At 45.1% G+C, this 72089-nt stretch overlaps 2 protein-coding genes across 2 annotated transcripts; one reads left to right on the forward strand and one right to left on the reverse strand.

Annotated features, from left to right (window-relative positions):
* Window positions 1–12780: 12780 nt before the first annotated feature.
* Window positions 12781–16046, forward strand: LOC141126772 (E3 ubiquitin/ISG15 ligase TRIM25-like). Its single transcript, XM_073612756.1, has one exon. The coding sequence runs from the start codon at window positions 12857–12859 to the stop codon at window positions 14420–14422; it is 1566 nt and encodes a 521-aa protein (XP_073468857.1). The 5' UTR covers window positions 12781–12856; the 3' UTR covers window positions 14423–16046.
* An 11142-nt stretch (window positions 16047–27188) lies between these two features.
* Window positions 27189–34069, reverse strand: LOC141129694 (zona pellucida sperm-binding protein 3-like). The gene is made up of 8 exons (XM_073617788.1): window positions 33587–34069; window positions 32149–32261; window positions 31279–31382; window positions 31022–31199; window positions 30826–30946; window positions 30658–30749; window positions 27946–28088; window positions 27189–27412 (listed from the first exon to the last, which is right to left on the reverse strand). Exons 1-8 carry the CDS (start codon window positions 34067–34069, stop codon window positions 27189–27191), a joined length of 1458 nt encoding a protein of 485 aa, XP_073473889.1.
* Between the last annotated feature and the right edge of the window lie 38020 nt (window positions 34070–72089).

The raw sequence follows: 72089 nt of genomic DNA on the forward strand, positions 1-72089 counted from the left end.
ATGGGGTGTTCCGCAGTGCTCAAATTTGCCGCAAATTCCAAATAATGTTCGCTGTTCGGCGACCTGGCAAACACCCAGTGTTCGAGTCGAACTTACATTTGACTTGAACATCGGGCTCATCCCTTAGTATGAGTCAACTGTCAGCGGGCTTCCAATGACAAAAACTTTGTTGAATTTGTCTGAAATAGAAACAAATGCGGGGGGGTCCCCCCCCCAATCCATACCAGGCCCTTTGGGTCTGGGATGGATTTTAAGTGGAACCCCACGCCAAAAATTGAAAAAAAAAGGCATGGCCCCCCCCTAAAATCCATATGAGACTCTTAGGTATTATGCTTGGCTGAGGGCTTGTGTTTAGGACTTCAGTTCCTGCAAAACAGCCAAAGAACAAACCATTGTGAGAAAAAATCAACAGTAATGCACTCTTTTCACCAAATGTCCCATGTTGCACCCTCGTAGCTTTCTTTAGATCTTTGTGACTCTGAGCATTGGGGTGAACTCATCTTCAAGTAAGAAGAATTGGCAATCACAAAAGAGCCGAAAAGAAGTAGAGTCATTTTCTTTGGTCATGTCCTGTTTAAGAGATAAGGACTTACAATGAGGGAAGGTAGCAAGACCGTGATAGGACTGACAGCTGAATAGATGGAAATTAAAGCCACCCAGGCTAGCGGCACTGGAAAAGGAGAAGATAAATAAACATAGTGGAGGAACCGGTTTGCTTGTAATGCAAGTCTGGAGGCTATATTTTCTATATTTTCTATATATATAATATATATATATATATTATAGAGTCTACACTGAATGCAGAGTATATATATATATATATATATATATATATATATATATATATACTAGACTCACACAGATATCACACCATCGAGCGTTTTTTTCCCTTATAATTTTGCATATCGTATTGGAATCTGATCTCATTGAAACCTGGTATCTGGTGACCTATACTGAGCCCTGGGGTGGTTCAAAGGCGTATTTTGACTTAGTTCACAGCTGAGTCACACGCCCTGAGGTGACCATATTTCCTGGGGGGGCACTGGATTGCACCAAAACATGGTTTTCATCACTAAGAAAATTTATGAGCACGCTGGAAAATAATATCATTGGACACTTAAGCATATTTTTTTGATACTGATTTTCCAGATTTCACTATATATTTTTTATTGTTCTATTGAGGACTGTTTGTTCACATATATTGTGTGGCACCAAGCACTTTTGGTAACTTACATATATATTTTTTATAAGATTTTGTTTTCACTGTAGTATATTGTTTTCACATTTTGCACTCTATTATAAGGTTGTATTGGTTGCATGAACTGAACCTTAATGAGCTCAGGTAAAGTTTATGTATTTTTGTGTTTTAGTATTGGGTTTATTATTATCAATATTAATTTTTAAGTGTCACTATATGGATCCATTCATGTCCATGGACACACACATATTTTAATTTATTATTTCAGCACACTTTAGTGCAACGTATTTCTCTTACCACCTGTAAAAAAAGCTGGCAACCCGCCAGAATTTAAAGAAACTGCCTCGTAGCTTTCTTTAGATCTTTGTGACTCTTAGCATTGGGGTGAACTCATCTGCAAGTAAGAAGAATCGGCAATCACAAAAGAATCGAAAAAAAGTAGAGTCATTTTCTTTGGTCATGTCCTCTTTAAGAGATAAGGACTTACAATGAGGGAAGGTAGCAAGACCGTGATAGGACTGACAGCTGAATAGATGTAAATTAAAGCCACCCAGGCTAGCGGCACTGGAAAAGGAGAAGATAAATAAACATAGTGGAGGAACCGGTTTACTTGTAATGCAAGTCTTTAGGCCATCACATACCCAGCACAGGACCTCAGAGAGCGAGGCAGCTCAGCCATGCCCGACCAGCCCACTCTCAGGAAAAAACATTTACTCCATTGCTAAGCAACGGGTGGGGCCAGGAGCGGCCGCATGGATACCCACCCCTCTCATGGTCACTGCCTGTCAAGGTTCATAAGGACCCATTCACACTAGAAACTGCACATCTACTGCGCGTTTTTCCATATACATGCATTTGATGTGCATTTTACATGCAGTTGATGCACACTTTTCTGTCTGCATTTGTCCTGTGAGGTCCCTTCCTTCCTTCTTTTTTTCCTTGGGCTTCTATGTGCACTGTAGTGCATTGTAGTGCATTTGCATGCATTTTTGTAGAAAGATTATCTGCACACCAAAAGCTGTGGTTGCATTTTTGCGCATTTGCGGTGCAGGAAAATGCAGCATGCTTTACTTTTGCTGACTGCACTGAACTGCACTGCAATAATGTGAACTACATCGGTTGCCTTGATTTTGGACTGTTGGAGTGCAGTGCAAAATGCATCCCACTGCAGGCCACTGCGTTAGGTGTGAAAGGGCCCTAAGAAGTATTGTGCAGCACGGCGCTCTGCCTAATGCCGCGTACACACGGTCGGACTTTCCGGCATACTTGGTCCGGCGGACCAGAGTGTGCCGGACAATCCGCCCGTGTGTAGGCGCCGGCGGACTTTTCCGGCGGACTTTTTCCCAAAAGCCCGCCGGACCTAGATTTGAAAAAAGTTTTAAATCTTTCGGGCGGAAGGTCCGCTCGTGTGTGTGCTGGTCCGACGGAAAGCCCGCTCGTGTGTATGCTGGTCCGACGGACCATATACGACACGAGGGCAGGGTATTGCATCTCGCGCTCGCTGCAATAGGAAAAACAAATTTTCCTATTGCGGCGAGCGCGGGTCATACCAGGCCCTTAGGTCTGGTATGGATTATAAAGGGAACCCCCTACGCCGAAAAAACGGCGTGGGGTCCCCCCTAAAATCCATACCAGACCCCGATCCGAGCACGCAGCCTGGCCGGTCAGGAAAGGGGGTGGGGACGAGCGATCGCCCCCCCCCTCCTGAACCGTACCAGGCCGCATGCCCTCAACATGGGGGGTGGGTGCTTTGGGGGAGGGGGGCGCCCTGCGGGGCCCCCCACCCCAAAGCACCTTGTCCCCATGTTGATGAGGACAAGGGCCTCTTCCCGACAACCCTGGCCGTTGGTTGTCGGGGTCTGCGGGCGGGGGCTTATCGGAATCTGGGAGCCCCCTTTAATAAGGGGGCCCCCAGATCCCGGCCCCCCACCCTATGTGAATGAGTATGGGGTACATGGTACCCCTACCCATTCACCTAGGGAAAAAGTGTAATAAAACACACTACACAGGTTTTTAAAATATTTTATTAAACAGCTCCGGGGGGGGAGATCTTCCTCCGGCTTCGGGGGTCTTCTTCCGGCTTCGGGGGTCCCTGCGCTTCATCTTCTCCCGGCGTCCGGTTGGTTCTTCTCCCGGTGTTCCAGTTCTTCGGCCGGCTCCTCTGCTGTCTTCAGGTAGCTCTCTTGCCAGCAGAGGTCTGGACTCCTGGGCTCCTGGGCTTCTGGGCTTCTGGGCTTCTTCTCTTCTCTTCTCTTCTCTTCTCTTCTCTTCTCTTCTCTTCTCTTCTCTTCTCTTCTCTTCTCTTCTCTTCTCTTCTCTTCTCTTCTCTTCTCTTCTCTTCTCCAGATGTTGACACGACGCTCTCTCCGGCTGGACTGCTCTCCGAGGGCTGCGTTGTGACTTATATAGGCGGAGACCCCGCCCCCTTTTGATGTCACAGTCCCTGGGCATGCTGGGACTGTGACGTTTTAGGGGGCGTGGTCACTGGGTGATGTTGACCACGCCCCCTAAAACGTCACAGTCCCAGCATGCCCAGGGACTGTGACATCAAAAGGGGGCGGGGTCTCCGCCTATATAAGTCACAACGCAGCCCTCGGAGAGCAGTCCAGCCGGAGAGAGCGTCGTGTCAACATCTGGAGAAGAGAAGAGAAGAAGCCCAGAAGCCCAGGAGTCCGGACCTCTGCTGGCAAGAGAGCTACCTGAAGACAGCAGAGGAGCCGGCCGAAAAACTGGAACACCGGGAGAAGAACCAACCGGACGCCGGGAGAAGATGAAGAGCAGGGACCCCCGAAGCCGGAAGAAGACCCCCGAAGCCGGAGGAAGATCTCCCCCCCGGAGCTGTTTAATAAAATATTTTAAAAACCTGTGTAGTGTGTTTTATTACACTTTTTCCCTAGGTGAATGGGTAGGGGTACCATGTACCCCATACTCATTCACATAGGGTGGGGGGCCGGGATCTGGGGGCCCCCTTATTAAAGGGGGCTCCCAGATTCCGATAAGCCCCCGCCCGCAGACCCCGACAACCAACGGCCAGGGTTGTCGGGAAGAGGCCCTTGTCCTCATCAACATGGGGACAAGGTGCTTTGGGGTGGGGGGCCCCGCAGGGCGCCCCCCTCCCCCAAAGCACCCACCCCCCATGTTGAGGGCATGCGGCCTGGTACGGTTCAGGAGGGGGGGGGGGCGCTCGCTCGTCCCCACCCCCTTTCCTGACCGGCCAGGCTGCGTGCTCGGATCGGGGTCTGGTATGGATTTTAGGGGGGACCCCACGCCGTTTTTTCGGCGTAGGGGGTTCCCTTTATAATCCATACCAGACCTAAGGGCCTGGTATGCCCCGCGACGGGGCTCGCAAGGTGTCAATCTCGCCGATAAAAGCGGCAAGATTGACATCCTTTTCTAGTCCCGTCGCACCTGAGTCACGTTCAAAATGAACGGACTTGTCCGTGTGTGGGCAAGTCCGTTCATTCTGAAAGTCCGCCGGAACTCCGGCGAAAGTCCGTCGGAAAGACGGGCGGACTTAGCCCGCCGGAAAGTCCGGTCGTGTGTGGGCAAGTCCGTCCGTTTTAAAGTCCGGCGCACCTGGTGGACAAAGTCCGTCGGAAAGTGTGCCGGACCAAGTAGGATAGAAAGTCCGACCGTGTGTACGCGGCATAAGAGACACAAGCAGACCAACAGAGAGGGAAACTTGGCACAGCGGCGCTGCCCAGGGGAAAGAGAAGAAATATAGTCAGGAGGCAGATGTGCTACCGCAATGCTGAGTAAGAAGTCATGCTCTTTAAAGCAGGATTCCGGCCAGCTAAAAAATATTTTTAAAGTCAGCAGCTACAAACACTGTAGAAGTAGACTTACCTGTCCTGGGTACCCGCGATGTTGGCCACCCGAGGCCGACCCGTCCGTCGGCTCTCTTGTCCCGGCACCTCCATTCTAGGTAAGGGAAACAGGCAGTGGAGCCTTGCGGCTTCACTGCCAGTTTCCTACTGCGCACGCGTGAGCGGCGCGGCGATCTGTGAATGGTCCCGTGGTTTTCTGGGAACACCCACAGTTCCCAGAAGGCAACGGGGCCGCTCAGCTAGGAGCAGAACACGCTGCGGAATAGGAACAGGCAGATTAGGAAGACTGCCTAGCAACAAGGGTTCAGGTAAGTTTAATTTTTTTCTTTCTAATGTTTTTTTTTTATTTTTTTTTAGGATTTTTGGTGAAATTTTTTTTTCAGGGTGGCCCTCCACTTTATATATATTGCCCCCAACCCCCAGCACCAGGGTACCCAGTTTCCAAGGGATTTACCACCAATGTTCTGGGTCTTCCAACCAAGGAGGGGCCCAGAACCTTGGGGGAGATGCGTTAGGGGAGATCTGGTCTCCACTGCTTAACTTTCAGACTTTGCAATGGAAGGTGGACTGGAGCGACCAAAAAAAAAAACACTGGGGGCTAAGGGGGAGTCTTTTTTATCTCTGCTATTGGAGGTAGTCCCTGAAGTTACCAGTGGAATATTAACCCATTGTGTACTGACCTGATGTGGACCAGGAAAAGGGTGATAGAGAGCATCCCTGACAAGTTCCTTTAGCTAAGTGAATAGTGTCTGAAATAGATCCCAAAGTAATCAAATGTGCAGTTGGGGAAGAGTAAGATGTCAGATATGGCAATCGAAAAGCCAATATTCTTCATCACCAAAAATAACCATTGTAGACCGATTGGAAAGCTTTTTTCAGCATCCAATGTAATAATAGCAGTATCTGTGTCTGCATGAGTTTTAGTAAATTCCAGGGCCATAATTACCTTTTATATATTTAAAGTGGCTGATCTCCCTCTTACAAAACCAGCCTGTGCCAGATGTATAAAAGATGGCAACAATGTGGCTATCCGGGAGTCTACTATTTTACACATAATCTTACTGTCCACATTTATTAAAGATATGGGCCTATATGAGCCCGGTTGGGTTGGGTCCTTTCTTTTCTTGGCTATTAGTTTAATATAGGCCTGGAAACCAGTAGGAGGGTAGGGACCTCCTTTCCACTCATTGTATTGTATACTCTCAATAAAGTATTGGGAATAAAATCTTGTGATAGCTTAAATAATTCTGCTGTATACCCATCTGGGCCAGGGGTCTTATTATTTGCTAGATTTTTTATAGTGGCAATAACTTCCTTTTTAGTTAAAGGTGCCTTTAACATGTCTAACTGTGTATTTCATAGTTTAGGAAGTCAAAGTTTTTCCAGATTTATCAACTGGGTCTTGTAAATAAAGATCACCATAGTAGGTCACTAATACATACCTCCCAACCATCCCAGTTTCCCCGCGACCATCCCAGCATTTGATTTAAATTCTGGCGTCCCGCGAAGTTCATGCTAAATCCCGGAGCCAGCCTTCTAGCAAAAGTCCTCTCCACTTCCAAAGCACTCTGCCAGCACATATCTATTGTACTGTATGTGTACATTACAATAATATCCTCCTACCCCCTCCAAAGAAATAACAGCTGCTATAGAGGGGGACATCATGGTATCTGGCACCCCACAAGAGATGCTGGGCATGTGCCCTGGGTGCCCACACTAACCCACTCAGCTCCGCTAACCCTTCTAACATGGGCACGCTAGCGCGGGCACCTGTCACGCCTGCCCCACATCTTTTGCCTCACACGCTCACCCCCTTTGTGGCAGCAATCCAACTCTGGCGATTTAATTTACTTAGGCCATGAGGAGGAGTCACGAGAGAGGGACACTGTGCATGAGCCCACACTGATCCGAGGTCTGTGCAAGCTAGGAGAAAACAGCGTTCGAGAAGGTGGAGAAGAAAGTGAATGTGAAGGAGGAGAAGACAGTGAATGGGAATGGGAAAGCACAGTGACCTGGAAAGTAGGTCACAGGTAACAAAGTTTCACCCAAGGATTGATTTGAGGGGAGGATATGCGCTGGGGGGCTTTGGGAGAGGAAAGAACTTGTACTAGAAAGGGGGGTTGGATTTATAGTCTGACCTCCTACCCCCCCCCCCAAAGAAATGCCAAAGGTGCCAGTGCCAGAGAGAGTGACATAATGGTAGCTGGGACCACAGGCACCCCACAAAAGATGCTGGGCATGTGCCCTGGTTGCCCACACTAACGCACCTCTGCCACACAGGTTGGTGGAGCCAAGTGCTGGAACTTGTTCTGGCATCTGGCTCTGGGACTCAGCCCATTATTGTGGGACAATGGTTTTTTGATCAAATCTCAGGAAGGCCCCGCCAAATCCAGGATGGTTGGGGGGTTATGCTAGCAGAGCGGAAAGGATATGTGCTGTGAGGAGGGACTAGGGGAAAGAGGATTTTCACTGGAGGGATTTGAAGAGGGGAAAAAGTTTGAGAGGGGATAGGAATTGTGCCAGAAGTGGGAAGAAGATTTGTGCTAGGAAGGAGGATTTGGGGGAAGGAGGATTTGTGCTGGAAGGATTTGTTCTGGGATGAGAAGTTGTGCTGGGAGGGGTGATTTGGGGAAGGGGGTGGATGGGTCAAAGATGATTTGTGCTGGTAAAGGGGCGGGAATTTGGGGGAAGGGGGTCAAAGAAGATTTGTGTTGGGAGGGGTGATTAATGGGAGAGGATTTGTGCTAGAAGTGGAGAAAGGATTTACGTTGGGAGGAGAAGGATGGGGGGTGTGACGTAAGTCCTTCTTACCAACTAATGACAAAGAACTGACCGATCTCATACTACATTGTCACTTGCGTAACAATGCCACTTTTAGCTGCACCCTGCATATAGATTTTTTAGCTTGCGGGACCACAATCTAGGTGCCAGCAGCCTGAGAGTGATGGTTAGTGGGTTACGTTAATTAAGCAATTGACTCTTTCAATTGGCAACGCCCCTTTTTTGCCAAGAAGGAGAAAACTCCCAATCTTGCTGTGAACAATCCATAATTTAATTAATTGAATAAAGCAATTAAAAAACATAACATATGTAGCTATAAAAAGTCCATATCAGTGATGAAATGTTGCCAATCACCATGCTACTCAGAAATTCTGCAATATGCCCAAATCTTCAATCAAATGTGATCCACCATGTGGTGACCATCGAGCGGGATACAACTGAATCCAACTTTTGGGGGGTTTTAGCCAAATCTTCTTCCAAAACTCTCTTATTCGCTCTGTGTCACTCTGTACCACTACACAATTGACCTTCAACCTGCTGCCAGTCCTCCTCGTGGTCGGGTTTACCCTTTCTGTCTCAAAAGATAAGACTATGGAGGAGTATGTTCCGGATTCACTTTCCCAGGGGTTCATCCACAAATCCTCTTCTCCTGCCGGTGCTGGCTTTTTCTTTGTGAAATGAGTGGTGAACTGAGACCTTGTATCAATTATAGGGTTCTCAATCGCATTACAGTTAAGAATGCTTATCTGATCCCATTGATAACGGAACTATTTATTACACCTCAAAGGAGCAACAGTCTTCACCAAATTCGACTTGAAAGGGGCATACAATTTCCAGGGGATTAAGGAGGGTGACGAATGGAAAACGACATTTAATACTAGGACCGGATACTATAACTACCTTGTAACGCTTTTTGGTCTTTGCAATGATTCTGCAGTTTTTCAGGAATTTATTAAAGATGTCCTTTTGAGACATGCTGCAGTAACGTGTGGTGGTTTATCTTGATGATATTCTCATGTATTCTAAATCCCTAGAGAGCCACCACACAGACATCTCCCATGTACTACAGAGGTTGAGAGAGAACAACCTGTATTGCCAGTTGGAAAAGTGCGAGTTCCATCATGAGCAGGTTAAATTTTGTGTAGCAAGGTCCCTGGCCTCCTCCAGCCTTTAGAGCCAAAGATAGCTGACATCTTTCTACATGTAGTGGGTTGTGAGGCATAGTGGGTGCAAGATGTAAGTTATTGGGTGCCAGACACTTCTTGAATGCAAAAGAGATGTTTATTTCTATCAGTCTTTCTTTTATGGGGGAAAGATGGTTAGGGCCAGGGCATCCTTGAGCAGTTGCAATTTCAATTGACAGACTCTGAGACTTCAACAGGAGGACAGCCATACAGGGAAAGGCCCCAGCAAGGTTCCACATCTGCACGTGCAGGATTGCTGTCTCCTATGGCAACAGTGTTTAACAGTTTCTAATTCAAAGTTCAACAGTTCTCTCAGCTTCACTACACTTCTTCCTGTAGTTCTTCAGCCCACTGAGCTCCTAGTCTCTCAATGGACCCTCTGATTCACTGACTCTGAATTCCTTGAGCTCCTTAAGGCTTTTGTCGTGGTATCTCCCTCAAGCGTCATCCACGTTTCCCTGCTGGGTCCCTAGCTTTTCACTCCAGATACTTCTCAAGCGTCACCCCTTGCTAGCCGGTTCAGTCCCTGGCTTGACTCAGAAGGCTGCTCTGTAAGCATCACCTCCGCTAGTTGGGTCCCTGACTTGATCACCGTCTGAAGTTTCCCGATTCTCCACCGTGCCCGTTCGGTGAGAATGTTGCTCCGGTACTTGCTTCAGTTACTCACTGTGGTCCCTGGTAAAGATGGTTGGTCCCTTAGTGGTGACAGCTTCCCTTCTACCTCCGACCATGACAGGTTCCCCTGGCCTGTAGAACCGTTACTTCTGGTTGGACTGCAAGCCGCAATCCCAACCCTGCAATACCCTCTTACTTCTGGATAGGCCCTCACACAGCCTGGCAGCCAGACGTCCCCAGGATAGGCCCAGTCTCTGGCCTAGCAGCCTGGGGCATACGACACATGTTCACCCAGACAGCCGTCCAGGTGGTACAGAACAAAGATCACTTGACTCCACCCGAATATATAGGCTCTCCCAGCAGGCCAAGGGACTCAAGAAAACCCCTGCCTATTGCCTGAGACACCCCATATACCCATAACCTGACCTTGAGTGGTCCTTCTCATATCTAGTACAACCAAGTGCCTAGCCACCTAGTGGTAGAAGAGAAAAGTACAACAAAGCCAAACTTAGGGAGAAATCAATGGATCTCTAACAATTAACTAAGGTAGCTATTCCTGGCAAGTAGCTTTCTGAGGAGCTCCCTGACTAAACCCAAGGGCTCTACATCTGGAGTTATGTTTTATCTACTGCCGGGTTTTTGATGGACCCAGAGAAACTATATGGAGTCTTACAGTGCCCTCAACCCATAGGTCTACACCCTCTACAACTTTTTCTTGCCAACTATTATCAGAAATGCATTTTGTCTTTTCTCTTCTCTGGTTAAACTAATGACTGATATGACCAGAGAAGACGGGAATCCACAGAATTGGTCCCTGGATTCCATTAAAACCTTTGAATCCCTCAAGGTCACTTTTGCTGCAGCTCCAATGCTGGCAAATCCTGATCATTTGTTACCTTTCATTCTTGAGGTTGATGCGTCTGAGACTAAAGTAGGTGCCCTCCTGTCTCAATGTCCTACTTCTGAGAGCTCTATGAATCCCTGTGGCTACTTTTCTAAGAAATTGTCTTCTGCAGAATGTAATTGTGAACTTTGGGACAGAGAATTATTAACCATCATTTTGGCTCTTAAAGAATGGAGGCATCTCCTCAAAGGTACAACTGTGCCGGTAGTCATTTTGACTCACCATAAGAATCTCACATTTTTGTCTGAGGTAAAACGCTTATCTCCCAGAAGGGCATGATGGGCCCTTTTTTATCTGTCAAGCTTCAATTACATAGTCTCATTCTTGCATGAGGTGCAGCAAGATTGACATTAGTTAAAGCGGTTGTATGCCTTTTTTTTTTTACTTTTACCTACAGGTAAGCCTATAATAAGGCTTACCTGTAGGTAAAAAAAATATGTCCTAAACCTGTATGGTTTAGGAGACATTCCCCTCGTAATGAGCCGCTGACTGCAGCGGCGCATGCGCACAGGGGATTCTCGGTTGACACCCCGGCAAACTCCGGAGCTTGCCGGACAGCCGCGATACCCGGAAGACACGCCGAGGGAAAATGTCAGCTCCCTCGGCGTGGACCGGGTGAGATGCAGGCGCCTCGTTCTAAGGTAAGTATCTCATAATGAGCTAGTATGCGGTGCTCGAGGTGTTTGGCGCCGGTTGCCCTATTTAAGCTGATGGGATGCTGTGCTCGGTGCTGTCCGATCATCAGCTTCCTGTTTCCGAACTTCCTGTTTCCTGTGTATTGCTCTGATCACCCTGTGACCCGGCTTGTTTACTGGACTCTCTCTCTCTGCTATCCGCCTGCAAACTGATCCCGGCCTGCCTCTGACGTTGAACCTGCCGGACCCTTTGTACCGTGCTGATTTCCTGTTGCCAAAACCTGCCTGTGACCTGGACTTTGTATCTGCCTTCTCCCTTTGTACCGTGCTGACTGCCTGCTGCCAACTTTGCTAGTGACCGGATCTGCCTGCTCTGCACCTGTTAGCTGATCTCCAGCCTACCTATTACCACCTGCCAGCTTGTGTCAGGATCCTGGGCCTTATCCCTGCAAACCACCCGCCAGGCTCTCATACCATTCTGTGCTCCCGTGCCTTCTGTATACTCTATCAGGGGCCGGGAACCAGATACGTACGGGAGGCCATCCTCTGCTACATCGGGTTCGTCAGTCTGGTACGGGTAAGTCTGACAGAGTCAGTGAACTGCATAGCAAGGTCGGATTTCCACCGTGAGATGGAAAAGGAGGTTAAACCTGTCGCTGGTCAAATCAGTGCAGCACAGAAGGTAGAAAGGCTGTGGCAACTCGTTTCCATCCCATGGCAAATACTCTCCGCTCTGTTAGCTGACGAGACATACCTGGGTAATAGGAGCACTGACGGAGAAAGTGTTGAAGCTGCAGACCACTCCAAAAGTCTAAGAAGGAGTATACAGCATAGGCAAGTTCAGTGGATGATAGTTTGCCATCCGATCGCAAGATGTCCCAGGGATGAAGAAGGCCGCCCGACACCAAGCGGAGTAATTGGTGGTTCTGGAGACTGGGTTTAAATTCCCGATTACCCAAAATAGGGACCATGGAGGAAGGCAGCGGGGAAATCATGGCGCAATGGAAGGCATCCCTAGACACTGACAAAGTACTTCCCAAGGTAGAATGATCACTGAGAACCTTCGGCAGAGGGGAGGAAATCCATGGCCAGCTCCTCACTGTACCTCCTCCTCCATCTCCATGGCCACCCAGTGTTTCACCTCAGCATAACATTGGCAGTCAACCAGCCTATTGAGGTGAGCCGCTCTCAGAGGATTTTGTTGCCCTTCCATGTGCACCTTACTGCAAAGACCAGTTATAGTTGTGGGTGGTTGTCACTTTTTTTGTACAGTCGGTTGAACTGGGTGTGAGGACGCATTGGATGCCCTCAACTACCATTGTGCTCTTGCTGGGTGTCAAGTGCGTCCCTGTGCCTTTAAGGAGGGGTGGGCTCGCTCCATGCATTACTGCCCATAATCTATCCAATGCTACATGTGCCCCAACTTGGGAGGGTCTGGAAATGATAGAGTTAGGACCAAAGTACACAGAGGAGCCTTGGCATGGGCACTGCAACTTCAACATAGATTTAAAAATGTGTGTAACTAAACCCTCTGCTTATAATGGGAATTGTTAGACTACCAATCTGGTTGTTTTACAGGCTGGCTGATCAGTGTGCTGGTAAATCTTCTGTTTGTTTGTGATGTGTAGGAGGCTGTCACCCCTCCCCCTTCCCTATGCATTCCTCTCCGGTGTCAGAGATTTTCATTTCATTTCTTTCTTCTGCTGTTAGCGATGGCGTCTGCTAATCTGAGAGCTGAGCTGAAATGTTCTGTCTGTCTGAACATTTATACCAATCCTGTAACCCTGAAATGTGGTCACAACTTTTGCCAGGACTGTATTGATTGTGTGCTGGATACACAGGGATCTGGAGAATATTCCTGTCCTGAATGCAGAGAGAAGTTTCCGGATCGCCCTGCACTGCAGAAGAACGTAACACTGCATAACCTAGTGGAGAATTTCCAGTCTGCTCAGCCAGATCAGGAGGAGTCCGGGGTCTTCTGTACTCACTGTGTGGAATCTCCTGTACCTGCTGTTAGATCCTGTCTACACTGTGAGGTTTCTCTGTGTGATGAACACCTGAGAGTCCACAAAAAGTCCCCAGAACACATCTTAACTGACCCCACCTTGTCCATGGAGAGCAGGAAATGCTCCATCCATAAGATGATCCTGGAGTATTACTGCACTGAGGATGATACCTGTATCTGTAAGTTTTGTGTGACTGGAGAACACACAGGACATGAGATGGAGTCACTGGGTGAGGCTTCTGAGAAGAAGAAGGAGACACTGAGGAATGTTCTGCAGAAACTTCTGGCAAAGAGAGAGGAGACGGAGGAAAGAGTCCAGAGTCTGCAGGAACACAGGAGGAAAGTAAAAGAAGAAGAAGCTGGTGACACCGAGATAGTCACTGCCCTGTTTAGAGATCTCAGGAAACGTCTGGAAGACCTGGAGAAGAGAGTCTTGAGTGACATCTCCGGGCGGGCAGAGCGGTTCTCCATCTCCATCCAGGATCTGGAAATAAAGAAGGAGGAGCTGTCCAGGAAGATACGTCACATTGAGGAGCTGTGTAACATGACAGATCCACTGACTGCCTTACAGGAATCAGACACAGGTGACTTGTGTGATACTGAGGATGGAGATAATGAGGACCGAGAGAAACATGAGAAACTCCTCCAGGATAGAGGGGTACTGGGTGTGATGGGGGTCTTACACACAGGTTTATCTGATATGATAACAGAGGTAAATGTATACTTCTATATACAGGAAGCTGCAGAAATATTACTGGATGGAAACACAGCTTATAATTATCTACAGATATCAGATGACAGGAAAACTGTAACCAGGTCAGATTTAGACCAGAATCACCCAGAAACACCAGAGAGATTTATGTATTCTCCTCAGGTGATGAGTAGTCAGAGTTTCTCCTCAGGGAGACATTACTGGGACGTGGATCTCAGGGGATCAGAGCGATGGAGAGTTGGGATGTGTTACCCCAGTATAGAGAGGGGATGGGAGGCATCATGGATTGGATATAATAAGAAGTCCTGGGGACTGGACAGGGAAGGTAATCAGTATTATGTGATACATGACTGTAATGAGATCCTCTTATCCACCGATCTCTCCAGTAAGAAAGTCAGGATATATCTGGATTATGAGGCCGGGCGGATCTCCTTTTATGATCTGTGTGACCCAATCCGACACCTCCACACCTTCACCACCACCTTCACTGAGCCCCTCCATGCTGGGTTAGGTGTGTATAAAGGCTTTATAAAGCTATGTGGGGGGAAACCGGAGATGTGAGAACTCTGCCCAGAATCTGGTGATAAAATAGTGATGGGTGGTGGGATTGGTTTATTGATCAGTCAATGCTTGGAGGAAGTGGTGACTCCTGTGAGAAGTATGAGGGCTTCCATTGCAGGCCTTCTTCTGAAAACACTAGTTCACTGGCTGTGTGTAATGTAAGAACGTATAAAGTGGTAGTAAAGACAAAATAAGAAATGACAGATATGATGGCGTCTGTCACTGACGTGAACACAGCAGTCTTTGTTTTTCAGAGTCCCCCTGTTACTTTGTTCTTTTACATGTTGGTTCTGCTGTTATTTCCCAGCTTCCTATAACAGACTGATCTGTCCAACAAAAGTGGCAGTTAGAGGGTTGGGACAAACCATTTACCAGTGAGAGGGTGCTTATAATGATCAGCTTTTATTAATTTATGTAAAAGCTTTATCCCAAAAGGAGACACAAATGTTGGTGTAATGGCTTATAAAGTGTTATCTGGAGTTTGGCTTTAATTTGTTAATTACTTATGTAAAGTCCATCTAAATCTACTAGTCCATCCAACACACCCCTCTCCAGACAACGCTGCTGTCCAAGGAAGTCTCCACTGCCCCTCCATAGATAGAGGAGCCACTCTAAGACAGGAAGTGTGTTACTGGCAGAATCACCAGGGAAAAATAAAGGGAAAGAACAGAAAAGGAATGCAGCCACCACATCTAAGGATTGGTAAGCTCCAATATATATCATTTTAATTTTGGGATTTAATATCAATTTACATCTCTAACCCGGAACAAGCATGCTGGGAATAAGAATCAGAAAAGTGTCAGAATTCCTTATCTCTATACTTGTTCCGGGTCAGAGACTAAGACAGTATTGAAGCCAAAGTATCAGCATGACAGCCAGGGAACTAGCATTTTCACAAGGAGAGTAATGGTAGAAATGGCGGCCCCCATGATTCTCTCATGACAGGTGCCCTTTAAATATAATAAATGTGATTTACAATGATAACCCTCCAGGGACAGTCCCGGGATTTGGATGTTTGTCCCTGGAAATGTTGCTGATTTTAATATAAATTAATATTATTTTTTTTTCCATTATGATTTGTAGTCAGTTCACCTTCATGGTAATAATAATCGGTGATGGGTATTTTATTCCTCATTTTCCTGTTTCTATCAATGTCGGCAGTTTTCAGTCCTAAAAATACACATCTTTCTTTGGATATAAAATAAAAATACAATCCATATCCCTGCTACATCTAAGATAAGATTTATTATTATTATTGTTAATAAATTCCACAACAAAATTACAAAAAGGAAAAAAACTCCAACCAATAAAATCACATCCAACTTCTCACACATATTCATAAAACATTTCACAGGTGGAAAAAAAAAAAGTAAAGAAACTGTACTTGGTTAAAGCCTCATTGAGGGATCACTGTGAGTTGCACATCATATGTATTAGAGGGCAGTTTTACCTTATGATGTACATTTGTATTGTATTTTTCTTGCTCTATATACGGAATATGATGTATTTGGAAGCTTTTTTTTTGTTACCTTTATTTGTAACGCTTGTAAAAACCTTCAATAAAATGTTTATGAAAAAAACAAAAAAAACTGTACTGAGTTGATAAATAAAGCTGTGTGTGTGTGTGTGTGTGTATGTGTGTGTGTGGGGGGGTGTTGGGGGTCATTCACATGGGTGCTGTGGCCTGTGCAGTGTGAAGGGGTCTGGGGCTGTGTGTAGGCAGCCTATGTTACTCTATGGGGACGCAGCTGCTGTATGACCACAGCCGCAGTTCCTAATTTGGCAGGTGTGTGGATTCACATCTACGCCCCATACATAGTGTGCATTCAGGGCCACTCACCCACACCTCTCATATTAGGACCTGAGGCTGTGTTCATACAGCCGCTGCATCTCCATAGAAAACCAGGCAGCTCCAGCCGCACAAACCTCTCATTCACACTGTAGGTGCCAGAGAACCCATGTAAGCCATTCATTTTTTTATTATTTTTGAGAATTTTTTTATTGATTTCCAAAAATTATAATAAAACAATTACAAAGTAATAATAGTATAATTATAATTATATAATATTAATTAATATTATATTAATTATGTATAATTGTAATAGTAATAATAAGAGAAAAAAGAAAAGGCATACAAATACTTCACAATGCCATAGTACGTCACAATGCATGAGACTGTAATGCCTCGTTTCCACTGAGCGGGTCGGTTCGGGTTGGTACAGTTTGGAAAGCCTAGAATGGTCCGGCCTATTCAGGTGAGCATTTCCACTGCAAGTCGGACCGCCAGGGGCCATATGTGGGTTTAGAAAAAATGCCTAGCATGGCGTCACACGTCCGCCAATCAGTGGAATTTATCGTAGCTTCGCCCTAATCGAACCGTACCATTTTCTATGGCCCCACATCTGAAGCAGGACCCAGAATGGTGCGGTTCGGTTCAGTTGCATGGGCTGCTTTCATAATGGAAACACTCAAAATAGCGCACCGCACTGAACTGATCCGCTCAGTGGAAACAAGGCATAAGGCTACTTTCACACTGGGGCGGGCTGGTGCCAGCAGTAAAGCAGCGCTATTTTTAGCGCTGCTTTACCGTCGTTTTTGCGGTGCTTTTCTGCTGCTAGCGGGGGCGGTTTTAACCCCCCCGCTAGTGGCCGAAAAAAGGTTAAAACCACCGGCATTGCGCCGCTATGCTGGCGGTTAAGCGGCGCTGCCCCATTGTTTTCAATGGGAAGGGGCACTTTAGGAGCGGTGAATAACCGCTCCTACAGTACTGTAAAAATGCAGCTTGCAGGACTTTTTTGACCATCCTGCAAGCGCACCGCTCCAGTGTGAAATGGTAGACACAGGATAGGCGCTTTACAGGCGCTATTTTAGCGCTGTAGCGCCTGTAAAGCACCTCAGTGTGAAAGTAGCTTTATACAAAAAATGTGTATGAAGGGAGAGCCAGAGAGAGCCATGGAAGGTGGCGGGGGGGGGGGGGGAGTAAGCAATCCAGCTGCTAGTTTGATTCTATAAAAGGCTCTAAAAAAAAATACTGGGGTTATGCCTGCAGCTGCATATCATCCCAGTATAACCACTTGAAGTCCAATGATGTACCAGGTACATGACTGGTCAGCTAGTGATTGTAATTCCATTTGACCTTTGTAATCATTGGAGGTGTGAGTGTCATCCAAAATGTAAGTATGGGCCCTCTTACATGGGCGCCTCCATGTTACGGATTCCGCTTGCTTAGTGGGGAAATCGCTTTCCACTGATCCCCACTAAGCAGGCAGATGACAAGTCCATGTCTGCTCACTGTGCAAAACGGACACGGACCCAGTCCTGCTCTCTTATATGGAAATCTGATGGAAACTGGCTACCTGTCCGTTTTCATCCGATCCTATTCGATCCACTAGACGGATGGAAAATAGGACCACCATCCATTTGCTTTTTGTAGGCAGGTTCGGATCAAGATCAGATGGTGGTGGTTGTCAGCGGACGTGGAGGAGAACGTTAGAGGAGAATGGGGGGGGGCTTTCAGGTCCACCTGACAGCCCATGTGAAAGGGCCCCATCGGGCTGTAAGCGGACATAGTAGAGACCATTTAGAGATTATATGTTGGTCAGGTACTGAAGTTCAGTCGTTTTTATCCATATAACTGAATAAGCAAAGCATAGGGGTCTTGGCAATATGTATAGATGTCATCCTGAAGATGAAATTAACCCCTTGGTCCTAGAATAGTGACATTTTTGACAGCCCAGATAAAGCAATGTGGGGTGAAACGAACCACACCAGGAATGAGCAGATACAGATGAGTGGACATTTCTTAGAAATGTTTAGGAAGGAAAACTTTTTGCATGAGGCCTAAATTGTATGTCTCGGTTTTGTGGTAGCCTTCAATAACCTTATCTGATAAAGTGTTTTCTGAAAAGTCCTCAAGATCATTTTTCAGAAGTGAGTTCCTCTGCTGTTGTGATGAAGGAAAGTTGAGAGGTGCGTAAAGGTCTGATATTAAATAGAAACTACAGCGAATTGCTTGATCTGGCGTTTTGGAGCCCAGATATCGGTATTACTCTATGGGTCTCAGGAAGCCGTTAACATGCCAGTAAGAAGAACCTGTGGTGATACATTGTATCCTGTAATCTGGAGCTTGAAGGCTGGATATTCCTATAACTTTGGGGCTGGATATTAACTGTTCTAAGGTGAGAGTTCTGAGAGCACATAATAGTTGTGTGAAGACATGAAATTAATATCTATTAGAGACATCTCCATCACAAAGAATTGTGTGGAATTTATGATATGTTTTTTGGGACTTTATTTGGTGCACTATTTTTACACATATATATTGTTTGTGATAATTTATTACTGCACTCTTTTATTATTTCAATCTCCGTATGGTGTGCCAGGCGATGAGTGTATCCTTTATAAGTAGACTTTGCTGCATTTATTTGGGAAAAACGTTAAGTTTTTAATGCAGGGCAGCTGATAAATTATAGGGTGATACTGTGACGGACCTCCGTACACAAGAAGAGTACGTCCGCCGTAAAAACTTACTTTGTCCAGTACCAGCACGATCCAAGGTCCCTTAGCCCACCCAGTCACTTGTCGAGACATCAGTGTAGGGTAAAGAGAAGCATAAGACTTTTTATTTAAACACAGGTACAAAGAGATAGTCCACAACAGTCTATGTGACCAAGCTCATACAATATTCCAGCAGTCAGAAAGGTGGTATTAATTTATCATCATATATTTCTTAAGGGATATTGTTCAGAAATATTAATGTCCCAAATGAAAGAGCTCTTTCATTCTTTCAACACAAACCACACATATAAGACCCAGGATAACAGAGGTAAAAGGAAATTCCGAGTCCAGTGTGTTTGTACGGTGAGTCTGGTTAGTGCAGACCCAACTGGGGTTCTTGGTCACCCTGTGCCCCTAATAGACACAGGGTAACTTACACATGGGGGGGGAGCTGGACAAGAAGTTTCCAGAGCTCTCTAAGGTAAGCTGGGTTCCACCAGCCCCCACCCAAAGTAACTCCCGTCTCAGGTACCTGTCATGAAGATCCTGCCAGTAATCGGCGCTCCAGGCTCACTGGAACACGGCCGTGGGCGCTACTGCGCATGCGCGCGCGCTCCCGTTGGCGTCAGGCGGGCTATTTAAACCTGCCTGTCACGCTCAATCCCCGCTGTCTGCTCTACAGCGTTCCGTGTGCCAAACCTGGTCTGATCTGAACCCTTCTGTTATCTGACCCGGCTTCCTGTTGTGACTATCCAGCTATCCGCCTGCATCTGACCTCTTTGGCTTGCTTGACCATTCTCCTGTTTGATCCTTGGTACCTCTGCTGTTCGCCTGATATCGACCACCGGCCTGTTTTGACTATTCCTCTGCCTGATACCTGTTACCAGTCTGTTACCTGCTGCTGTTCCTGGTTCCAGTCCAGCGTTCCAGTATCCAGCCTGCTATCTGCTGTTGTTCCTGGCTCCAGTCCAGCCCTCCAGTATCCAGCCCGCTACCTGCTGTTGTTCCTGGTTCCAGCCCAGCCCTTCAGTATCCAGCCTACTACCTGCTGTTGTTCCTGGTTCCAGTCCAGCGTTCCAGCATCCAGCCTGCTACCTGTTGTTGTTCCTGGTTCCAGCTTAGCCCTTCAGTATCCAGCCTGCTACCTGCTGTTGTTCCTAGTTCCAGTCCAGCGTTCCAGCATCCAGCCTGCTACCTGCTGTTGTTCCTGGTTCCAGTCCAGCATTCCAGCATCCAGCCTGCTACCTGCTGTTGTTTCTGGTTCTGGTCCAGCGCTCCAGTATCCAGTCTGTTACTTGCTGTTGGTCATGGTTCCAGTCCAGCGCTCTAGTTCCTGCCTACTTACCTGCTGTGGTTCCTGGTTCAGTCTGCGTTCTAGTCTCCAGTCTTCTCTTCAGTTCCTGGTTCCGGAGGTTCCCAGCACTCCTGGACTTCTGGTGACTGTTGATCCTGCCAGGTACCCATACCACTCCTTACTCCTGTGTCCTCTGTCTCCATTCCAGAGGGACGAGAGTGGGAGCCATAGGGGATGTCTCTCTCTGCACTTCAGGCTCAAAACCTACCAGGTACGTGACAGTACCTCTTGGTATAAGCCAGGGGTCTCCAAACTATGGCCACCCATTTGTCCAGGAACTACAAATCCCATCATGCCTATTCATGTCTGTGAATGTCAGAGTTTTACAATGCCTCATGGGACATGTAGTTCCATAACAGCTGGAGGGTCATAGTTTGGAGATCCCTGGTATAAGCAAAAGCTGAATGTCTCTGTAAAGGGACAGTCTTTAGTTCTAACTCTTCAGCTGGCTAGCATTGGGGCCCTAATATACCGTTGGTGTACATGAGAACAGTCCCATTCGAGCCTGCAGGTAGCAATAAGGCTACTAGGTGGCTGTATGGTCAGTTCCTAAAGGGCTCAGTCTCTCTGGCAGCAGATAATACATCCCCACAGCAGTAGCTCACCATTAAGCCACACATAGTGATTACTCTTTACCCTGAACCCAGGTGACTCTGGCTGTCAGCACCCCCCAAACTCAGCGCTCTGAGTTCTGCTCAGGCCGCCGATATGCAGCAGTAAAGCCTCGTACACATGATCAGATTGTTGGCCAACAAAGCGTTAGACTTTTGCCCAAAGAGCGTGTGCTGTGAACTTGTCTTACATACAAATGGTACACAAACATGAACATAGTGACGTACTACGTGGAATTCAGCTCTTGAGCGCCACCCTTTGGGAACCTTCTGCTAATGTCATGTTTGGTGAGCATTTATTCCAAGTATGCGTGTTTGTACTTTGGACTTTTGTGTGACAGACTTGTGTACACACAATAGGAAAATCTGACAACAGACCGCTGTCCGCCGAAAATTTACTAGTCTGCCATAAAACATTTGTTGGTGGAAAGTTGGACAACAATCGTCTGATGGAGCGTACTAACTGTCGGATTTTAGGCAGTCTGTCATCACACAATTCCCTGCCGAAAATCAGATCGTGTGTACGATCACAGTAGAGGCTTTCTTCGCTGGACTGCAGTTCCCGCAGTGCTGTCTGAAAGCTTGAACTCTTTCTCCTCAGCAGCTCCCTCTGGCTGATATACTGTAGGTATGTATTTTTTATATAATATATTCTGCACTTATCCAAACTTTGTGAAAAAAAAAAAAATACAATAAACGGTGCTGCTACTTATATTTTTACAGATTGGTCCTGTATTAAGGCTTATATAAGTTATAAAGCCTCATACACATAGGACTTTGTACAAACTTTCCTGTGGATTTTTGTACAAAGGGCGTTGGCCTTAAACTAATTAAGCATACACATGGCATGATTTTTTCATCCAACTTTCACCAAATCACATGGTTTTTCAGCTCTTTACTGCCACCCTTTGGTCAACTTCTGTATCGGTGAGATTTGACACCTGCGAGCCCCGTCGCGGGAGCCAGCGCCGAGCTTGCTCGCTCATTTGGAAACGAAAACTGTATTTTTTCCTTTCGCAATGAGCATCAAGCATTGCTGACAGGTGTTTGGTATGAATCATGAGGGGGAACTCCACGCTAAATTTTAAATAAAAAAACGGCATAGGTTCCCCTCCATGGGCATACCAGGCCCTTGGGTCTGGTATGGATTTTAAGGGGAACCCCCTACGCCGAAAAAATGGACGTCACAGTCCCAGGTATGCTCCCAGAGAGGAATTCCCTCCGCGCTGGCTGCAATAGGAAAATGTGTTTTTCCTATTGCAGCCAGCGTGAGATGTACAGTACCCTGTCACCAAGAACCAGCGCGATGGGATGGGATCGCGCTGGAAACATTCTCGCGGCTGTGTACTGTAGTTTGTACAAAAGTCCAATGATTTTGTGTACACACGATCGGACTTTGCTCCATCGGACTTTTGTTGCCAGAAAGTTTGTGCGTTCGCACAGCCAACAAAAGTCAGATAAAAACAGAAAAAGTTTGTCCGATGGAGCGTACACATGGTCGGATGTTGCCAGCTAATTTGCATGTTTGCTGTCAAAAAGTCTGATCGTGTTTACGGGCCTTAAGTGTGCAACCTTATGGTTTAGAAATTCATAAGTGGCATTAGGTTTCAGTGAAAAAATAGAATGATTCAGATTAAATCAATCAAAAAAAAAATTATATATCCAGTCCACAGTGAAACATTAGTCCAATTATCTGTGCTCAATCAGTAAAAAGGGATTCACAAAAAGAAGGTGCTTCAGCAAGGTGTTCTCCCCACACCAATACACACCTCTTACCAGAAGGATTGGATCTCAGGTTATAGCAATCAAATTTGCTCTCAAAGATATCAGCCAACAGACATATTCCACTCATTGTTTCCAGTTGATGGCTGTTACGGGATTGGGTGGAGCCAATTTGTGTGACATCACTACGTAACAGCCTGCAGGCGAAGTCCACGGCTGTGTGGAAGCATTGGTTTGCTTCTCATCATCCTTTGCTTTGTCAAGTACAGTAGGTGACCGCGATATTGTGTCACTCTTGTCGCTTTTCTCAGCAAAATTTGACACCTGCGAGCCCCGTCGCGGGAGCCAGCGCTGAGATGGCTCACTCATCGGGAAAGGAACTTTTTTTTCCTTTCGCGATGAGCGACAGGCAGTGCTGACAGCTGTCTGGTATGAATCCTGAGGGGGAACGCCGCGCCAAATTTTATCGGTGAGATTTGACACCTGCGAGCGCCGAGCTGGCTCGCTCATCTGGAAACGAAAACTGTGTTTTTTCCTTTCGCGATGAGCGACAAGCATTGCCGACAGGTGTTTGGTATGAATCATGAGGGGGAACTCCACGCTAAATTTTAAATAAAAAAACAGCATAGTTTCCCCCCCAGGGGCATACCAGGCCCTTAGGTCTGGTATGGATTGTAAGGGGAACCCCCTAGGCCGAAAAATCGGCGTGGGGGTCCCCCCCAAAATCCATACCAGACCCTTATCCAAGCACGCAGCCCGGCCGGTCAGGAAAGGGGGTGGGGACGAGCGAGCGCCCCCCCCCCTCCTGAACCGTACCAGGCCGCATGCCTTCAACATGGGGGGATTGGTGCCTTGGGGGAAGGGGGCGCCCTGCGGGCCCTCCCACCCCAAAGCACCTTGCCCCCATGTTGATGATGACAAGGGCCTCTTCCCGACAACCCTGGCTGTTGGTTGTCGGGGTCTGCGGGCGGGGGGCTTATCGGAATCCAGGAGCCCCCTTTAAAAAGGGGGCCCCCAGATCCCGGCCCACCCACTCTATGTGAATGAGTATGGGCTACATGGTACCCCTACCCATTCACCTAGGAAAAAAAGTGTTAATAAGAAAAGCACACCACACAGGTTTTAAAAGTAATTTATTAGGCAGCTCCGGGGGGGGGGGGGGGTCTCTTCCGACTTGGGGGGTCTTCTTCCAACTTCTTCTCCCGGTGTTCTGCCTCTTCTCCCGGGCCCATCCGCTATCTTCTTCCAGCTCTCTTGCTAGCGGGGGCCCGGTCTGCTGCCGCTGTCCGGTTCTTCTCCGGTATCTTCTGCCGGACTCCCCCACTATCTTCTTCTAGCTCTATTGCTAGCGGGGGACCCGGTCTGCTGCGCTATCTTGCCCCCTCTTCTCTTCTTCTGATGTTGACACAATGCTCTCTCTCCTGCTGGAATGGTATGTCCGAGCTGTGGAGCCGTTTATATAGACGGTGACCCCGCCCCCTTGTGACGTCAAATTCCCAGCATGCGCAGGGACTCTGGGGTCACGCCCCCTTATGACGCCTGGTATGCCCCTGGGGGGGGCCCACGCCGTTTTTTTCATTTAAAATTTGGCGCGGCGTAACCCCTCAGGATTCATACCAGACAGCTGTCAGCACTGCCTATCGCACATCGCGAAAGGCTAAAAAGTTTTCCTTTCCCGATGAGTGAGCCAGCGCGACATGCACAGTACCCTGTCGCCGAGAACCAGCGCAATGGGATTGCGCTGGAAACACAATCTTGCGGTCAGGTACTGTAAGTGCAGTGATATTTTGTTAAACAAATGTTGGTTTATGTACTGTACCATGAAGCCTCTACCTTCTATTATCCTTTATGTAGAAGAGAGCCTGCAGCGGCACGTTTTGCATGGATCCAGCAACACATCCGAGACACATTAACAGGTGGAACAGCAATCTCATATGGAAGGAGTTTCCCAATAAGAGTTTAGTGGAATATGTCTGTCGGCCGTAAACTGTGAGCGAATTTGATCTCTATAACTTGAGATCCAATCCTTCTGGTAAGGCGTGTATTGGGGTGGGGAGAGCACCTTTTTGTGAATCACTTTTCACTGATTGATCACAGATAATTGGACTAATTTTTCAGTGTGGACTGGATATAATTTGATTGATTTAATCTGATTCATTATATTTTTCACTGATATTGTTTGAAACATAATGCCACTTAAGATATAACTTGTCAGCACCTAAGCACCACAGGGCAGCAGCTACAGCCAGTGTTTCTCTCTCCATTTGTAGTTAAGCCCCTGGCTACATTAATTCAATTTCTTGCACACCTTAACATTTCTTTACAGTTCTTCAGGACACAATGATGTGTAAGAGGCAACAAGTCATGATCTCTCTGACCACAGGATTATATATTGAACACGTGTGATCCTTTGGTGATGTCAGGCCTCCCATTATCTAGGAAGTTGATCGCCAGTGGTTGCCAACTTATGAGCCAACAGGGGCCTCAAATGTGGACCCTGACATCAAAGGGCCACACACAGTGTTTATATGTAATGCGAGGACTGCTAGAGACTGGCCCTCATTTCCTCTATTAGGTCTGTAGAGAGTGGATAGGATACATTGTTGGCTGAGGAGATGCTGCTGAAGACAATAAGAAACATGTTACATGAGGCTGGAAGAGATCAATACTATTACCCTAATAAATGTTTCCATTAGATTGCTGAGCTCCAGGGGGGCCCATATCATACCAGAGCTCTAAACTGGACATTAATCTATCCTGGGAGGATTCAACTGCCAACAAAATGTGTCGTAAACCTGGCTTCCTTCACTTACAAGAACCTTGGCTCTCATGTCCACCTGACATTCAGGAACTGGCTTGTATTGTCAATGAATGCTAGGTGAGCTCTGATTGGTTGTGGTGGAGATCATGTCATCCATCCCTGCTTTTCACCTCAGGCAGAGGCCTAGTATTAGTTGACAAAAATTACAAGGGACAGGATAGCCAACACATATTCCCAAAAGTTTGTAATACCATTTCAAACACCTTCAGTTCATCTTCCCAATATTTGGTGGTGTAGAACATTTGTATGTAGCTCCTCACCAAATTCCTTGTCAGGAGTAGATATTAATTTGCTAGGGATCCATTGATTTCTCCCCAAGTTTGGCCTTGATGTACTTTTCTCTTCTACCACCAGGTGGCCAGGCACTTGGAGGTATTAGATTGGGAAGGACAACTCAAGGTCAGGTTATGTGTGCATCTCAGCCAATGGGCAGGGTTTTTTTTTTTTTTAAATTTTTGGCCTGCTGGGAGAGCCTACATATAATTCAGGTGATCCATATTCTGTGCCACCCGTACCGCTTCTGGGTGGACGTATGTCTGCCCCGGGATGCTAGGCTGGACCTACCCCAGGGGCAGGCACTGAGTGAGGGCAGCGCAGGGTTGGGATTGCGGCTGGCCATCCGACCAGAAGTGATGGATCAGCCAGCCAGAGAACATGTCGAGGTCGGAGGTAGAAGGGAAGCTGTTGCCCCTAAGGGACCAACCACCTTTACCAGGGACCACAGTAACTGAAGTACCAGAGCAACCTTCTCACTGAATGGGCAAGGTGGAGAATCAGGAACCCTCAGGCAGTGATCATGTCAGGGAGCCAACCAGCAGAGGTGACGCTTGCAGAGAAGCCTTGTGAATCAAGCCGGTTAGCAGGGGTGAAGCTTGAAGGTATCCGGAGTGCCAAGCTAGGGACTCAGCAGGGAAGCGTGGGTGATGCTGGAGGGAGATGCACTGAATCCCATAAGCTCCTCAAGGCTTTTGCGGTGGTATCAGAGTCCAGTGAGCGACTAGGAGCTCAAGGGGCTGAAGCGCTACAAGTGGATGTTGTAGCGAAGTTAAGAGAACTGTTGAACAATGAATTAGGAACTGTCAAGTACTGTTGCCATAGGGGGACAGCAAACCTACACATTCAGAAGTGGAACCCTGCTTGGGCCTTTCCCTGTACGAGTGTCCTATTGGAGTCTGTCCAATTGAAATTGCTACTACTTAAGGGTGTCCTGGCCCTAACCTCCCTGCAAAATATAAAAATACTGCTAAAGAAATAAAACCTCTTTTGCATTCAAGAAGTGTCTGGCACCCAATGACTTACCACCATTGTACCCACTATGCCTCAACCCATTACATATTGAAGAATGTCAGCTGTCCATGGCCTCAAAAGGTTCATTAGACTGGAAGAGGTTAAAGACCCTGCTACATGTGAAGAATCATGACTTCCTGTCCTACAGTGACACTCATCGTGCTTCATCTGTAGATAGGCCATGTTGTCACCTTAGGATAGGAAACACCTACTCCCATAACTGGAGGGGAGGAGGTTCTGTAGCTTTGAGAATGCATTTAAGATGGTACAGTCTGACAGTTTTGCCTTTCAGACTGGGTTTCCCCCCCCCCCCTTCTACATATTGATCACACAAACAAAGCCATGTTGTACAGTTGATTCAAAAGCCAAACCCATTTTAAAGACACAGAACCCATGAGGTGTTTAGAGCCCCCAGAAAGCACTAATCTACTGTATAAAATAAGAGCAATAGACCAGATTAAATGAGAATTGTTTTTATTTTTCTACAGTCAGTACAAATTGTGGCTTTTTCAGAGACTTCATAATGAGCACTGTACACACAGTGACTACAAGAAGACTGAGACACCCAACAGCCACCAACCACCAGAGCTCTGTGGGGGCAGGCTCTTCCTTCATCACTGCAGCTGCAATGTCGCTTTGTTTTGGCCCAATCACAAGCAGAGGTCCCAAGGTGGTCACCGACTGTTCTATGACAGGTTCTGTAGCAGGAGAAAAACAAGCAAGGGTCAGGAGACAGCTAAACACCTCTACCGATGCAACTAAGGGCTTTCAGGTGAGAACTCAGCTCCTACTTAAATGGGCATTCCAGTGTAGACCCTCCATTAGGCTTTCAGATGGTCATGTCAACCAACAACTATACAGAATGTTGAGGGGCTGTTTTAAACCTTCAGATTTTCATTCCCATCTGACACCTTTAGGAGGAGATCTCCCTTCCTAGTTTTACAACTAGTGAGGGGATGACAAATGGGGAATATGAAGACATCCAGGTTCTAGACTTCCTCCTAAATTGCCACCTGTGTCCGCCAGATCCTATCACATTTCCTAGTGCAGGCAGTCTGGGCCAGGTTATCCAACCAGGATTTTCCCACCCCATAACTCCATAACTGTACCCTGGGGAGATTCAAGAAAAAAAAAAAAAAAAAAAAAAAAAAAAACCCATTCTAAAATCATTGGAGCCCCTCCCTATGGCCATACTAATTTTGTACATGGCAGCTGCATGGTTAAGACTCACCATCCAAGGCTTCCCTCCTCCCAAGGGCTCTCGGTCTTCTAAATCGGCTCCTTCCTCCTGCTGTCAGACCAGTAGGATTGCTGCAGGTGCCTGATGTCCCACAACACTGGCAGACACTGTTGGGGCCCTCAACTGCAGACCAGCTAGAGAAAACAAGCTGATGTCAGTATCAATTTTTTTTTTTTTGAGAAGATACACTGGAAGCATGGGGGAAAGCCAACACTGCATGGCTAGACATTTACCTGGTTATGAAAGGACTTGGGGCTCATCCCTCCAGAGGCACAAAAGCTAGTGTCAATTGCCTGCTAGCAGTACATGGAGGCTACGTTACTTTCTACACCTATCCTAATAGAAGTGCTCAGCCTGGGGCTCAAGGTCAGTGCCAGGTCAAGGTCATCCAACACCCAGGGCTAAGAAGCCAAACCACACCCACCCCTGCCCCCAGGTGTAGGAGTGGATAGGGCCAATAGTGGTATGAGGTTTGTAATATTTGTGACATACTGTAGTGAACTCAAGTTAAAAATGGGTACACAAATGGGGCAAGTGGCAGAAAAATTTTAGAGTCACTGGTGTCAGTCTGAGGACCGATTGGCATCTACTGTATGTCAGTGGGATGGGGGGGAAATTGGCTCTGTAGGTAAAAGGACTCTAGGGGGGCTTAAGAGGCAGGGGGAAAACACAAGTACTATGACTGGTTGGGATGTGTGGCCATTATTGTTTGACAAGTGGCAATAGGTCACCACCACCTGTTCCAACCCTGAAAAAGCTGACCCACAAACACCCCAATCATGTTCATTGCATGCACTTGCAGGGCAGTTCTGGTGCAGCCCCATTCATGTTGACATGCCATTAATATATTTGCCATTGAACAGCACCCAGTGGCTGCATCTCCCTGTTAAGGTGGGTGGTAAAATGCATGCTTGTACTGCCCCCCAGGTCTTATTTACACATTCTCATATTTGGCCATTCCACCTAACACATTCAAACCAGACAGCCGTAACCAGTGTACCACACCCTTAGCAGGGTTGCCAACTGTTCAGAAGGCTGGCTGCAGTTGTCCAAGCCAAGTGTGACTTGCACTGCCCGGAGCTAGTGCAGCTCCAAACCCTAACCCCCCACAGGAACAGGAGAGAGGGCTTAATCTGTCACTCCTCTTGCCCCTACCCTTGTGTCTGCCAGCTGCTGGCAGATACATGGTAAATGAAGGTCTCAATGACTGAGCGTGTATCCTCAGGTGAGTGAGCTCACCACCCAATGCCTGTAATTGAAGTCAACCCCTCCCACAAAAAAAAAAAAAAAAAAAAAAAAAAAAAAAAAAAAGGGGGGGGGGGGACAGTAACTTACCAGGAACTAAGGTGAAGTGACCAGGAAGGAGACAGATGAGGTGTGGAGAGAACAATTCACCACAGTCAGTAGCAGCGCTAACTGAATTGGAGTGACTGGAGGGGGTTAAAGAGTCAGGGCAGTGGAAGACTACTCCACTTAGTGAGGAAGTCCAAGCAGCTGCAACACCCAGTGCACCCACCTGTCCACAAACCTGGCACATGCCCCCTCTGCACCATTCACAACTTACCCCAGCCCAAGGGTATTTGAAATCCAAAAACATATCTAGTATCCTTCCCACATAGAAATATTCTACATGTTGGAAAAGTCCAAGCAGAACAAAAACCCCCTCAGGTTATTTTAGCCTGCAGACAGCCCAAGTCTAGCTTGTTTATTGCAGTGTAGACTCACCTGGTATCACAGGTACTCACTGTAGTTTGAAGCAAGACTTGCTGCCAATCAACAGGATACCAGGAGTCAGCACAGCTCATTTTTTTAAGGGGGGTAGATTTGATTTCCAAGGTGTCCCCAAAGCAGAATTAGAGCATACCCATAATTCTGATCATGCTGGCACCTGAGATTAGACCAACATTCAGCCCCATGAGGTTGCTTACCTGGCCAGCCACAATGGTACCAATGTGCATGCTATGGTAAGGACCATAGGTGTGCACAGGGGGTGTGCCAGGGAACACTCCAATCACCCAGTGCGCCAGGTCCAATGATTAGGCAGTACAGCCTGCCCTCCTGTACCAGGCCCTAATGGATTCAAAAGGGGGGCTTGGGCACCTGCCAAGCTGGAAGACTGGCTGTACTGCCTTATTGCAGATACCTATCCTCTTTCTTCCCCATGCAGCGCTACAGGCTCCTCCTGTTTCAGGGGGTTACGTTCTAGCATCTGTACCTCCATCCTATCCTCAGTCTCTTTCTCCTAAATGTAGGACATAAGGGGACTGGACCACCATGATATTTCACTAAAGCCCCCCAAAGAGTCCAGAGGGAAAATAAAAAAAAAAAAAAAAAAAAAAAAAAAAAGGTAGTAAGTGGTTTTCACTCAGTAATTTCTGCCATGGCTGCATAGCATCGCAGCTGCTACACATGTACACCTAGCCACTGCCTCTGTTGCTTTGCGTTTGCACTTTGGGTGTGCACCCCCTAATGCAATAGGTTGTGCACACCTATGGTAAGGGCCCTACAGAGGACACCTATGTACAATTATGTTTTATCAATATTGTCACCATTGGTTTTGGAAATACACCATGTTAGGTCCACAAAGTATGTTCCAGTCACTGGTTACTAGATCCATGCAGAAGTGATTACAGATAGCATTTGTCTATGGGAAGAGAGCATCAATCCTTGGACACTTAACCATCGCTTAATATATAGTCTCACCTGTTTGTGGCTTTACTGTAGGAACAGGCCTTGTTAACGGGATCTGGAACCTGCGTGGCAGCAGCAGCTCTCAGGTAACAGGTTATGTAGATCTGAAATGTAGAAATGTTTAACCTATTAAAATTTTATAAGGCACCAATCTGTGCAACCACTGCAAACAGTCCTCACCAGAGACGCATCATTTCCTAGGAATCGAAAGGCATCCACCATAAATTGTAGCGTGTTTGTCTGGACCCTTGGAGCAATGAAGGCTGAGGAGGAGTCAACTTGTGTTCCATCTACAAGACACCTGCAGAAGATGGTCACTTAAAACAGGGTCATATGGCAACCCAATCCCCCCCCCCCCCCCCCCAGCAGAACATACCCATTGTCCGTAATGATGTCATAACTTGGAGAAGAGGTGGCATCAGGAGATATGGTGGCCACACAGCGGTCCACATACAGGATCATATCAATTTGGTTGTGAGTATCCACAGAAGCCTGTATGTAGAGAAGATCCCCCAACTGATAGATGGGAGAACTTCTGGGACCACGCCAGTCCCCTGTATACACAAAGAAAAAAAGGGGTATTAGTAAAGGCCCAACACACCTCCCCCCCTCCTGAACACCTATCTTTCTCACCAGTCATCAGGACCAAAGAGAAGGACAATCTTTCTTCTAAAGACACAGTGGTGCTGAACGGAACCCATGTTGGCTTAATGGCCTGGCTGCTCACATTATCGTGCCTACACAGAACCAGATCAAGGTCAGTAATGAGTCAATGGAAGTCATTTAATAATCAAATTCATATTACTTTGTCCTGTCCATCACCAACTTGAGAATGCAGGGTCAAATCCTGTATACAGCTACACTATTCAGCTATTTATAAAGGATGGCTGTCTGGTTGGAGTCCATCCCTGTTTGACAGTGAAGCCATAATCAGAACAGGATTCCTGAAGCTTTAAAAAAGTGACCAGGAATAGCTACTAAATTTGTCCCCAGATTCTCTTTAGAACCTCATTTGGCCAATTTATCTTCAAACACCAACCCACCCCCCCCCCCCCCAAAAAAAAATATATATATATTTATTTATTTCAGGGTCAAGAAAGGGAGCCCCACCATCTTGACAAAGAGCTCCTCTAAAGTAAAGAAACTTATCCTATCATTGTAGATCCTGCCACTATCACACTCTTTGGAAGAGAAAATTGGTCATTAGTGCAGTAGAAGGGTTAAGTTGTAGGCACAGACTCAAAGTCTGCAGATGTCAAGAGTAGTTAAAGTAGCTAAAGTACCTTAAAAACTCTTGAGCCCAGAATGTCAGCCCAGGCTGCCAACACACCCCAACCAGGAAAGGATACATAAGTCTCTTGGCAAGGACAGATGGCAGAAGAACCCAACAAGGGGTGTAACCTTCCCCCACTCCATCCAAACTTAGATATTGACCAGATGCTGAACACCAGTTGGGACCTGCATGGTGCCCTAGTGTAAGCTCATCCAGTAGTGTTAACTCACCGGTAGTAGAAACACATTATGGGGACCACAGCTGGGTTGGTTCTGATGATTGGAATGGAGGAGGTTGGGCTGTAGGTCAGGTTGGTGATGTAGATTAGCCAGTCTTGAGTCATCTATGCAGAGAAGAGAATGATACAACAGACTTACAAACCTGGGAAGCTGCCATTGTTTGAGCCATTTCTGAGACCAGACACAAATCTAATTTTTAACCCACATCTGGGAATAGGCCCCAAGCCCACCCTTGCTTGGCCCATGTCTGGGGAGACCAGGAACCAAGCTGTCATGTTGAGAAGGCTTTATCCTTTAGGATTCATAAACTTCTCAAGACAGCCACATCACGCCATTTTTAAAATACCAGACCTCTTGCTTTATGACCAGTTCTTTAACTTCATGCTATTAAAAAAAAAAAAAAAAAAAAGAAAAAAAAAAAAAAAAAAAAAAAGGAGGAGGTTTTGCCAAAGCATGCAGGTAAAAGCTTTTAAAAGTAAAATGTTTACAAGCAGCATTACCATGTATAGCTTTCTCTGGATTGCCCAATTAATCTGTGCTGACCCATCTCTTGCTACATAAACCTATGTAGCTGCCAGGGGAGAAGTGTATACATACATTTGTTGACCTGAATAGTCTGGTGACAAGTCTTCCAACAGTCATTAAAGGGTCAATCTATAAAAACAAATCAGTCTGCTGGCTCCTACACAGATTTACAGAGTGTTCCTTGTACCCGTTTGGCCACCCACACCATTATCACCCCTTTAAAAAAAAGGAGTCAGAGTAGCCTTTCATCAAACACTCCTGGTGGTTATCCTTATCCATCTGTACACCATGTTCCAGATAGAGGTTTCAGGATCCTTCCATCAAACATTGTGGTTGGGCAGAGGTGTGACCACCATCAGTAAAGCAACTACAGGGGGTACCAGCACACTGTGCCTCAACATGGTGTCCTGCAACTCCAAGAAGCCATCACAGATATGCAAACTGGCCTCACCAGCAGAATCTGCTCCTTTCCTTGGTGTGAACAGACTGAGGGGGGGGGTGAAGTGCTGCCCCCCCCCCCCCCCATCCCAACAATTGGGACTCCATAAGATTTGTGCTTAAAGTGTAAGAACATTTGGATAGAGTGGTGTGGATTAGAAATCAAGGGACAGGATGGAGGAGAGAAAGAAAAGACACACACACACACACACACACACACACACACACACACACACACACACGAGGCTGCACTAGATTGTGCAACAATGCACAATCTAGCTCAATGGAACAGCAGCTACAGGGAGATTAGGACAAACCTGCAGTGTAGGAATTATGTGGTTCCAGGTGAGCGAAGCCAGAAACACAGCAGATAATGTTCTATACATGACAGACTACTGGAAGGGGAGGACTAAAAGGGGGTGGGGGGGGCTATTGACTGGAATACATGGAAACATTTGAAGATTACCTGCACCGTGTTGCCGCAGTCCTGGAGGTTGATCTGGAAGGTAACAGTGGTGTCCGTACTCTGGGGGTTGGGTTTGCAGCCTCGGGACCCCAAGCTCAGGTCAGACGGCTGGATCAGCTTTCCAATCCCATAGAAATCCCTCTGGACGTTGACCACCATGTTGTCCTCTCCACACTGAATGCGGATAGGGGAGCTCCCAGGCTGCGGCAGATCTCGTAGAACCCCACCAGCACGTCCACCAAGTGAATCCCTAGGGACCCCACTTCTAGATGCCCCAACCCCCACAACAGGGCGATTAGCATTCCAGTCTCTGGAGCCCCATCTAGAAGAGCCCTGGCCAGGTAGAGCCCGCTGGTGGCTCCGCCACCAATCTGACTGGCGGCCATGTCTCACCAAGATTCCATCACAGCCAAATCCTGACCAATAAGTTAGTGCCAGCAGCAGCACCCAACCATCCTTCACCAGAAAACCCATCCTGCCCATAAAAGACACAACACAATAAAGAGGAGGAGAGAGAGCTGCTCTTTATAGCTCTCCCATTAACCACTAATTTACCCAGCTGGGGCCAATCATCATGACACCCAATAGCTGGGACTATACATGATGGATGAACCACTAATGGATGTCACCACATCACCCTGAAAATCCACCGGAGAATAGGACTAAATCAGATGGGAGAGACAGGTCTACATGGAGTGTGCTACACAAGCTGCATGGAGGAGAGGAATCTCACAAGGATGCACAATGATTGGATCATCTACAACTAATACTACACCATACTACTAGTGTCACTCATGTCAGCAGGAGATATTTATTATAGGGCTTAGAAGCACAGGGGTGGTGGAAACCCCTCATGATGGGCATTGCAGGTGTACAGACCCAGGAACTCAGCACAGGGATGGTGGGAACTCCTCATAATGGGCACAGCAGGTGTACAGACCCAGGAACTCAGCACAGGGATGGTGGGAACCCCTCATAATGGGCACATCAGGTGTACAGATGTGGGAACTCAGTACAGGGATGGTGGTAACCCCTCACAGGTTTGTATATCTGCTGTGTTCATTATGAGAGGTTTCCACCATCCCTGTGCTCAGGTCCTGGGTCTTTACACCTGCTGTGTCCATTATGAGGGGTTCCCACATCCCTGTGCTGAGTTCCCGGGTCTGTAAACCTGCTGTGTGCATTATAAGGAGTTCCAACCATCCCTGTGCTGAGTTCCTGGGTCTGTACACCTGCTGTGCTCATTATAAGGTGTTCCCACCATCCCTGTGCTGAGTTCTTGGGTCTGTAAACCTGCTCGGTCCATTATGAGGGGTTCCCACCATCCCTGCGCTGAGTATCCGGGTCTGTATACCTGTTGTGCCCATTATACAGGGTTCCCACCATCCCTGTGCTGAGTTCCCGGGTCTGTACACCTGCTGTGCCCATTATGAGAGGTTCCCACCATCCCTGCGCTGAGTATCTGGGTCTGTATACCTGTTGTGCCTATTATATGGGGTTCCCACCATCCCTGTGCTGAGTTCTCGGGTCTGTACACCTGCTGTGCCCATTATGAGGTGCTACCACCATCCCTGTGTTGCGTTCCCAGTCTGTACACCTGCTGTGCCCATTGTGAGGGGTTCCAACCATCCCTGTGCTGAGTTCCCGGGTCTGTATATCTGCTGTGCCCACTATAAGGGGTTCCCACAATCCCTGTTCTAAATTCCTGAATCTGTACACCTGCTGTGTTCATTATAAGGGGTTCCCACCATCCCTGTGTTGAGTTCCCAAGTCTGTACACCTGCTGTGCCAATTATGAGGGATTCCCACCATCCCTGCACTGAGTTCCCGGGTCTGTATACCTGCTGTGTCCATTATAAAGGATTCCCACTATCCTTGTGCTGAGTACCCAGGTCTGTACACCTGCTGTGCCCATTATAAAGGGTTCCCACCATCCCTGCGCTAAGTTCCCAGATCTGTACACCTGCTGTGCCCATTATCAGAGGTTCCCACCATCCCTGTGCTGAGTTCCTAGATCTGTACACCTGCTGTGCCCATTATGAGGGGCTCCCACTATCCCTGTGCTGAGTTATGAGGGGTTAATTTTGTTTATTGAAAAATCTTACAAACAACAACTTATATACAATAAAACCATAATAAATAAATAAAACATATTTACAAAATAATTGAATATGACTATACAAAACAGAAAGAGCAAGAACAAAATAAACGGTGCAAACCAAATTGCACACAACATAATTCCTACGAGAGAGCCAGACTGAGGAACATCACCGTCACCATGCATGTAGCCTTTTATCAAAAATATATTTGATCTGAAAATCTAGGGGAGTGAAGCAAGGACAGAAAGAAAGCCCCACACCCCGAGATCAACAGGCAGCCGCTACAGAGTCCTGATATTCCTCCACTCCCTTATCCAGGCCTCCTGCCACCACCTGTCTTTCTCAAGACTCTGAATCTTCCCAACCTCACCCAGAATGCCCTGCATCACCAATACCTGACACCGTGCACTCCACATGAAATAACCGACTACTAGACTAACTAAAAAAAAGTGTTTCCAAATCATAATCCCGACGAGTCTGGAATGCCCCATACACCCACTCTGCATAACTCATATGGGGGAGGAAGGGTATACTCAGAGCCCTCCCCACCCTCTTGTACACCTCTATATTAAAAGGGCACTGAAGTAGAAAGTGGACTCCACCACACACCACACAGGCCCGATCACTCATGGATAGAAACTTCAAGTTGCCCTTCCCATATAGTTTTCCATGAAAGGCAAGCAGCCTGATCCCTTAACTTCATTGGAATTCTCTCCAAATTAATCAATCGTAAACCCACCCCCAAAACCAGGCTTGGGCAATCCCTCAAGGCCAGTGGCTTGCAAAGAGCAGAGCTCATGATTGGAAGAGATCTGACTTCTGCTGTTACTTGCCACTGCCGAAGCATTTTCAAACACAGGGCAACATAAGCCGGGAGCTTATCATGCTTGACACTCAGGCTTTTCACTGGCCCACCATTTTCCCAGTCTTGCAGAAAGGGCCTAAACCAGGACTGGAAAATACCAACCCACCCAGGCGGTCTCTCTGCCAACATGTTACCAAGATTGTACTTCACAAACATCAGAGAGAAAAAAGACTACAGGGTTGATCATCCCTAGACCACCCTCCTGCTTAGGAAGGTAAGTCACATTCCTTTTGACAAGGTTTATTCTGTTCCCCCATAACAGCTGGAAGAAACAACTATAGACCCTGGTATAGAGAGAAACTGGCAAAACGCAAACAAAACTGACATACAGAAAAATCGGAATCAGCATGTCTTGATCAGATCAACCTTTTCCCTAAAGGAAAGCCGCCAACCTTTCCAGCTTGCAACCTTGGCATCGGCATTCTCCAACCTGTTCACCCAATTTGCATGACCATAGTCAACTGGGCCAAATTCAATGCCTAGAACTCTAATTTTTTGTTGGGGCTTCGGGAAGTCATCCAAGAGAACAAAGCTCTCACCTTCCACGCCCATCCAGAAAGCTTCACACTTGTCCTAGTTGACCTTTGACCCTGATGCCTCTGTATACTGCCTTATCACTGAGACCACCTACTGCGCCTCCCCAGTCCCAGAGACAAAAACAGAAACATCATCAGCATAGGCCACAACCTTCAAAAGAGGCTCACCAGCGATGCCCAAAGGTACTCCACACAATGGTCCACTCTCTAGCCTTCTAATGAAGGGATTGATTGCAAACACACATAGCAGAGGACTCAATAGACACCCCTGATACACACCTGAGCTGACTACAAAGGGCTGCCCGACCTAACCATTAACCAGAGGAAAGATTTCAGCCCCTTTGTACAAAATCTTTAGCCAATCAATGAAACCCCCCTCCAGGCCATATTTGCTAAGAAGGAGCCATAAGTACTTAACCTGATCCAATGTCAGCAAACATGTACCCCAACCAGCAGCCCTACAATGCTCCAAGGTCTCCCGGACAGCTAACACTGCTGAGAAAGTGCTTCTACCATGGACTGAGCAGTGCTGGTGGTGGGATAACAAACTGCCTGCCACTGGTGATAATCGGCAGAAAAAAATCTTTGCCAGTATCTTTCTATTGACATTAACAAGACTAATGGGGCGCCAATTCCCAATCATCGAAGGATCTTTACCCTTTGACAGAAGTATCACTGCAGATTGCCTCATGGAGGGAGGGAGAGAACCCTCATACAAATAGCCATTAAAAACCCCTGCAAGGTAGGGAGCCAGGACCGTCTTAAAACATTTATAAAATTCATCTGTCAAACCATCTGGTCCTGGCGTTTTCTTGATGGCCAGTTTATCAATAGCCTGGATTACCTTATCTGCAGTGATTTCATCTGTCAAATTCATCAAAGGAACATTACTTTCCAGACCTGGTGTAGAGTCCAAAAAACCCAACATCCTTGTCCGATCAAGGTTCCTTCCTCCCAGGAGATCGGCATAGTATGACCTGATAACGTCCAGGATCTCTGACCTAGACTTCTTCAAAGAACCCGTACTGTCCTTCAGGCCATTGACCATCTTAACTGCTACGCTCTGTTTACAGTTCTGGTAAGGGTCAGGTGAATGGTATTTCCCGTAATCCCTCTCCTGAACCAAAGAGGCGTGCCGGTCATATTGATGTCTCTTAAGAAGGAGCTTCACCTCAGAGATCACCCCAGAATCTCCTCCATTCGAAACAAGGCGGTCAAGTTTCCTCCGCAAACGCTGGTAGGTGATATACTTATTGTAACGAGCCCCTGCTTGCTCGGTTCCACTCTCCCGACACTCCTCTGCGGCTATAGAATCAGACTGCAGATCGCAACATCTGATGGTTCGATCATCCGATGCTCCGGGACTAGAACTACAGCTATGTGCCGTTCTAATCCAGCTGTGTAGCTCAGAACAAACACCAGACAGGCTGTATGTAAGTTCAACCAGGAATCTCTTTTATTGAAAAATACAGGCTCTTTCATACAGTAAAAGAGGAGGTGTATACCTCCTGCTCATATTACTCTGAACATACACCTGTGACCAGAAACCTAATTAACATGGGCTAATTAACTAATCCCTTTAGACATCCTAGATGACTCAGACATGACCTTTAGGCCAGACTGGCCATCTTGTAGCTCAGAAAACACAATCAACATTATCACAAATCAACACAGACTCTTCTTCACACAATAGCAGAGTTAATTAATACAAACAACAATGGGGATCTAATGACTCTTAGATACCATAATAGACTTATTTACAATACACATTCTAGCAGGCAACAGACAGACAGGTGGCTGGAATTGACATCAGCATCTCCTAACAGTATTTGTCCCAGCATTATGAATCAACCACTATTCCAAGCTTCATGACAATCCAGTATTCCAAGGTTCATGACAATACTCCCCCCTGGAAAACAGTCCAACAGCCACAGTGGGACCCCAAACGGGTCAACTCGAGGATGTTGGAAAAGTAATCTTAAAGTTCCAGGTCCGTCTGCTGGGATAACCCATCCGCATTCCCGTTATGAGGCCCTGGCCGATATTGTATGGTGAAATTGTACGGTTGCAAAGCCAGGCTCCACCTTAGTAATCGGCCGTTCTCTCCCGCCACCCGGTTAAGCCATATCAAAAGATTGTGGTCCGTCATGATGGTAAAAGAGCGTCCATACACATAGGGCTGCAATTTCTTTAAAGCCCAGACTAAGGCCAAACACTCTTTTTCCACGGCAGCATATCCAACTTCACGGGGTAACAACTTGCGGCTGAGATACGCCACCGGGTGCTCTTTCCTGTCATCGCCAACTTGACTTAGTATGGCTCCCAGTTCGAACATGGAGGCATCTGTATGAATGACAAAGCGTTTGTTAGGATTGGGTGCCGCCGGTATGGGAGCTTGCGTTAGGGAGGTTTTTAACTGATGAAACGCTGTCGCGCACTTCAGGGACCACAGGACCTGTCTAGGGAGAGTTTTTTTGGTCAGGTCCGTCAGGGGTTTGGCTATGTCACTATAGTGGGGTACAAACGTCTTGGTTCTGGGAACTGGCCAGTTTAGGACGGCCTCGATTTTTGCAGGTTCTGGCCTCTGCTTCCCACATCCCACTCTATGTCCCAGATATTGCACCTCAGACATCCCGATATTACATTTGTCTGGCTTCAGGGTCAGGTTAGTGGCTCGGATCCTATCTAGCACTATTCCCAGGTGTCTAAGATGTTCCTCCCATGTCTAGCTATAGATTGCGATGTCATCAAGATATGCGCATGCAAAATCTTGCAGACCATCGAGGAGTTCATCTATCATCCGCTGGAAGGTAGCCGGAGCATTCTTCATCCTGAATGGCATTACTCGAAACTGGTAAAGGCCGAACGGGGTGATGAAGGCCAACTTTGAAATTGCTTCCGCTTCCAAGGGAATCTGCCAGTAGCCCTTACATAAGTCAATAGTCGTCAGATAATGTCCCTGAGCTATTTTGTCCAGCAATTCGTCCACTCGGGGCATAGGGTAGGCATCTGTCACAGTACAGTCATTCAGTCGCATATAGTCCACACAAAATCGGGTCATGCCATCCCGTTTTGGGACTAATACTACAGGGAAAGCCCAGGGGCTTGCTGATGGTTCGATCACCCCTAACTCTAGCATCTCCCTAATCTCCGCTCTCATCCCTTCTTGCACTGCTCCAGGAATCCTATAGGCTGGTTGTCTCAGGGGCTTCTGCCTGGGGGTCTCTACCAGGGAGTGTCGAAAACATCTCCTGCCGGTCCTGGAGTAATTCTTTGGCCTGTTCTCGTTCTTGGGATCCTAATCTATCTCCTAGCCATATATCTTTCACACCCCTGGAACAGTTACTGATTTCGAGAAGCTCCAGCATCGGTAGATATTCAGAGTCCCCGGTGGCAGGAGCGCATATGGCGGCTACGGCCTCAGTCCTCTCATGATAGGCCTTCATCATATTAATGTGGAACGTCCTCTTAATGTTTGTGTCTGCACAGCTGGCAACCACGTAGGTGGTATCGCACAGCTGTTTTACCACCTGATAGGGGCCCTGCCAGGAGGCCTGTAATTTATTTTGCTTCAGGGGTTTTAGTACCAGGACTTTCTGTCCGATATAAAAGGTGCGATTCCGCGCAGACCGATCATACCAAACCTTCTGCTGACTCTGGGCCGATTGCATATTCTCATGGACTAGATCGGTAAGTTTCCGCAGGCGCTCCCTGAGTTCCAAGACATAACTAAGGATGGGGAGGCCTTCTGGATCCTCTACCCCCTCCCACTGGGCCCTCACTAAATCTAAGGGCCCCCTAACCCTTCGCCCATACAACAGCTCAAATGGGGAAAACCCTGAGGACTCTTGGGGTACCTCTCTATAGGCGAACAGTAGATGGGGAAGATATTTCTCCCAATCCTTCCTACTCTCCACGAAGGCCCGAAGCAGCTGCTTCAGGGTCCCGGTAAATCTCTCACACAGCCTGTTAGTCTGAGGGTGGTAGGGGGAGCTCTGGAGGGGTTTAATCCCACAGAGACACCAGAGCTGCTGCGTCAACTCGGCTGTGAACTGGGTACCCTGATCGGACAATATCTCCTGGGGAAACCCTACCCTAGTGAATACCCGCAGTAAGGCATCTGCTACTGTATCAGCCTGGATATTGGATAAGGGAATGGCCTCCGGGTAGCGGGTGACGTAATCCACCACCGTAAGAATATACTTCTTCCCAGTGGCACTGGGGCGGGCCAGTGGGCCTATAATATCAACCGATATGCGGCTAAAGGGTTCTCTAATGATCGGCAGGGGTTGCAGCGAGGCTTTTGGGTGATCCCCTGTCTTCCCTACTTTCTGGCAAGTCTCACAGGTCCGGCAGTATTCTCGCACCTCAGCATGTAACCTGGGCCAGAAGAACGCATGAGACAACCGACTCCGGGTCTTAGCTATCCCTAAATGTCCAGCCAAGGGGATGTCGTGAGCCAGCCGCAATAGCTCCCGTCTGTATTTCTGGGGTACAACTAGCTGTTTGTGGGGACCCTGTCGCTTCCTGGTACCCATTCTCTTGGTGTAACGATATAGAAACCCCCCCTCCCACTCTATTCTGTCTTCCTCAACCCCCCTGGATCCTTGCCCGCCCTGTCCCGATAACCAGCTAATGTTGGGTCATTCTGAGTCTCTTGCCTAATGTCGGAGGGAGAATCCCAGGACACAGGGTTGTCAAGTCGGGGTAATGTAGGAGGATTTGGTCTTACCTGGGTCCCCATAGGAGAGGAGTTGCCTTGAAGTTGTCTCTGACATCGGGTGATCACGGCCATGGCGGCCTCTGGGGCATATGAGGAAGTCAAATGCCCCAAATCATTCCCCAAAAGTACTTCCGCGGGTAACTCACGTAGTAATCCCACTCGCACTTGTCGCTCCCCTGAGCCCCAATCCAAGAGGACTTGGGCGGTGGATAAACGTAGCACCTTGCCCCCTGCTACCCTGACTGCAACAGTCTGGCCGGTCCAGGCCGACTGGGGAATCATGTGAGGCTGGATGAGGGTAATCATAGCCCCGGAATCGCGGAGTCCCTGGGCCGGCTGCCCATTAACCCATACTGCCTGACTATGGTGCTGCCGATTATCTCTGGCAGCAGCTTGGACGGGATCAGCCTCAAAAAGTTTGCCAAACTCTTCCTGAACATCTCGATGGTTGGGCTCATTCTGGAAGCAATGAGCCACTGGTCTGGATGGATGAGCAGTCTCTCGGTACCTCGTGGATCGGATAGGACAATATCGCTGCAGATGACCGGTTTGGTTACAGGTATAGCACTTAGGTCCGTTAGGAGGGTTGGGTCGAGTTGGGGGTCTAGAGGCAGACCACTGAGGTACTGAAGTTGGGTTAGAGGCTGGTAAACTGGGCCGAGATAGTGGATAGCGCTCGCTTTCGCCTGACCTTCGAGAGTCCAGATATTCATGAGCCAAAGTAGCCGCTTTCTGTACAGTCTGTGGTCGCTTATCTCACACTCCCGTACTACCGGAGGGGTGTGGTTAAAGAACTGTTCTAGGAGTACTAGCTGGGTGATGTCCTCTATGGTATGAGCGTGGCTTCCCTGGAAACAGCCCTTAAGGTTCCGCTGCAGACGATGTGCCCACTCCACGTATGTTATGTTGGCTTGTTTCTGGGATTCTCTAAACTTAATCTGACTGGCTTCGGGTGTAATGGCAAATCGGGCTAGCAGAGCTTCTTTTACCCGGTCATAATCTTTAGCGTCCTCGTCCTCCAGGGCCAGATACGCATCGGCTGCTCTGCCAGTCAAATTACTCGCCAGTAAGGCAACCCAATCTTGGGACAGTACATTATGTATCTGGCATAGTCTCTCAAAGACCTGCAGGAACACTTCAATTTCCTCCTCTCCTTCCTTAAATAGTTTGAACGCCTGAAAGGGCAACTTACGGAAAGGCGCTGTATCTTTAGGTGTTGTCTTCGATTGCTGTATTTCCGCCATTCTCCGCTCATGTTGCCACTCTAGTTCTCTCTCTTGTCACTCATCCTGCAGCTGGATGTCTCTAATGGCATTCTGTATGGCGGTCTCTGATGGGTTAGCACCATATAATGCCAACTGCTCTCGAACTCGTTGCTGAAACAAGTCTTCAACTGACCGGGGTCCCGCATCACCATCCCTCTGATCCATCTTGGCTAGCTCACTGATCAGGGTGGCCTTGTTCTTTGTCCAGCGTGGCTCTCCTGCAGGCTGCATAGCTGGCCATTCACTGTGGTGGTTTGGAGTGTCCCAGTAACTGGAGAGCAAATCCCACCGCTGCCAACCAATGTAACGAGCCCCTGCTCGCTCGGTTCCACTCTCCCGACACTCCTCTGCAGCTATAGAATCAGACTGCAGATTGCAACATCTGATGGTTCGGTCATCCGATGCTCCGGGACTAGAACTACAGCTATGTGCCGTTCTAATCCAGTTGTGTAGCTCAGAACAAGCACCAGGCAGGCTGTATGTAAGTTCAACCAGGAATCTCTTTTATTGAAAAATACAGGCTCTTTTATACAGTAAAAGAGGAGGTGTATACCTCCTGCTCATATTACTCTGAACATACACCTGTGACCAGAAACCTAATTAACATGGGCTAATTAACTAATCCCTTTAGACAGCCTAGATGACTCAGACATGACTTTTAGGCCAGGCTGGCCATCTTGTAGCTCAGAAAACACAATCAACATTATCACAAATCAACACAGACTCTTCTTCACACAATAGCAGAGTTAATTAACACAAACAACAATGGGGATCTAATGATTCTTAGATCCCATAGTAGACTTATTTACAATACACATTCTAGCAGGCAACAGACAGACAGGTGGCTGGAATTGACATCAGCATCTCCTAACAGTATTTGTCCCAGCATTATGAATCAACCACTATTCCAAGCTTCATGACAATCCAGTATTCCAAGGTTCATGACACTTATCTTACTGCTTCTTTCTTCCTATGGCCTTGAAAAGCCCAACAGTCCGCTGTTTTACAAGCTCCCACCATTCTGACTTGCTGCTGCAAAAGTCTAGGATCGTTATCTGTGCTTGAAAAAAATCCTCAAAGGATTGTCTTATTCTCTCGTCTTCCAGGAGGGCCGAATTCAATCTCAAGGTACCCCTCCCCCTAGGTGACATGTCTGAGGCATTCAGCGTCACAGAAAGAATACAGTGATCATAAAACTCCACTGCCCGACACACAGGTGTTGAAAAAGCAGAGTCTCCCTTTAAAAAAAACTTATCTATCCTACTCTGACTATTACCTTGATGAAAAGTGAACCCCGTGCTGTCTGGGCAGCACTTAATGTGCGCATCTACCAGACCTGCTTCCCTAACTATTGCATTGAGAAAAAGGTGTCATAGCCCAGCTTATCTCTGAAACCTCTCCTGTCTTGAGACCTAGTAATGGTGTTGAAATCACTTCCAAAGATAACCTGCTGGGCCATAAAAAGAAAAGGCTTAATCTTTGTAAAGAGGCATTTCCTGTCCCATTTTGTCTGGGAACCATAGATGTTAATCAGGCGCAGGTCCTGCTCCCTCACAGAGATGTCCAATGACCATGCATCTCCCAATCTCTACCTCAATTAGCTGCCGACACGTTACCATACCAGAAAAAAGGACCGCAACCACGCTGTAAGTGTATAAAAAGGTACGTGGCGCTGACTCTAAGAAATAAAAAGTAATAAAAAATAATATGAAAGTATACAATAAAAACACACAAAAATAGATAGCACTTCCAAAACCATGCTAAAGCTGGTGCTAGATAATCAGGTGCAAACAATCTTCAACATGATAAGCAGTAATAAACATTCATATTGCAAAGAGGTCTTAAAAAGTGCAAACATGGAAATAAAGTGCAAAACAAATCCTCCAAAGTGCTTATAGTGCAATAAAAGTTCAGTAAAAAAAAGAGGAAAAAAACTCCAAAGTGACAGTTCATATAGAAAAAAGTGCATGTGCAGAGCAACCGAACGAAGTCCACTTCATCCAATTGATATCACCATCCGTGGTGCGCCACTCATTTGCCCCAGCCTCTCACCTCATAAGAAGATCCCTACAGGTCAAATCAAGCCTTGGTAGCGATATACACTGAATCATCAGCAATCGATCGACTCCCACAGATATTCACAGCAATGCCGGTATCAGGGTGACATCCAGGCTCATCAGATGCAGTAAGGCCATGCAACAAAGAAGAGGGGCTCCATAGTGTAGTAATTCAATCCTATTTATTATAAAAACAAGTAATAACTTACAGTTCAAAATCGTAGGTACAGCTATGTAAGGTACATCCGGTCTCGGCCACAACCGGAACTTACATAGCTGCAACCAAGTATTAAAAAGTGAAGTTTCATGGATGATTGTTAATCTGTCCCATTACTTTTGGTCTCTTAAAAAGTGGGAGGCACATGTACAAACTGTTGTAATTCCTACACCGTTCACCTGATTTGGATGTAAATACCCTCAAATCAAAGCTGAAAGTCCGCAGTTAAACCACATCTTGTTAGTTTTATTTCAAATCCATTGTGGTGGTGTATAGAGCCAAAAACATTAGAATTGTGTCGATGTCCCAATATTTATGGACCTGACTGTATTTGCCAAAGGCAAAAACCTTAGGATTTAAGGTAACTGAACCCCTTTTTTTTTTTTCATATTTTGTGCTTCCTCCTTCTATGCTCCAACCACTCCATACCATGCTTGGACAAACCGGAATCAATAGACACGGGCACACTAGGCAAACACACAGACTGGGAAGACACGGGCACACTAGGCACATCCGCAGACTGGGGCATCACAGACTGGGAAGACACAGACATACTGGGTATTGTCACAGACTGGGGCATCACAGACTGGGAAGACACAGACTTATTGTGTATTGGCACAGATGGAATCACAGGCACTCCAGCTGCTGAGCTCTGAGCATCCTCCATGTCCAGGCGGAAGAATTCTCTCATGAGCTCAGGCTTGTTGTGCATTGCTCTGGAAACTGACTGTAAGGATGTCCCATCGCATTGCACAGATTGCACCTTATTATGTTACAATCCTTTACAAAATGTCCTACAACCTGACACAGAAACCAAAAGGAAAATGTGCCCCAAGGGGGATAATATGGGCTGTGTGTCACCGGGAAATGGATGGATGGGGCAAACGTCAAATACACAAATGTTGTTAAAAATTTATAACAAAAGTTTATTGAATACAAAATATACAAAACATCTATGATATAAAATCACGTGAGTGGAAGAGACAATGAACAATAGTAATCAAACTGCTGAGGTGCATTGGTATGTCCTCCCAGCAAATTCAGGGATGACCTGCTGGGGTGGGAATACGGCAGCACATGATACTCTACATGTTTCGGAATATAGAGAGATTGTGTTCCCTCTATATAATGTATTTCCTTCTTCAGAAGTTTCGGGGGAGCAGTTTTGATATTTTTCTAGAAAAAAGAAAAAGGGATATATATATATAAAGGTGTAGATCAGTCAATGTATTTAGCACCAACATAGGGTATAAAATCATTATGTCTAGAAGTATAAGAGACTGTTAAATTACAAACAAGGCATGAGGACAGAACAAAATCTCAGACTGAGCAAACATATATGTATAAATGTACTCACAGAGCATGCGACTCTTCAGCATATATACTGTACACAAGTATACCAAGAGAAGGACTCCCACTTCCTAGAGTCCAGAGGATTACATCAATTTGTTTAAGAATCCAAGTACTGGATATGGTTTGATGGATGAAAACCCGGAAAGGAGAGTGTAAGATGATTTGCAGATTCTGGCCTTGATAATGATCCCGCAGAGACGGCAAGCCAGGGCTCACAAGAGCCACCACTGCTGGGCGGACTGCACACACATCTACAGAGTCAGAGACAAGGAAGGGGGGGGTTTTGAGAAGTATGTATCTCATATTGGAGACATTGAGCTAGTGAGATTGTTGTATGCAAAGAAATTTTGCCTTAACAGTATGTGTCATCACACAGCAAAGTGTGTGGAAAGCTGAAGCATGTGTGTGACAAACATAGTTAGGATTAACATACCTGGTCTCTAATGGTTTTCAGTATACACCTATCCTGCAGGGAAAACTCGCTCCTCTCAGATGTGTAGCAGAGGAGAGTGTGTGACAGGCTAGTGCTAAGTACTCTATCTAGAGTGGGGTGTGGCGCTTTGCAGGCCAATCATTGATTTGTAGGGCGGGGTAGGCTAGGATGGCAGCAATACAGCTGATTGTCAACCAGACCGGAACGTAATGTCCGGAGGAGACATCAGCTGTGTGCAGACAAGCTGTGACGTCCGCCCACTGTAGCTCCTCGGCCTGAGCGACGGTCGACGCTGCCGCGTCAAAGGGCGTGGTGACGTCACTCGTCGACGGAGGCCGCCGACACGGAAGGGGAGCAGCCTGATGGAGTATGAGTGGAGGATCCCCAGTGCGCAGGCGCGAGACAGAACGACTTGACCTGACACAGAGAGCATTTTATCACCGGACAGGAGGATGCAAGATGCCCTTTATCTCCACACTTGTTACATTGCTTTGGCTGGCCAGGGTTGAAGATGGTGGGCCTGTCCCTCCCCAGGAAGCCTGAGGATGGCAGATGCTGGACTACATTGTTAATGACTTTTAATTTTAACTGCACAGACCACCAAAATCTTCTTTAGGGGGCTCAGGACATCTCCATACCTTCATAACCATACAGATAAATCTCATTGCGGACAAGAATTGTCACCATTTTGATTTCAATATATTTATTGGGGTTTTATACAAACATAGAGCAAAGCAGTAATATACATGTTTCATATATTAGACAGTATGAAGTGGTCGTAGTTCTAACAATTCGTGCTGTGTTAATTAACAGGTAAAAGGCATGTAAATGAACAGAATTGAATTCAAAACCGGCTAGAGATGGGAGGTGATCCTTCACTCCCTCATCACCCCATGTGGGGAATTGTCACCATTTTAATGAGTGGCTGGCGTGACACAAGCTTGGGGATGAGTCCTCTCCAGTCTGGCAGGCCCCTACACACGTGCTCATATTTCTCCCAAAATATGTCCAAAGACTCCGGACGGATAAAGGACAAATCATACTCGTAAGAACCGACCGGACTTATCAGGGCAAAGATATCTGTGAGCCTAAATCCCATATGCAGAATTTTATGTACCACTGCCCTCCTATGCGGAGGAAGTCCTCCACCTTCCCATTTAAGCTGCACAACATTCCTCCTTTTAAACATTGAGGAAGAAAAAACATTTCCATATTCCTTCCCTGCTTTCTCCCCCTTCCCAGATCCTGTAGCAGCACCACCAGCATATGTTTTTCTTACAGACACACCAATTGCAGTCTTGTCTTTAGACACAATCAAACCAGCTGACAAAGAGTCAGGACCCGCCCTCTTCCTCTGCTCTGAACACTCATCTTCTTTCCTGGGTTCCAGCACAGTCCTGTTCACTGCAGACTCCTGGAGAGTTGTAGCACTACTGCTCCCACATCTCCTCCACTATTCTCAGGAACAGCCGCTGTGTCTGGTTCAGGCAAAGTCACTGAATTGTCCATGGCGCTCCTTCTGCAGACTGAAGCTGACAGTTATTCCCAACACTGTCATCAATTTCTTTTCAAGATGAAGCTTTGTTTTCAGCAGATACCGTATTTATCGGTGTATAACATGCACTTTTTTCCCCTTAAAATCAGGGGAAAATCGTGGGTGTGTGTTATACGCCGATCCCCGCTGATCGTGAGCGGAGTGAGCGCCACTGACATACACAAAGCCGAGTGTACTCGGCTAGTCTTAGCTAGTCTCGGCTCCGTTCACAGTCATGCCCAGTCCCGCCATTGGACCTGTGTTATGTCCATCATAGGGGCGGGACTAGGCGGGACTGCGAGAGAAGCCGAGACTAGCCGAGTACACTCGCCTTTGTGTATGTCGGCGCCGGCTCATGATCAGCTGTTGTTGTTCGGAGATTTTCGGAGTCTCCTCAGCGCCTGCGTACTACAGGGCAGACACAGCCGATGATCGGCACCAATTTTAAATACCTGTAGCTGCAATGACACAAGGCTGCAAAGGCTGCAATGACACAGGGCTGCAAAGGCTGCAATGACACAGGGCTGCAAAGGCTGCAATAACACAGGGCTGCAAAGGCTGCAATGACACAAGGCTGCAAAGGCTGCAATGACACAAGGCTGCAAAGGCTGCAATGACACAAGGCTGCAAAGCCTGCAATGACACAAGGCTGCAAAGGCTGCAATAACACAGGGCTGTAAAGGCTGCAATGACACAGGGCTGCAAAGGCTGCAATGACACAAGGCTGCAAAGGCTGCAATGACACAAGGCTGCAAAGGCTGCAATGACACAAGGCTGCAAAGGCTGCAATGACACAAGGCTGCAATGACACAGGGCTGCAAAGGCTGCAATGACACAAGGCTGCAAAGACACTGGACAAGGCTGCAGATGGACACTGATAAGGCTGCATTGATGGGTATTTAAATGTAAGTTTTTTTCCTTAAACTTCCCTCATTAAAGTTTTTTCCTTAAAATTCCCTCCTAAACTTGGGGTGCGTGTTATACGCCAGCGCGTGTTATACGCCGATAAATGCGGTAAATCAGACGGTATTGTATGTTGAACATTGTCTATGGGTCTGGGCTGATTGCCCATAGCACTACAACTCTCAGCAAGCCCATTGTCATTAAAGTTCACACCACAATCTTGCACACACACTGTACCTGCTTGCTGTGCTGTTACTTCTGCAATGTTATGGCTGACGGTGGGATCAGACTTCCCCCCAGTTGTTGCAGACTTCATGGTGGATCTTGCTCTCTCCACAGGTCTCTCTTCCACAGGGCTAGGAACGGTGTTCATCTTCTCATCATCATCCGGGGAAGCTGCACCCAAAGGGGATCCCAGCTCAGTGATAAACTCCAGCATGACAGTACCTCCCTCAACCACCTACTCAGATGTTCCATATTGCTGTTGCAGAGGGAGGGGGACAGAGGGCTCCGCCATTGAGGGCTCAGCAGATGCCTGAGGTGTTGAATAGCTGGGCTCATCCTCCAGGCCCACTTTCTCACTCTCTGCTGACTCTTTCGGTACCTGCATCTCCTGACTGATTGGGTCACTTTCCATGCAGTTTCCTCTTTCCTCTCATTTGGCTAAACCATTCCTCATTCCTATATTTCTCTTTAAATGCTCCACTATTCTCCTTCAGAGAACTCACCAGTTCTTTTTGCTTCCGCACAGCTTGTTCCAAGTCTTTCAACTGATCAGAGACTGCAGACATGGTCAGGGGCTGCGGACACGGTTCAGGGGCTGTGGACACGGTCAGGGGCTAAGGACACGGTCAGGGGCTAAGGACACGGTCAGGGGCTAAGGACACGGTCAAGTGCTGCGGACACAGTCAGGTGCTGCGAACACGGTCTTGTGCTGCAGACACGGTCAGGTGCTGCGGACATGGTCTGGTGCTGCGGACACGGTCAGGGGCTGCAGACACGGTCAGGGGCTGCGGACACGGTCAGGTGCTGCAGACACAGTCAGGTGATGCGGACACGGTCTGGTGCTGCGGACACGGTCAGGGGCTGCGGACATAGTCAGGTGATGAGGACACGGTCTGGTGCTGCGGACACGGTCAGGGGCTGCGGACACGGTCAGGTGCTGGGGACACGGTCTGGTGCTGCAGACACGGTCAGGGGCTGCGGACTTGGTCAGGTGCTGCGGACATGGTCAGGGGCTGCGGACACGGTCTGGTGCTGTGGACATGGTCAGGGGCTGCGGACGTGGTCAGCATCATTCTTCTAATACATTTGCCGTTTATCATTACTTACATGATAGATCCATCACTGTGACCCTCCCATCCGCCGACTCCCCGAGCCTAGCCAAGCCAACGTGAACACCCGCCCGAGCAAAGCCGAGGTGAGCTGAGCTGGAACCACCCCCCTGCCCGAGCACAGCCGAGCCCAGCACAGCTGAGGTGAGCTGGGACCGCCCCTCTGCTCGAGCCCAGCCAAGTGGGGACGAGCACAGCCGAGGTGAGCTGGGACCGCCCCTCTACTCAAAGTGCCGCCCTAGGCCTGGGCTTTGTTGGCCTAGGCCAAGACACACCACTGCCCGGAGCACAGAAGCAACTCTAGCCCCTGGTCTCTGGAAGTATAGGAGCTAAGGAACCAGCAACCTCACACCTCACTGTCAAGGAGCAGAATGGCAGTTTTCCACCATCCCTGTGCTGAGTTCACGTGTCTGTACACCTGCTGTACCCATTATGAGGTTTTCCCACCATCCCTGTGCTGAGTTCCCGGGTCTGTACACCTGCTGTGCCCATTATGAGGTGTTCCCACCATCCCTATGCTGAGTTCCTGGGTCTGTACACCTTCTGTACCCATTATGAGGGGTTCCCACCATCCCTGTGCTGAGTTCCCGGGTCTGTACACCTGCTGTACCCATTATGAGGGGTTCACATCATCCCTGTGCTGAGTTCCTGGGTCTGTACACCTGCTGTACCCATTATGAGGGATTCCCACCATCCCTGTGCTGAGTATACCCAGGTCTATTCACCATGTTGCCACCATAGTTCCCTCTCCTTCTCTTGGTCAGTGTTTTCTCTATCTAATGATAACCAAACCAGAGGTTCGGCAGAGAACTTCATCTCTTTCTGTAAAAGCCCCTGCACTGCAGGGGAGAGTGCTGAGAAGGATTGGTGTTCTGCGGGGGAGGGTTCTGAGAAGGATAAGTGCAATGCAGGGGAGGGGAGTGAGAAGTATAGATACACTGAAGGGGAGGGGAGTGAGAAGTATAGATACACTGTAGGGGAGGGGACTGTGGAAGATGGGTGATCAGAAGGGGAGGGGACATGGAAAGATGAACTTGTCACAAAGCCAGGAAGTCCCATCTGAGTATACAATGACATAACCAGAGACCTCCTTCGGTGGATGTGTTCTGTAGATCCAGATGGACAGAAAGCTGAAGCCACATCCAGACCATACTTATACCCATCTCTTACAACATCCCAGTCCTCCCTATTTGTTCTTTAATATGACGGGTGGCTTTAATGACCCATAGGGAGGCTGCACCAATCTCTATATGTCGCTCCTGGACAGACCCATTTTTTCTCAGACAAAGAAGACCCCCCTTCCCATCTCCTGCTTGGTTTGGGCCCCTGGCATGCCTGCACACTGCAGGACAGAGGACAACAAGTTTTTCTTTCCATCAGGTGAAGCAGCAATTACAGATTTTTTTATTGATTGATTTTGATCAGAACTAAAAATAATCTACATTTGTATCCATATACACTCTACATATACATATAGCTCCTTCATCAATCAGATCAATATGACACATCCTAGATTAATATTTTATTTTTATTTTCAGCCAGTAGGTGGGGTGGTAGTCTTCTTTTCACTTGTAAGCATTCCATCCTTCTCAGCTGTGCTGAAGAAAGCGCCTGTTATTTACACAATTTCCATCATAGCAGTGACTCCGCCCTTATCCCAGCAATGACGCCGCCTTTGTCACAGCACTGCCTCCACCCTTATCACATGGCCGGGTAGGAAGTTGCAGTTGTACCGTGCGGTATCTTAAGCTAAGACACAGAGCTCTGAGGGTCCTTCATCATATGATATCATATATAATAAAATTGTCCCTGCCTCCCTTTTCCCTTGTAGGTTTTTTATTATTAAGAAAATTAAAACCAGAAGATCTTCATACATCCAGTTCATTCTATGTATGACATGTACAGAACACTTGTGATCCTTTATTAGAGACGAGTCTGCGGATTGGCTGGAATATCCTCCAATCAGTGTTGGCTCGCACCTTGGGACTGTTGTTGGCACCTGCGCTCTTCAATCAGAAGGTCCTGAAAAAAACAGAGGATTTCCGGTCCCCCCGAATGAATGTCCCATGACTTTCAATGATGACCTTAAAGGGTATCTAAAGGAAAAAATTTGTTTTTTAGGTTTTGGTGGAACAGGGAAGGGTTGGACCCTCTGTCAGGATTTCATTGCTGACTGTGTCCCCTCTGGTGAGATTCACCCCCTACAGAGGACACAGGACAGATACAGAGGAAATATACAGAGGACATGGAACAGATAACACAGGAAGTATACAGGGGTCACAGGACAGATAACACAGGAAGTATACAGGGGACACCGGACAGATAACACAGGAAGTATACAGGAGATACAGGACAGATAACACAGGAAGTGTACAGAGGACATGGGACAGATAATACAGGAAGTGTTTAGAGGACATGGGACAGATAACACAGGAAATATACAGAGAATATGGGACAGATAACACAGGAAATATACAGGGGACACAGGACAGATAACACAGGAAGTGTACAGAGGACATGGGACAGATAATACAGGAAGTCTACAGAGGACATGGGACAGATAACACAGGAAATATACAGAGGATATGGGACAGATAATACAGGAAGTGTATAGAGGACAGATAACACAGGAAGTGTACAGAGGACAGATAACACAGGAAGTGTACAGAGGACATGGGACAGATAACACAGGGAATGTACAGAGGTGACAGGACAGATTGTACATTTCCTGTATTATTTGTCCTGTGTCCTCTGTACACTTCCTGTGTTATCTGTCCTCTGTAAACCTCCAGTATTGAGGGCAGATAACACAGGAAGTGTACAGAGGACTCAGGACAAATAACACAGGAAGTGTACAGAGGATACAGGACAAATAACACAGGAAGTGTACAGAGGACAGATAACACAGGAAGTGTACAGAGGACAGATAACACAGGAAGTGTACAGAGGGCAGATAACACAGGACATGTACAGAGGACACAGGACAGATAACACAGGAAGTGTACAGAGGACAGATAACACAGGAAGTGTACAGAGAGCAGATAACACAGGAAGTGTACAGAGTACATGAGAAAGATAACACAGGGAGTGTACAGAAGACATGGGACAAATAACACAGGAAGTATACAGAGGACACAGGACAGATAACACAGGAAGTGTACAGAGGACACGGGACAGATAACACAGGAAGTGTACAGAGGACATGGGACAGATAACACAGGAAATGTACAGAGGACAGATAACACAGGAAGTGTACAGCAAGCACAGGACAGATAACACAGGAAGTGTACAGCAAGCACAGGACAGATAACACAGGAAGTGTACAGAGGACAAAGTTGAGATGCGTATTCAGTACAGATTATTCCCCAAATTGTAGTATTCTCTCCATCCTCACACACATTGCAGTGTTCTTAAGCCTAATACACACGATCGGACTTCCATCGAACTTTTCCGTGGATTTTTGTCCGAATGGGCGTTGGCCGTGAACTTGTTCGGCATACACATGGCAGAACATTTTCAGCCAACTTTCACCAAATCACATGGTTTTTCAGCTCTTTACTGTCACCCTTTTGGCAACCTCTGCTATTGTTGGCTGATGTTTAGCATTGGTTCTGAGCATGCGTGTTTGTACTTTGGACTTTAGTCCGATGGACTTGTGTACACAAGATCGGATTATCCTCCATCGGACATTTGTTGTCGAAAAGTTTGAGAGTGTGCACAGCGAACATTTGTCCGTTGAAAAACCAACAACAATTGTCCGATGGAGCATACAAACAGTCGGATTGTCTGATAAAACAGGTCCGTTGTTGTTGAAAAGTCTGATCGTGTGTATGGGCCTTTAAAATTTCTTCCCACAAATTTCACTTCCATTTAGCCTCCTTATACTCAGCAGAAGCTGAATTTAGCTCTACTGCAGCTGACACCCTTTACTCCCAATTGAACCTACCCACACTATCTCAACCTAAAAGAGAACAACGTGAGGGCCCCATCATGGTAGAGGAAGTCTCTAATGCAATTAAGGATTTAAAACTGAATAAAAGACCAGGGCCGGATGATTGGCAATTTATTATAGAACCTTTACAGAGCTCCTCGCTCTCGTTCTAGCCAAGGCCTTCAATGTAATCCTTGATGGACACTCATTTAGACAAGAAACTATAACAGTGATTATCTGCATGATCCCTAAACCCAATTCAGATGACACCTCCTACGTGAACTATCGCCCAATCTCCCTTCTAAACCTTGATATCAAAATCCTAGCTAAAATCCTAGCAACTCATTTAAACAGAATCATTGGCGGTCTTATACATCGAGATCTTTATACCCATATGCCAAGCTAGCGACAATGTACGACGGGCGGTTCTCTTGGCACATGCAGCAAAACATGTCGTATTCCAGCCTGCTTTCTTCCCCTCGATATTAGGAAAGCCTTTGATCAGACATGTGCAGTTCGTTTCGTTCCAAATTCAAATTCGGATGAATTTTTGTTTTTGGGACATTCGGATGTATTCGAATGTCGGAATTACAATAGTACTGAATTTAAACAAATCCAAGATAACGAAAAAAAAATTCAGGAGAAATTCAATTTTGAATCGATTCGAATAGTTTTCAAAATCTATTTTGAATAGTGTTCTAATTCAAATAGTTTAAATTTTGAATTCGAAAATTTTTCGAATTTGAATAGTTTTCAAATTCGAAAAGTTTTTGAATTTGAAAATTTTTCGAATTCAAATAGTTTTCAAATTCAAATAATTTTCCAATTCCCAAAGAGAATATAATAAAATAGAAAATAAAGGAACAGAATACAAAAAAATATAATAGAATAAAGAAGAATATAACAGAAAATAAAAGAATAGAATATAATAGAGTATAACAGAACAAAATATAAAATAAAGGAATAGAATAGAAACAAATAGAATAGAATAAAAAAAGAATAGAAGAAAATAGAAAGAATATAACTATTTTCTGAAAATCAAATTTAAAATAGAATAAATTTGAATTTGAATATATAAGAAAAGAATAGAATAGAATACAAAAAAAGAATAGAATAGACTATAATAGAATAGAAAAGAATAGAATTAAAAATAGAATACAAAGAATATAACCATTTTTCAAATAGAATTAATTCAAATTTGAATAGAATAGAAAATAACAAAATAGAATAGAAAAAAACAACAGAATAGAATAAAATATAATCATTTTCCGAAATTCGAATTTTGAATAGACTAAATTCAAATCTGAATAAAAAAGAATAGAATAGAATAGAAAATAGACTATACAATAAAGGAAAAGAATAGAAAAAATATAATAGAATAAAAAATAATATAACAGAACATTAAAAGAATATAATATAATAGAGTATAACAGAACAAAATAGAAAATAAAAGTACAGAATAGAATAGAATAGAATAGAAACAAATAGAATAGAATAAAAAAAAAGAATATAACCATCTTCTGAAAATCTAATTTCAAATAGAATACATTTTAATTTGAATATATAAGAAAAGAAAAGAATAGAATGAAACAATAGAATAGAAAGAATATAACAATTTCCCAAAATTCAAATAGAATTAATTCGAATTTGAATAGAATAGAAAAAAATAGATTAGATTAGAATATAAGATAACAAAATAGTATAGAAAAAAACAACAGAATAGAATAGAAAGAATATAATTATCTTCCGAAATTTGAATTTCAAATAGACTAAATTCAAATTTGATTAAAAAAGAATAGAATAGAAAATAGAATAGAATATAAAATAAAATAGGATAGAAAAGAATAGAATAGTAGAATATATTAAAGATGTTGGATGGTTTCTAGAGACAGATCAAAAATTCACATCCCTTTTAGGCGTATAAAAAGAGGGATATGAGAGAGAAAATCTCTCTCGGAGAATAATGGGATTTTAGTAAAATTGTTTAGACTGTCAGGCTGAGGCAAGCACGACCACAAGTAATGTAAAATTGTATAAAGATTTATTACAAAGAAGTATCGTTAAAATAACAGTACAATAATCTCAGAGGTCGGATAGAAATTTGACCAAGAAAAATACTTAGTGCACACGATATGAAAAAGATGCTTAGAATGCAGAGAAGCCGACGCGTTTCACAAACTGCTTCTTCAGGGCGACTAAGCATGCATCTATAACATTATATAAATTGCAAAAAGTACCATTAGCAACCAATACAAAAACATCATTATAAACAGTATTTAATCACATAACATAATCTAATTACAAAGATGTATAGGAGTGCCTACCAAATTTGTGGCATAAAATAGGATAGAAAAGAATAGAATAGTATAGAACAAATAGAAAAATAATAGAATTAAAAAAATAATAGAATAGAAAGAATATAACCATTTCCCAAAATTCAAATACAATCAATTTGATACTGAATAAAATAGAAAAGAATAGATTAGAATAGGAAGATGGTTATATTCTTTATATTTTTTTCTATTGTTTTTCTCTATACTATTTTATTCTGTTAGTTTCTATTCTATTCTAATCTATTCTTTTATATTCTATTGAAATTCAAATTGATTCTATTAGAATTTTGGGAAATTGTTATATTATTTATATTCTTTTCTATTGTTTTGAAATATATCCTTTCTATTTTATTCTTTTCTATTCGAATTTCAGAAGATGGTTATATTCTTTCTATTTTATTCTATTCTTTTTTATTCTATTCTATTCATTTCTTTTCTATTATATTCCATTATATTATATTCTTTTATTTTTCTGCTATATTCTTTTCTATTCTATTCTATTTTTTTCTATTCTATGCCTTTTATTTTCTATTCTATTTTATTCTCTTTGGAAAATCAAAAACTATTTGAATTGGAAAACTATTCAAATTTAAAAATTTTCAAATTTGAAAACATTTCGAATTTGAAAACTGTTGTGGTTTGGAAGCTATTTGAATCGATTCGAATTTGAATTCCGAAAAATCTAATTGATTCGAATACAAATAAACTAAACAAATTCCGAAAACAAATTAAAGGGAATAAACAAATTTAACTACACAAATTTATGTAAATAACGAATCGAAACAACACAATTTGTTTCGCTCTGCACATGTCTACCTTTGATTCTGTTTCCTGGCCCTATCTGCGCTACACCCTCCAGGAATGGGGTTTTGGCCCCCACTTCATGCAATGGATAGCCGCATTATATGAGCATACATAAAATACGCAGGATACAAACCCAGTACTTTTAACATCGAAAGAGGCACTCGCTAAGGTTGCCCACTCTCCCCCCTATTATTTGCATATGACTGAACCACTAGCTCAGCTCATTAGGTTAGAACCAACTATTACAGGTATAGAACCTGGAGGCCACCATCATAAGCTCTGCAGATGACATCCTGTTTTAGACCCCAATCTCTTACCCATTCTCAACAAGTTTGCCACCATCTCAGGTCTGGTAGTTAACACTAATGCCGCATACACATGACCGGACTTTCCGGCAGAAAAGGCCTGACGGAACCATTCCGTCGGACATTCTGATCGTGTGTGGGCTTCATCGGACCTTTTTTTTTGAAAATTCCGACGGACCTAGAAATAGAACAAGTTTCAAATCTTTCCACTCTTCTGTATGCTAGTCCAACGGACCAAGAATGACACAAGGGAAGCTATTGGCTACTGGCTATTGAACTTCCTTTTTCAAGTCCCGCCGTACGTTATCACATTCTAAATGAACGGACTTTGGTGTGATCATGTGTAGGCAAGTCCGTTTCAGCGGAAGTCCGTCGGAAAGACCGTCAGACTTCGGTCCGACAGAAAGACTGGTCGTGTGTACACGGCATTAGAAATCTTTAGCAGTAAACATATCCCTTTCCCACAGGGAACTAGAATGATGGCGCAATAGTCCTCTCTCTCCCTATCCTGCCTAGGTAAAATCAGTGCAATCAAAATGACTATGCTGCCCAAACTACTATACCTATTTAGGGTCCTGCTGGTCCCAGTTCCTACCTATTACCTAAGGCTCTTGCAAAAACGGGCTGCAGAGTTCGTTTGGAGCTCACTGAAACCCACTCACTGAAACTGAAACTTTATGGTGGCCTTGGTTTCCCCAACTTTGCAACATATTATAAAGCAGCGCAGGTGGCTAGCCTACCCAAATACCATGCCACCCATGAAATTCCTTTATGGGCGGCGATCGAATCAGTTGACTGTGACCCCTTATCCGTCTCCAACCCATTATTGCTGCGCTATAATCTTCGCAACTCCATCCTCCAATCCACCCACAACCTCCTCCTCTCCTTCCTGAAGAATCCAGCCTTCTACCCAGCATGAGACTCTCCTGCTACATTTTGTCCATGGACATCTTCGGGGCTGATTAGGTTTCACAACTTCATCACATCATCCACTTTTTTCACCTTCCCCACTCTTTGCTAATCCTATGGCCTACCCCAATCTGAACTGTTCCGATATCTCCAAATTAAAAGCTTTTACACACCCAACACTAACACCGACGCCCTCCTAATCAATTTTCTAACTTCAGATCCAAATGTAAATGTGACCCACATGCTAGGAGGCTTATCTCATCCCTCTATTCCCACCTCTTAGTCAAACCAGACTCTGGTAGACAACAGTACACACAGAAATGGGAAGAGGACTTTGGGTGCACTCTAGACATTGCAGACTGGACTGAGATCTGGCCAATAACCAAATCGTCCTCAGCCAATGTATTTGCGGTGGAAGCTAATAACAAAGTGCTAACCCGATGGTACCTAGTACCCTCCAGAATAGCTAAATTTGTCCTTTCCTATTTAGCATTCTGTTTTCATGGCTGTACGGAACAAGGCATGCACATGCACATATGTAAACCTTCTTTCGCTTCCAGAATGTTCGATGTATCAGTGCAGCTGGATCCAGCCACGGTGCTTCTCAATCTGAAACCAGATTCCCTAACATGAAAGCAATTCAAGCTCTTTGTCCAACTTCTTAAGCCTCGTACACACGATCGCATTTTCTGACTCGAAACGTGTAATGACAGGCTGTTGGCAGAAAATCCAACCGTTTGTACGCTCCATCCGACAATTGTCAGATTTTCTGCAGACAAGTGTTGGATGGTAGGTATTAAAATGTTCCGTGGACAAATGTCTGTTGTCGGACTTTCCGAGCGTGTGTACACAAGTCCGTCGGACAAAAGTCCAAAGTACAAACACGCATGCTCGGAAGCAAGGGCGAGCCGGAAGCGGTCGGTCTTGTAAATGAGCGTTCGTAATGGAGAATTAGAATTTGTGACACGGCAAATTATGAAATCTCTAAATGCAGCACACAATTCTCATCTTCTTTAATGGGATAATAATGAAGCTGCTTTGCTGGTGATACTGATGGAGTTATGGCAAACACATTTTCAAAGGCTTTTTTTTTTTAGTGATATCAAGAATAATATTATTATGCTTTTTTCTTTTTTTATTTGGGCAAGTTACCACAACACCATTATCCCATAGTTTTTAAGATCAAAGATACAACTATGTTGGTGTCCCTTGTCAATTTTACATAGTATTTTTTTAAATGCACCTACTCCCAAACTGTCATTTGAAGTAAAACACATAGCCAAGTATTATTCTCGACAATTTTTTTACTGTGAAGAAAACAAATAAAATTAGACATGCTATCTGCCAATAGAACTTAACCAAAAAGTGCATTCTATGCATCAAAAAATATAGAAAATATACCAAATCAAATCATTATTCAACCAAAGAAATAATGTCAAAGCAATAACTCCAAGGCCAATAATAAATAACACGTTATCTCCTCCGATTCCACAATATATCTGGATGATGAACGACCATTCAGAAACAAACTGAAAAGTGCAAAATGAAACGGGCGAAATGAAAATCGCGAATCAACACTCACCAAACTTCTACTAACTCCGAAATTAGCTGAAGGAGCCCAAAGGGTGGCGCTAAAGAGTTGAAAAACAACGTAGTACGTGACTACGTTTGTATTTATTGGCCGACAATTCCTTGCCATTTGTATGCAAGACAAGTTTGGGCCAACGCCCTTCGGACAAAAGTCTATGGTTTTGTTGGCCAACAATCCAATCGTGTGTACGAGGCTTTACAGCTGTGAAACAAACCATAGCTAAAGCATGGAAATCCCCCACTTTAATTATTGCTGAGGCTAACCACAGGGTAAATCGCACCATGATACATGCCAAAATGGAAGCCTTTGAAAAGGATCAGGTCTACAAATTTGACATAATGTGACAACCCTGGGTCACTCACTGCTTACCGCCGACCTTTGATCAAACAGTCCTTTTGCCATGGTAGCGAATACCACACCGTTCTCACCGAATGTCTTCCTGGCTGGTCAGATCATCCTTGAGGACTCCTTTTCTCTTATTTCTCCCCACTAGAGATGAAGCTCCCTCTTTATGTAACACAGACTCACTTTTTTACTCTCCTCTACTTCCTTATCCCCCACTTTCTTTTTATTTATTTCTGTGTGATTACTAGATTTGCAGGTCCTCGGGCCTGCCCTGAAAGTCTTGGGAGGGGGTGGACATGGCCTTTTGGCTTAGTTCGCCCTCTCTCATGGGGTCTCACTTTGGCTGAGCCCCACCGAGTACTTGGGTGGGTCTGTTTAGGCAGGCCCTCCAGAGAAAGGGGTCCATCTGGTTTCGGCCAGATGGACCAAGTGTAAGTACCCTTGTCCCTGTCAGGAGCCTAACGCCCCGGGGGATTCAGGGCAAGGCCCTCTGATTTTAGAGGGCTTGTGTACCCGTTGCACTTTTTTGTGTTTCACTCCTTATGTGTGTGCACATTTTTTTGGCACCAGGTGAAGTTTTTGAGTGTGTTTCACACGCCATGGGCTTTCAAAAAAAAAAAAAAAAAAGACTTTTTCTTCCCAGGTATAACCCCTCAGGTGGCTCCTGGACATTTTTATTTGCTTGTATTTCCGCTGTTACTGAGTACATTGTTACTCCGATGACCTTATACATGATTATATAGTGATTTTCCGTTATACATAGTAAGCTCTGGTCAGCCAACGGACCACATTGTACTAAGCTTCACTTTCTTTGCTTATTCAGCATCTCTGTTATGATTTGTAAACTCAATAAAACCTTTTAACAAGAAAAAAAAAACAATTTGTAACATATTTTTTGTGTATTTTTGTATTATTTCAGATTTTTCTTTTGCACAATAGCAAGAGAAAAAAATAAATGGCATGAAGCCAGTGATAAAAAAAAAATCAAGGTGAAATTTTCATCTTGTTGCCTAAAAAAAAAACTCAATAAAACAACAGAATACACCAACATAAGTGAATAAATGCAAGGGAAAAAACATTGAATTGATTATTTATATTGTTTTGTGATATTGGTGCTTGATTATTGCTTTATACTGGGGCATGATCAGTAATCTAGTACCAGTATCAAACAATAATAAAATAAATCAAAAATGTAAAAAAAAATACAGGTTATTTTATTTACAAACAAAATGCTAAAAAAATAATAATATTTATGTTAATATTTATTATTTTTGTTTATTAGCATTTTACACTGAAAAATGTGAGCATTGTATGAAGTTTATTTCATGCAATAATTATTTTTTTCTTCATGTATCAGAAATAAAAGCTGTCTAGATAATCACAAAATTAATTGGCATTGTTACAATGTTCTTTTTTTTTTATTGCTTTGACTCCCTTGACACCCCCCCCCCCACCCCCACCCCCAGTGGGATTGCTCATTTGTAGAAGTTTTAGTTGTCTTATTACTAATTAGAATCCAAAGTTTACAGATGCTGCGAAAATGCTGTAATAGACTAATCTTTGAGTGTTCCTAATTACTTTCGTCAGCATGACTGAGCTTACAGTAAATGCAGAATAATTGCTCCCAGTGGATGCAACCGTAACATAACGCATCATTATCAAGTCAGTTTTGGGGATTCCCTATTTGGCCATTGATGAGTCTTGTTATCTTAAGTTGTCATTGGGGATTTATAATGTTAGGAAGTTAACTGTAATACTAATGAGCTTTAACAAGTTACTTAAAATGCTCACTTAAAAAGCATAAAAAGTTAAATGAATGTACTTTTTGTATTTACAAGACTTATTTAAACAAAAGCAATAATTAAAAATTCAATAACAAAACTGAAACACTGCCAATATATGCTCAACTATATATTATGTGCAAATACTATGAATGAATACAGGGTGACCCAAAAGTCCCCATTCGTAGGGAAAATGGAAAATTGTAGCTAAATGTAACTTTATTTACAAAATATTCATTACAAAATATTCCCTACGTGTTGGCCACCACTTTTTACACACACACACAAAGTCCTCTCCCTCACTTGTTATGCAAGTAATTGCATTTCAGACGCGTTACTTTAAATGATCCATGTTTCTAATCTTTTCCCTGTACACCATGGCTTTTACAGTAAGTGGCCCCACAAGTAAAAGTCGAATGGGGACAGTTCAGGGGATCTCACAGGCCATTCCACAGGGCCACGGTGACCAATCCACGAACATGGAAGCTGTTGATCCAACCGTCGCCATACGTTGATACCATAATGAGGTGGTGCCTCCTATGTATGGAGACTTTTGGGACACCGTGTAATGATATATAATATTTTCAGTGCTGGTCTTGCTACATTGCAGCTTTGATTCGATTTTGATTTGGGCTATTGCCCTTTATAGAGAGACCCAGGGTCGGTGCTACCACTAGGCAAACTAGGCAGCCTCCTAGGGCGCACCACCACCTAGGGCCCAGCCACAGCCTCTGTCCCGGTGATGTCCCTGGTGTGGGTGAGCTCGGCTCATAGGGGTTTCAGCATTTCACTCTTGCTTTAAAGCAAACGATCACTCAGCCTTGTCAGAAACCATGAAATCAGGCCGAGACAGAAGTACAGTAAAATCACACTTGCTTAATAATAAAAGTAAAAAGAATAAACGTAGTCAAAACATAGCCAAAGTTCAGTAACCGGAACGGATAGTCAGCCAAGCCAGAAGTCAGGGGTCAATGTAGTGGAACAGCAAGCAGGATCTGGAGCCAGAAGGGATGTCCGCAAAGCAAGTCTTGAACAGGATTGCAGGAGATAGTTTCTGTGATGTTGACCAATGCAAAGGCAGAGCTCCTCTGGACGGCTTAAGTAGGCAGGACTGACGAGAAGGATATCATCAACAGCTGAGTAACTGTGGAGAGATAGGAGCTGGCAATGAGAGGCCAGTTCAGAGAAGGAAGGGCTGACATGCTTGTACATGCAGCACTCTTGCTCTGGGCCTACTCTTTAGGCCTTTGGTCTGTCTTCTACAGATTGGTCGCTCATCAACTCTGTACACACAGCTAGTGTGCTGGTTGTTCCGAAAACCTGGACCCAGGATCAGAGATTTCATCCCACCCGGATCACTTAGAATTCTCCAAGCTCCAGGTCCCGAAACGGACTTCAGAGAACACTGAGGAAACTGAAAAGCCAGTTTTCTCTCCATAACACAAGCTCCTTGAAACCCCTAGACCCTGACAGGGAAATGCTCTGCCGCATAATGGAGAGAGCTACAGGTTGTCATCGGCCTGCAAGTTCCTGAAAAAAAAATCACTTGGAAGGGTAAAGTACTGCAGTAAATTTAAATTAGTATACTGCTTTTGGGGGTTAGTATAAAAACTCTGAACTTACAGTTGTCAGTGCACATGCATGGGATCGGGTCATTTGTTTGGGATCAGTTAATGTCTATCTGCATACACTTGGCCTAATTATTTCTAATATGGTGTTCTAGAAGTCATAATGAAAGGGAGTTTATCAGAGAAGTTGATAAGGCACAAATTAATGAAAGAGAATGAGGAGGAGGAAGAGGAGGAGACATACATTGAGGAGTGAGTGAAAGGAGCACAGACTGTGGCTTAGTGGCGGCCCATACATCAAGGGCGCGCAGGCGCTGCCCCCTCTATCACGACACCCCCCTATATGCATAATGGATAGATTCATACATAGCATGAATTTATTCATGGCCACCGCGGCCACCCCCTATTCCAGCGTCCGGCCCCTTTTAGATTGCCAGGCATCTGAATTACAGCGGCAGGGATGTTTTTTGAAGCACCAAATTAGAGCCAAAGGCTCTAATAGGCTTCAAAATAGGGTGAACTCAGAGCGCAGAGCATATCTCTCGGAGCCCATCCAGGTGTGTTAGAAAAGCAAATGAATATTTGCTTTTCTAACACTGAACCGCCTATCCGCCAATCAGGAAGCGCAGGTCTAATACCCATCATGTGATTGTCTGAAAGGACAGACGCTCTTATTGGACTCCTAGCAGGAAGAAAGAAGAGACGCATGGAGGACACAGCTCGCCGCTGCCTGACCCACTACCCATCCCACAGCTCGCCGCTGTCACCCGCTGCCTGACCCGCCACCAAGATGGGGTAAGTGCTGGTCAGACAGTGAGTGGGCGGGCAGGGGGGTCACAGTGGCTGCATTTGATGGGAGCAGTGGCTGCATTTGATGGGCACAGTGGCTGCAATTGCTAACACAGTGGCTGTATTTGATGGCACAGTGGCTGCATTTGATGGGCACAGTGGCTGTATTTGATGGGCACAGTGGCTGTATTTGATGGGCACATTGGCGGTATTTGATGGGCACAGTGGCTGCACTTGATAGGGAAAAGTGGCTGCATTTGATGGCACAGTGAGGCTGCAATTGATGGGTTTTTTTTTCAGAATTTTTCAGTTTGTTTGCGCCCCTCCAAAAAATTTTTTAGCACCAGCCACCACTGCTGTGGCTCATATACACTGGAGAGGTAATGGGGCTCAGTGTTCCAGTACTGACCAGTATAAATGTCAGTGTCCATGAAATTATTTGAGGGAGGCACATTTTTTGGAAATGGGCTGCCAAGGGGTATGGAAGTAAAAAAAAAAAAAAGGTTGGGAACCCCTGCACTAGAGTACAGATTAAGGGAAACAGTTCAACTTTCCTTCTATGATTATAATATAATATGAATGTGTTGAGAATGGTAATCTCCTCTAGGGATGAGAACAATAGGAATAGTTAAATGTCTTTGCTGTCATTTTTTTTGTAGCTATATAAATGTTCAATAATAATAATAATTAGTAGTGTGTGACTTCAGGGGACTTAAGAGTGTACGTTCCTATGCTGCAAAGACTGATATAATGGCTCAGGGTTCTCAGTACAGCACTGCAGTATATGTCAGAGCTATATAAATGAATAATAATAATAGTGCGTGACTGTGGGGGGACATTAGAGTGTAAGCTCTTCTGGTGCAGACTAATGTGTCTGGCTCAGTGTTCTCTGTAGTGCATCTGAATACAGCAGACTCCGTAAGAGAATAATAATGTAATTTATTGTCGTGAACAGCAAAAAAAAAGTAAACAGAAACAAAATACAGTAACTGTATTGCATTCTTGTAATTGGGATTATTTTTTGTCTTTTCTGGTCATCATATATATTATAAAGGGTTGATATTCCTCATGAAACTTTGTAACTTTGGACATTTTAATTGCCTTTAGTTTATTCTCCCTCTTGAGAAACGTCTTCAGTTTTCCTCCCTGAAGACCCTTGTGCCTTTTTTCGCTCACACATCAGTTTTATTTCCCATACAGTTGTTGATTTGCCATGTGACATTTGCTAATGAGCGACTAATGGGCCCTTAATGTATTTCCGTCAGCTGAGAATCATCAACATCATCATCAACAGCTTAGATGCTCAGATGTATCTCAAGCTCCCTGAAGATACAAGAGATATTATTGTACTAGAGATGTCTTATCACAATAAACACATTTTACCTATAATGGTCAGAATAGCTATTTATAAGGAAAATTACAATGATGATACTGTTTTCTAGACAACATACAGATGGAGTTAATTAACTGGTCATACAAATTTGTCCACCATTGGTTGGCCATTGAACCTACAAGGGGTGCCCATCTGACACTAAAGCTGGCAATACACCTTGCATTCTGATTGAACAATCTTTTTTAGATCTGACAACAGTTATGTGGTATGAGACTCCAAATACTAGCTATAAATTGAGTGGAGTGTTTAGATAGGTCTTCTACTACATTGTTTTGGTGGATCTAAAAGTGTTTGAGTAGAGAGTACACCTATAGATTGAAGCTGTCCATACATGTGGCAATTTAGAGGCAACTTCAACTAATTTTCATATACTGATAATGACACATATGATCACAAGTAATTGCCTGAGACTAAACAATCTACCACCCATGAGTTCAATCAACCACTAGAATTCAGTCAACAGCGAAGTCAAAACTGGGCAAAAAATTTACACCATAAATACATGTTATTGAAAGGTCAAACTGAAAATGGAAAAAAATAATATAGCAATATTGTCAAAAATGATGAGATTTTTCTGTGAGGTTCAGTTAGGGCAATTTGATTCCATTTCTTTGTCGTGGAGTGCTTTGCGATTTTGATAATAAAATGGAATTGAAAGTTTGTTTGCTCTATTAAATTGCCACTTGTAGGCCAAGCTTTAGGCTTTGCTTACACTGGCTGCCATGGGGTGGTACAAATAGGTAGCTGAGCCATGATTTTAGCCCTGGTATAGATTTTAAGGGGTTGCCCCATGCAAAACAAACAAGAACAAAAACTGTGGGGTCCCCCTGGAATCAATACCAGACCCTTACATAATTACATTACAGTAAGTCAGGTGATCAACATTGAAATCCCATGAGATTTGGTTAGCCATTTTATCTCGGCCATGATATAAATATCACATGCCCACCATGTAAGTTGGTTGTGGCCCCTGCACCAGGGGTGGCTTTGCTTCTTAGAAGAAGAAAGGCAAACTTATTGTGTAGCGCTGCCTGCAGGTGGCACTTCCCTCTAGGGAAGCATAGCTAGTCTGAGGCCCAGAAGAGTGTAGAGCAAGATCCCAAGATGCAGAGCAGCAGAGCAAGCACCGCAGCACCCCTTGTTGCACCAGAGCCGTACCTCAATGTAATGCCATATTGAACTTTTACTGCCAACTATGTGAAACTTTTATTGCCATTATATGGAACTGTGTGGAATATCAGTTCAACTCTTTTGTTCTGTAAAGATAGTTTGAACCAAAAGGAACGCCTCATAATTGTGTGACAGAGTACTCAGAGTATTGCCTTTAGGAGGTGGGATGCACAGCCGAGGTAGTGGTGTCTTGGCGGAGATTGTAGGCCCCTCAAACTGCAAACTGGGTCATGCACCAGGTGGCCTGGGTCCCCATGTCACATGGACCTTAGGTGTACAGATTAACCTCAGGGTCCTAGCCTAAACCGTCCCTGCCCCAGGTGTAAAAAGGGGTGGGAATGGATGTGCATTAGGGTGATAAAGTGAAGAGGATTCCGGACCCACCATCCATGCACGTAGTGCAGACATGGAGGTCTGAATGCAGCATCTGAATCAGGAAGCGGCTTTACAACCTGGTATCTGGGCGACTCGTGTTACTGTAGGCCACTAGCTGGAGGTTCACACAAGTGAAGCAACTAGAGGTCACCTACACAATGATAAATGTAACCCTTCCTGCTGCACCCATAGGTTTGGTTCAACATGGTGCATGAATGAACACCCCATTTAGTTTGCACATTCCCTGAAACCCAAACAGGTAAAATTCAGACCAAATTCCAGTTTAGTCTGAATCCGCAGTTCATTCCCAATCATGAGGACCCAAGACTCACCAGTCTGTACACGGGAGTGTGGCATGTACAGCACACCTGAATTCTGTCACCATGGACTTTAGTGTTGTTATGATTTGGATTAGTTGGTTTTATTAATTTTGAATTAAACATAGACATTTCAATGCAACACTAGTTCTACCTAGTACCCTTCCACACTCAATCCAAAAGTGCAAAACATTTTTGACTAGAGATGCACGTTAACAAAGCCCAGCAGATAGCCTTTTTGTCATTCACATGATTATCATGGGCTGACATGGCTGAGTGGCGCCAGGTAGAACTAAGCCCAAATTATGCAGGAAATGTTTTGTACACATTAATAAAATCTCCTGTGATCCATTGTAAGAGGAGCAATTGATCAAGTAATGATTAAACAAATTACATCTACATGTAGACTATACATTAGAATATAGTAGGAATTAATCAAACATTTTACTGCATTTCATACTGCAGTGATGTGCAATTAATTAATACAACCTGTATAATCATAATATAATAAAAAATAAATATTACATTCCTCCAATTGTATATTTAAGCCGTAATATAAAAGGTAAAACTGCTTTATAATTTTATACAATTATTCTAATTGTTTGAATATCTAGAATATTATATTAAAGGTATTTTGAAGGAAACTTTTAGTCTTTTAATGTTATATTTATATGTTATATTTAATGTGATATCAGCATTAAAAAAATAAAAATAAAAAAATGATGAAAATAAAACACATAAGTTGCTAATTATGTATAACAACTTGTTTTTATTTTTCCTACTTAGCCCTACTAAGACTTGTATGATTTCCCTGTATGATCTCTATAGAGATCCATGGCATTTTCTGCTCATTATAATTAGTTCTAATCTTTTAACTAGTTGTAGTAATTCCCTAATGTCCTTCTAAATAAGTTTTTAATGTATTAACATCTCCAGAGATGTCAGTCAGCAGGTTAATAGGACCGTGAAAAGTACAGTGTAACCTGCATCCCATGAGAAGGGGACAGGTGTCTCTAACAGTTAGATGATAGTTTGCAAAGTTACTAGTAATGACCTGTTAATTCTAGCTTGTTAATTGTAAGTTGTGAAACCTCTTGCAATGGGAAATAGAAGATGCAAGTTTTTTTTTATAATTACAATAGACTGAGAAGACTGACAAAGTGGCCTAATTATATTATATACAGTATATACTGTATACAATATATATACAGTGTATATATACCTGTATGCAGTATGTTTCTAACACACCCTTCTAGCACCACTGTACACTTTGTTTTATAGCATAAAAAATTGCAACTGCCATTTTTTTTTAGCTCTACAGGGCCTCTTCATTTAGAAATTATATAATGTATTGTATTGTATTTTAAAGTCCATAGTGTAGACTTTAGCTCCAGAAGGGGAGATGTTAAACATAGAGAGCTGTATTTATGGGTCTAATAGTTACATAGTTATGAAAGTTTGGTTTGTTGGTGCCTGTAGGTGGCAATAAGGCACCTAAAATAATAAAATTGTGCCACGTCCCACAAAGTATATGGAATTTGCAATGTTTGAAAAGATGGACTTTGATGGCACATATAAAGATTTTTTAACAAAATTAATTTATTAATATACACATATTTATAGCCATTTTAACTTTGGCTGTGAACCACATAGGTTTTTTTTTTTTAGCTGTTTGCATACAGTCTTTTTGAAGAATTCCCTTTTCTTTTCTGTGTCCATTGATGCCAATATTCCCTCCCAGTCTAAGTCTTGAAGAGCATCCCTCATGCTTGGAAAATTTGCTCTCTTAAAGTTAAGTGTTTTTATCTTACCCGTATGTGTTTGTTGCTTACAGCTAACATTAAATGAAATCATGTTATGGTCACTGCTACCCAGATGTTCTTTTATAAGAATATTGGTAATAAGCTCTGCATGTTTTGAGATTACCAGCAGAGCATCATTCCTAGTCGGGGGCCTCAATATACTGGACCATAAAATTGTCTTGTAATAGGTTTATAAATTATTGCCCTTTAACTCTCCCAGCAGTTCCATTGCTCCAGTCAATTTCTGGGTAGTTAAAATCCCCCATAATTATCACTGTCCAAGCTCTTGCAGCCCATTTCATCTGTGCAAGGAGGTCTATAACAAACTACAATGACAACCTTTGTAGTACACACGCCCATGTACAGTTCCACCCATAATGCTTCAGACTCATCACACTCTGCATCAACTAGGTCCTTTTTCACACTCGCTTTGAGATCAGATCTCACATAGAGACAGACACCACCACCCCTCCGTTTTATCCTGTCTCTCTGAAGGAGAGCATAGCCAGGAATATTAATAGCCCAATCATGAGAAGAATAAAGCCAAAATTCAGCAATACCAATTAGATCATAGTTCTCCTTGTGCACCAGAGCTTCCAACTCACCTATTTTGCTTGGCAGACTTCTGACATTAGTGAACAAACACTTTAATTCATTGTCACATTTTGCAAACGTATGTTGCATACTATTTATTTTAGTACTAATAGTACCATTTCCAATGGTTGTTTTGTAACATAGGAACCTTCGTATCATCTGCTATAGCCATCCCCCCATCTTTGCCCATTCCACCCTCCAATAGGAGCTGACCCCTGTCTGACCTGTCTGCCACATTATAATCTAATTCACCCTAATGAAAAACAAATGTAAACAAAAACAACACCAAGGCACTGGTAGTAAGGCCTAGTACATACAGTACCTCCCAACTGTCCCGGATTTGCCGGGACAGCCTAAAGATTTCAAGTAAATCCCAGGGTTCGAGAACTCGGCTCTACTAAAGCACCTCACAGGGGCATGATCTCACTGTGCACACAGGGCACCTAACCCTCCTCTCCTGCAGGGTGCCTGGGTGTACCAGAGTGTGCCCTGGGTGGCCTCAGTGCCGCATCATGAATTGGAATTGCGATTCCGGAGATCCCACTGGATGGCAAACGTCAGAGCAGAGGGAGAAACTGGTCGTTGCCCACCTGCTGCTGATTGGAGAAGGAGGGGACTGGAGGCGGGGAGTGCCCATTCAAACCTGTGAGCAGAACATAACTCTGGGCCCCACCCTCTTGCTGAGGGGGATCACCCATTTAAACTCAGAACAAAACCCCAGCCTGTTCTCCAAGCAGAGGAAGTGTGTGAATATGTGAGTGTGTCTGTCTGTGTGAATGTGTATGAGTGTCTGTATGCGTGTCTAACTTTATGGCCTTTTTCACAAGTGTGATGAGGCCTGTATAGCGTGAAGGGGCCATTTTCTGCAGCTCCTTTAACTTCCAGGTTCTGCATGCAGGCAGCTAATTGAAGTCTATTAAGACACGCAGCTGTGCAGACACAGCCACTTGTCCTAAAGTGACTGGCATGTGGGTGAGCAGTTCCAAACACACACTGTCTGCAATTGGAGCTGCTTACACACACCCACACGCCAGTCACATTAGGACAAGTGGCTGTGTCCATGCAGAGACATGTCCCAATAAGCTCCTAGGCTGCCTGCATGCAGCACCTAATAAAAAAAGGCCCATCCATGCTATATGGGCATCATCATTCCTGTGAACAAGGCCTATGTGATGTG

Source organism: Aquarana catesbeiana, linkage group LG02 (genome assembly GCF_042186555.1).
Source record: "Aquarana catesbeiana isolate 2022-GZ linkage group LG02, ASM4218655v1, whole genome shotgun sequence".
Classification (NCBI taxonomy): domain Eukaryota; kingdom Metazoa; phylum Chordata; class Amphibia; order Anura; family Ranidae; genus Aquarana; species Aquarana catesbeiana.

Coding starts and splice junctions, on each gene's coding strand:
- LOC141129694 (XM_073617788.1), bottom strand. CDS start 34,069: ATGGGCAGGATGGGTTTTCTGGTGAAGGATGGTTGGGTGCTGCTGCTG. Junction 30,947..31,021: donor GACATCATTACGGACAATGG/GTATGTTCTGCT, acceptor CATCTTCTGCAG/GTGTCTTGTAGATGGAACAC. Junction 30,750..30,825: donor TAGGAAATGATGCGTCTCTG/GTGAGGACTGTT, acceptor TCTACATTTCAG/ATCTACATAACCTGTTACCT.
- LOC141126772 (XM_073612756.1), top strand. CDS start 12,857: ATGGCGTCTGCTAATCTGAGAGCTGAGCTGAAATGTTCTGTCTGTCTG.